Source organism: Salvia miltiorrhiza, chromosome 2 (genome assembly GCF_028751815.1).
Source record: "Salvia miltiorrhiza cultivar Shanhuang (shh) chromosome 2, IMPLAD_Smil_shh, whole genome shotgun sequence".
Lineage (NCBI taxonomy): Eukaryota > Viridiplantae > Streptophyta > Magnoliopsida > Lamiales > Lamiaceae > Salvia > Salvia miltiorrhiza.
In genome coordinates this window covers 9,501,743-9,573,831 of record NC_080388.1, presented here as the reverse complement: position 1 = coordinate 9,573,831, position 72,089 = coordinate 9,501,743, and the positions used below count along the sequence as shown (strand labels likewise).

The 72,089-nt window shown below is 38.4% G+C and overlaps 3 protein-coding genes and 1 long non-coding RNA gene across 11 annotated transcripts; 1 reads left to right on the top strand and 3 right to left on the bottom strand.

Annotated features, from left to right (window-relative positions):
• Positions 1-37,033: 37,033 nt before the first annotated feature.
• LOC131007969 (uncharacterized) lies at positions 37,034-37,510 on the bottom strand. Its single transcript, XM_057934876.1, has one exon. The coding sequence runs from the start codon at positions 37,508-37,510 to the stop codon at positions 37,034-37,036; it is 477 nt and encodes a 158-aa protein (XP_057790859.1).
• Positions 37,511-60,574: 23,064 nt separating this feature from the next.
• On the bottom strand, positions 60,575-61,414 carry LOC131007968 (uncharacterized mitochondrial protein AtMg00310-like). Its single transcript, XM_057934875.1, has one exon. The coding sequence runs from the start codon at positions 61,412-61,414 to the stop codon at positions 60,575-60,577; it is 840 nt and encodes a 279-aa protein (XP_057790858.1).
• Positions 61,415-63,201: 1,787 nt separating this feature from the next.
• On the top strand, positions 63,202-69,174 carry LOC131012943 (homeobox-leucine zipper protein MERISTEM L1-like). 8 transcript variants are annotated; one of them, XM_057940923.1, is made up of 13 exons: positions 63,202-63,551; positions 63,792-63,998; positions 64,499-64,754; positions 64,891-65,008; positions 65,104-65,292; positions 65,928-66,365; positions 66,459-66,560; positions 66,655-66,855; positions 66,944-67,118; positions 67,299-67,570; positions 67,676-67,771; positions 67,847-68,218; positions 68,727-69,174. In XM_057940923.1, exons 3-12 carry the CDS (start codon positions 64,534-64,536, stop codon positions 68,201-68,203), a joined length of 2,169 nt encoding a protein of 722 aa, XP_057796906.1. In that variant the 5' UTR covers positions 63,202-63,551; positions 63,792-63,998; positions 64,499-64,533; the 3' UTR covers positions 68,204-68,218; positions 68,727-69,174. The 8 variants fall into 8 exon arrangements, with proteins under 8 accessions (XP_057796906.1, XP_057796908.1, XP_057796907.1 ...); XM_057940925.1 differs by having other exon boundaries at positions 63,207-63,551; positions 63,792-63,955; XM_057940924.1 differs by having other exon boundaries at positions 63,213-63,551; positions 63,792-64,005.
• LOC131012959 (uncharacterized) lies at positions 65,805-68,955 on the bottom strand. Its single transcript, XR_009097544.1, has 5 exons — positions 68,816-68,955; positions 67,649-68,195; positions 67,287-67,543; positions 66,882-67,072; positions 65,805-66,781 (listed from the first exon to the last, which is right to left on the bottom strand). It is a non-coding gene; the product is annotated as an uncharacterized LOC131012959 (long non-coding RNA).
• Positions 69,175-72,089: the final 2,915 nt, after the last annotated feature.

Genomic DNA, 72,089 nt, shown 5'->3' with positions numbered 1-72,089 from the left:
CAGTTTTTGCATACTTACTTGTGTTCTTACTTTTGATAAACTGAATACTGAATAACTGCAAAGAGAAACCTAAGACTAACAACGTGCTCAACCGAGGCTATTACGAAACAAAGTTATTTCCGCTGCGTATGATATCAGTCTGACTGATCTATCCTCTGATAGTCAGGAAGATTTATATCATCTCTGTTTTAGCAAACTCGACTAAAGCCCTTACGTGCATCAGTAAGTTCCAGTAACTTAACTGATAACTCCTTACTGAAGAGTTTTCAGTATCAGTCGCCAACCCTGTTGGTCAAAACTCATTTCAGTTAACAGGTGTCATAGTTTGCGTGTAAAGTTTCGTTTCGATCTCTATCTTGAGATCTCTCTGTTTTTAGAGGAAAGAAAAATAGCCCATAGGTGTATTCCCCCCTCCCCCCATACACTTATTCGAGACCCTTCGGACCTAACAATAAGAAAGGAAAAAAGGTGTTTGTGTAAAATGTGGGATAAGAAAGCAAATATTTAAAGGCATAAATTTTTGTTATCCCTCTATTTAGAGGGATAAAAATCAAACACATGGATAAAAAGCAAATATTAAGTCATGTCAAAATTTGTAAAAGAATGTTATTTTACCATTTTAGCGGTGAATGCATTAATTTTTATTTAGTATTTCTTATTTGAACATATCCTAAAGGAAAGCGTTCCAATGAGATCCCCTATATATATATAGGGTTGCATTCTACGACAGCCACTCCCCTAGATAGAGAATAAAGACCAAATCAAGGCCATTCATTGAATCTCAATCAACGATCCAGATTGCATTCGGATTTAATTTTTCATGTAATTAAAAATAGGTGATTAGCATTTATTTAACAAATCCCGAAAATACCTTTCTTCCCATTCTGGGACCTGATCTATTTCGACGAACATATCGATGAACATTAGTATGTTTATTTGTTTTTATACGAACATATCGACAAACATTAATATGTTCATTTGTTTTTATACGGAAATATTGACGAACATATCGACAAAAATTAGTATGTTCATTTGTTTTTATACGAACATATCGACGAACATTAGTATGTTCATTTTTTTATACGAACATATCGACGAATATTAGTATGTTCATTTACTCTGTGAATGCGTTATTCGCGTAACAAACGGATATTCCATAAATAAAAGATTTTATTAAATATATTTAGTGCAATAATTACATACCTACCTTTATTAAATAAAATAACCAAAAATTAATAATCTTAATCAGTTGAATGATCACCATTAGATTAAGCAAAATCGACGCACAAGATTTGGTCTTTATTCTTTATCTAAGGGAGTAGTCTCCATTGAACTCTCCCCTATATATATATATATATATATATATATATATATTATTTATGCGTACTTTATATGTATGTGATACAATAAATTGTAGTGTTGGGTGTGTTTGCTGTTTATCCCTCTAAATAGAGGGATAATATAATGAGGTAAAGATTTATCATTTAAAGTGGGGACAACATTTTTTATATTTTGTTTGGTTTGAATGATAATATATTTATCTACTCCTTATAAAGTAGTATAAAATTATACCACTTTTTCTTAGGCATAAAATTATCCATTTCCTAATGGATAAGGAACTGCCCGAAAAATTATACAACTTGTCCGAATTTTTTCATACATCAAAGCAAACGAGGTATAAGGTGGTAAATGTAGCTTATCCGTTACTTATACCTCAAAGCAAGCACACCCATAGATGAGGTATAAATTTATGAGAAAAAGCAAACACACCCATAGATGAGGTATAAATTTATGAGAAAAATTTTGAAGTAGCCAAAATGAGGCATAAAACACAATTTATGGCCACACATTGAAAAAACACAATTTTGGCCATTTTTATTGATTTGGACGATTTTTACCCTTAATGAGGCGGACCGGGTAGGATCAGGCATGCGGGTCGCGTGCCGGGTCGGGTTAGGCACTTATGGCACTATTAGTGCCATAAGTGCCAAGATTTTATTTTGGTTTTATTTATGGCACTAATAGTGCCAAAAGTGCCAACGGAAATCCAAAATAAAACCAAGTAAAATAGTCATTTTGGCACTTATGCCACTAATAGTGCCATAAGTGCCAACGGAAATTCAAAATAAAACTAAGTAAAATGGTCATTTGGGCACTTATGGCACTATTAGTGCCATACGTGCAGCAGAAATACAGAAATAACAACATCATTTAAACCCTAAATGGAACATCTAAACCCCAAATAGATAATCTAAACCCTAAATAGAATATCTAAACCCTAGGGAGAAGTGTGCACTTATAGTACCATAAGTGCCATACGTGCAACACAAATATAGATCAGATCAGATATGTCGATGGCTGAAATCGATGGAGGCGGAGATCAGATCTGCCGATGGAGGAGGCGGCGCAACGATCAGATCAGATCCACCGCCGCCGCCTCATCAGATCAGATCCGCCACCGCCGCCGCCTCATCCTCCGCCACCTGACCAGTCCCTCCTCCACGCCGCCGATTTCAGAGGATCGGATCTCCTCCACCGCCGCCGCCTCATCCTCTACTCCGACAAATTCTGCCCAAGCCGCGAGAGCTCCGACAAATTCTCCAAGCTCGGCGCCGCTGCCGCGCAGCCGCTGGAGAGAGAGAGAGAGAGGGAGATGAGAAAGAGAGAGGAGAGAGAGAAAGGTAGAATAGTCATAACATACAAAAAATGACCAAAATTTATGTTTTTTCAAATGGTAGACAAAATTGGATGTTGTATGTTGAATAGGGCCATTCGGCCCTATTGTTTCTAAATTTATCACTTAAAGTTGGAACCACATTTTTTATATTAATTTTATTTGGTTTGAAGGACAATATATTTATCCACTCCTTATAAAGTGGTATAAATTATATCATTCTTTCTTAGTTATAAAATTATCCATTTTCCAAGGGATAAGGAGCTGCCCGAAAAATTATACAATCTGTTCAGATTTTTCATACATCAAAATAAATGAGATATAAAGTGGTAAATATAGTGTGAATATATGAATCTAGCCTATTTCATATTGTAAACTTAAAATTTAGCCTATAGGATTAAAATTTAAAATTTTAGCCAGTTTTTGCGTGAAATGTCTGAAATGCCCTTGTATAAATAGTGAATTCTGCCATTTGCCATGTTGCAGCGTGAATTCTTCTTCTCTCCTTCAATCCTCTCTCTCTCTCTCTCTCCCTTCGGCTCCCCCTCTCCCTCTCGCTACCCGTCCGCCGCCCGTCCGCAGCGCCACGCGGCCACTCAATCTCCGGCAGCACCGCACAGCCACCACCACCGCGACGCACAGCACCTCTTTCTTATCTCCTCCGGCGACCACAACTCCTGCTACAGCCGCCGCTCTCAACAACTCCCCCTCTCTGCTCGAGCTCCGGCGCTTGAGCCCTAGCTCCCCCAGATCCAGTGGCTCTCACCCCTACCCTCTCTGCTACACGGCGCTCTCTGACATTCTCACCGAGGACGGCGTCGCCGATGGCGCTCAGTCGCCTTTTCCTGAATCCTATTTCGACAGCGCGAGCCCTAGCCCCAATTTCGGAGTAGTGATTGAAGAATTTTCCAGCGTCTGAGGAGGATTGAAGAATTTCGATCTAATGTGATCAAAGCTGTAGTGATTTTGTCGAGATTGAAGAATTTCGATCTATTTTTCCTTCACAATTTATGTCGAGAGTTTTGTTTTAGCTTTGATGAATGAGAAATAGATGTGAGGGATAGGCTGAGGAATGAGGTGTTGGTGCCGCTGTGGATCGGAGGGCGCTTCAGCCGCCGGAGGTGTATCTTGAGGGAGTAGTGAATTTTTAAGATACCAACTTTGAAATTATTGCCCAGCAATATTCGTTTGTTTTGGTTGTTGGCAAAATTTAGGAGTTCATGATTTTGATTGTATTGTAATGATAATTAATTAATATATTTAACTGATATTTTGAGAGTGTATAGATCGATTGAAAGATAAAGAGATTTTGGACAATTGATTAAAGTTCTTGAATTCACAACTAGATCTATGAATTCACAACTTAAATGTTCTTGAATTCACAACCAGCTTGATGAATTCACAACTTAATATTCTTGAATTCACAACGAAAATAAATTCACAACTAAAATAAATTCTAGTTTTAATTGTGAATTCAAACTTTAAAAACCTCAAATTCACAACTACTTGAATTCACAACCAAAATAAATTCTAGTTGTGAATTAAATTCAGGTTGTGAATACGACTGATTGTGAATTCACAACCAACATAAATCTGGTTGTGAATTAAATTTTGGTTGTGAATTCGTTTGGTTGTGAATTCACAACCAAAAAATTGTGGTTGCGAATTAAATTTTGGTTGTGAATTCGACTGGTTGTGAATTAAATTTTGGCTGTGAATTCGACTAGTTGTGAATTCACAAACAAAAAATTCTGGTTGTGAATTCGACTGATTGTGAATTCTCAATTCACAACCAGTGTGAATTCACAACCAAAAAATTTTGGTTGTGAATTCACACTGGTTGTGAATTGCGGGATTTTTTAAAGGGGTGATGTAAAGTGGCCATTTTTTTAATTTTTAATGTGGAAGGGTATTTTGGTAACAGTGGCCATTTTTTTATGTTTTTATTTTAGTGGACAATTTTTAATTTTACAATATGAAAGTGGCTATTTTCAAAATCCACTCGTAAATATATATAGCTTATCCCTTTCTTATACCTCAAAGCAAACACAAGTATATATTCTTATCAATTATTATTGTACATGTAATATCATTACTTACTTTTAAGCATACTTTTAGTAATACGTATTAACATATATAATGTACGAGGTAGACGATAGTTCTTCTGCATGGCACAAATATATATTAATTAATCCTGACAACAGTATATATATATAAAATTAGTTACCATCGGAGCTGAGAAATTTAGTTCACATTTATATTCTTGCATGTTTTCCGGAATCAAAATAATAAAACCCTTTTCTCTATCATTCTGGAAATTACAGTATTTTGATCATTCAATGATATTAAATTAGAGGCTCATTAAAATTCTGAAATTCATATTGAAGACCACCTGCCACCATCAAACCTAACACTGTCAAGTTTTATAAATTCTTCGCCTCGAGCAACCATCGCTATATATACATCGTGAAACTTAAATCAGATGAGAATCTTTTATAAATTAAACATCTCATCAGAAGAAATTAAAATCAAAATAAATGTGAGACTGAACAAGTAATCTTTTCAAGATACACCCTTCGTCCCACGAATCTTGACATGTTTGATTTTGGCACGGGAATTAAGAAGTTATAAATTAGTGTTTTAAGTGTGTAGGTAATAAAGTATAAAAGTGATAAAGTAGGAGATAGAAGGTAATAAAAATGATAAAGTGGGATAGAGAAGGTAATAATTATTACTTTATTTGGAAAGAGTAAAATTTTGAAGTAGTCAAAATGAAGCATAAAACACAATTTATGGCCACTCATTGAAAAAACATAAAATTTGGCAATTTTTATTGTTTCGGACGTTTTTACCCTTAATGAGGCGGACCGGGTAGGATCAGGCACGCGGGTCGCGTGCCGGGTCGGGTTAGGCACTTATGGCACTATTAGTGCCATAAGTGTCAAGAATTTACTTGATTTTATTTTGGATTTTCGTTGGCACTTTTGGCACTAATAGTGCCAAAAGTAGTGCCTAAAGTAGACCTAGCGGAGATAGGTGGATCATAGAGAGCTATTCTTAGGAGCTATTAGGAGTTAGTAGATTTTCTTGAGACCTAACGGAGATAGAGAATTTACTAATCTACGATCGTTGCTACTCTAGCGAGAGTGATTGATTAATTAAGTGATCTCTCATCATAACTGGATTAAACTGGTACATATGATTAATAGATTAATTGTGTAGATTTAGTTAATGAATTTACTACCCTAGGATCAGTTGTTTTTAATATTTGATTCTTCTACGTGCTTTGATTTATTGTTATTTGTGCTTTTGTTTAAGTAAATCAATCTCTACTTTCCTTTGCCTGTCTACTGTTAAAGTTTGTTTAGGAGATAGCTAGAGTTATTTCGGTTTTCAGTCGCTGTGGATACAATACTCGATTACTTGTTGCTTGCTACAATTACCTGTGTTAGTTGCAGTCATTTTTGTTGCTAAAAAATTAGTGATCAACTTTTTGACGCCGTTGCCGGGGATTGATTAGAAGTTTCTTTAATATCTCCGATAGGACTTAGTAGTACTTCAGGCTTTTTTTTTTACTTTTTTTTCTAATTCTCATTTTTTTTTCAGGCACTGCATACGATGGCTACTGATGAACAAATTCGTGCTCTACAGGAGCAGCTGCAACAGCTGTTGGACGCTCAAGCTGCTAAAGAAGCTCAGAATCAGCCTCCGATTGCAGAGATGTTCGTTCCTCAGTATATTTACCAGCAACCTCCACGAGTCAATGTCAATAATTTTGAGCTGAAGACTGGTTTAATTACAATGGTCCAACAGAATCAGTATGGAGGGCACGTTATAGAGGACCCTAATGCGCACCTAGCGCATTTTCTGGAGCTATGCAGCACGGTAAAGATAAATGATGTTCCCGATGATATTATCCGTCTTCTTCTTTTCCCTTTCTCGCTACGGGATAAGGCAAAGTCGTGGTATCATACACTGCAGCTGGGAGAGAATACCATGTGGGAGGATTTGGCTCATGTATTCCTACGCAAGTTTCATCCGCCTGGCCTTACGTTGAAATTGAAGATGGACATCGTGCAGTTTCAATAGTTTGAAGGAGAAAAGCTAGCGGAAACTTAGGAGCGGTATCAGGAAAAGCTCAGAAAGTGTCCAAGCCATGGGTTCGATGAAGGCACACTCGTGATAATGTTCTACAATGCCTGCGGGGAGCGTACACGGATGCATATGGATACAGCTGCAGGTGGCTCTCTACTCCAGAAAAGCAGTTCTGAAGCATGAAGCATTATTGATAGTATGGCTTCTACGAGCTACCAATGGCCATTCGAGAGAATACAATTGAAAAAAGTTGCAGCTGCTTTCAGTTCTGATCCTATGGCAGCTATGGCTACACAACAGGCAGCGATGGCTACACAGCAGGCAGCGATTGCTACGCAGCTGGCAGAGCTGACTACTAAAATTAGTGAGTTGAATGTTAGACGTCCTGAGCAAGCTGTGAAAGACCCGTCAGGCAGGGAAGACATTAATTTTATTAATGGCAGTAACTATGGGAATTTCCAGCGAGAACAACCAGGAATGTATAGCAGAGGTCAGCAATATCAGCCGGGTCAGCAGCAGTTCCATCTAGGAGGACGCCCGCATCCGAATCTATCTTATGGCAACCCAAACAATGCTTTGCAGCCTCCACCTGGGTTTTCTGTGTCTAGTGGAGGAGTTATCAATGAGCCGAAGAAGGGATCGCTTGAGGATATGATGCAGCAGGTTTTGACAGAGGTGTCTAGCATGAAGACAACTGTTAATACAAGGATGACCAATTTGGAGTCTCAAGTGGGTCATATTGGAAATAATTTTTCAGCACTCTCCAAGCAAGTGCAGATGTTGGAGACTCAAGTTGGTCAGATGGCCAACCAAGCAGCTGCGCAGAACAAGCCAGGCCAATTTCCTAGCAACACTTAGTTCAATCCGAAGAGCCAACATCAATAGCCTCAGCAAAATCAACAATGTCATTCCATCCGGGTGGTTGATAATTCAGTTGAGGATGAAGGTATTTCTGTTTCTCCCTCTCTTCCATTCCCGAGGCCAAGATTAGATGAGCAAAGCTCCAAATTTTTGGAGACATTTAAGAAGTTGGCAGTGAATATTCCTTCCGTGGAGATCTTGAGAAACAAGCCAAATGAGGTGCAAATTGTGAAGGCTGTGATGGAAAAAAAGAGTGCATTAAATGAATTTGAGGAGGTGCTCGCAGTGAAGGAGTATCAATTGCCTCCAAAGAGAGAAGATCCGGGCAGCTTCAATATTCCTATGAAGATTGGAAAGTCATTGTTTGAGAAAGTGATGTGTGACACCGGAGCAAGCATAAATGTCATGCCTCTCAAAGTTTATAGGAAGTTGCAGCTGGGGGATTTGAAGCCAACCCACAAGAAAATTCAGCTTATTGATAAGTCTTGCTCTAAACCTCTAGGAATTGCGGAAGATGTGCTTGTGAAGGTGAGTGATTTTTTCTTCCCAGTCGACTTTGTAGTGTTGGATATTCCGGAGAATCCAAACATGCCTTTGCTGTTAGGGAGACCTTTCCTTGCCACATGTGGAGCAAAGCTAGATATGCAAAGGGGGACAATGACATTGGGAGCCTATGGCGAAATTGTGATTTTCAAGAAACCTCCACCAAAGGAAGTTCCCCAGAATGAAGTGATTAATTTGGCTGACAGTTTTCTAGCAAATTCGGAAGATGAAGAGGTTGAGAAGAATGAGCTGCCCAAGTATGAAGCCAAGAAAAAAACTCCAAAGCCAAAAGAAGTTCTGAATTTTGAGATGTGTTTATTTTTGGAGCATGATGGGGGGTCATTGAAAACCCATACCCCCAAGAAGAAGAAAGTGAAATTCCGAATTTTTCGGAACAAGAATGAGAAGGGGGCAATGCTTGTGGAGGATGTCCGGGCCAAGAGAAGTGTTTTTGTGGAGAGGACACCCAAGAGTAGAAAAGGTTTCCAATGGTTAGAGTGCTGTTTCCGACCTCCATGAGCCATGAGGTATCGTCGAGCTCTAGACGTTAAATTAAGCACTTGTTGGGAGGTAACCCAACTGTTTTTCTTTGTTTTGTTTCTCTTTCTTTTAGTTTCGTTTTGTTTCTTTTTGTTCCTTTGTTTTGTTTTAGGGTTTTAGTGCAGTGTTGAACTTGGAAGATGCGGGAACTCGCGCTTTGTTCATACCACCACCATGGAGCATGTGTTTATGTGAGTAGTGACACATGTATCATCATCCCTCCAAACTTATTTTCGAACTTATGTTCTGTAATAAGTTTGGGGGAGGGGGTGAGAGTAGATATGTGTATCACTTTTATCTTTTTGTTAGCTTTATTGTTTTATCCTGCTTGGTTGGTGGTGTGTGTTTGTTTGTTTTTGAGATGTTTATTGCTCCATTAGATTTCTGGTAAGATGCCAATGATGGTTTCTGTGAAAAAAAAAATTTGGAGTTTGATTTTCTTTGATGATTTGAGCATAATTGAAACTAATTTGCATAATTCTAGAGTGATTTTGACCTTAACTTTTAGACGTTGAATAAACCTGTGAGATTTTGAGCTATAACTGTTTATCATACACAGTTTATTCTTTGTTGTAGTTTTGTCATGCATGTGGTGATCTTCTAGAACTTGCCATGGTTTCTGTGTCGAGGTTGCTGTTGTGCCCAGGATTAGGAGATGATTTTAGGCCATCTTTTGTTAGCCACATTTATTATCCCAAACACTGTCCTTAACAAAAAATTATCCTTTGTTATCCACTTTGAGCCTATTTAGCTTTTATTCTTTAGCTGAATGATAGGGGGTGATGTAGTATATGGGGATCTCTGTGTGGTGAATATTCATAGTGGGTTGTGAAAAAGAAGGAATGATATTGTATTACTATTTACTCTTATAAGCTCTAGAAAAGTTGTGAGAAGAAAAGAAAAAAAAAGGTTGTGAAAAAAAAGAAAAAAGAAAAAAAAAAAGAGAAAAAGAAAAGAAAAGTGTGAAGTCGAGTGTATATTGAGAAATTTGTTAGAAAATCGACTTTGTTTGTTGGAAATAAATTGAGAGCATAAAAGAGTGTTTAGTTCTGTTTTATGATGATTAAATCCCTTGGTTGGAGTTGATTATGGTGACATAGTTGGTGGAAGATGGAATTTATTCCATACTTGCTTTGTGAAGTTATAAGGTTGGTGTTCTTAATTTATTTGAGTCACTTAGCCTATATTTCCCTACCTTAACCAATGTCCCTATATTATAACCAAAAACAAAGACCTTTCTGATCTTAGTCCTGGCACACTTTTAGCGATGGAGATTGTAGACGATTGGCAAGCCTATGATAAGTGATCTATATTGTATTGAATTCGATGAGAGCATACACGTCCTATATATTCCATCAAATTGAGAGTTGAGTGATACACATACCTTGTGAGATTCAATTGTTTGGAATGTCAAGGTTGATTTTGCTATAGGTTGTGTTTATTGGTGAATTTTGTGCTTAATTATTGAAGATTTGAGAATTCTATTACCCTTTATTTTTCGGAGGCATTGATGAGCTAGATTTCTTACCCATTCGTGTTATTGATTGTGTTCTTCTCATTATTCGAGGACGAACAATGGCTTAAGTTTGGGGGAGTTGATAACACTCATGTTTCCATAGTTTTTATTGTTCATATGATGTTAATTTTATAGGAAATTGAGTGTTTGATAGTTGTTTTGTGCTTAATTTGTTTTATCTTGTGAAATACGATTCTTACTCGAACTTTGAAGGAAATTTCAGGTTTATTGAGTTCGAATTTGGAAACCTATGCTCAGATAGAAGTTGTAGATCGTCTCGATAGGAGTTCGTGAGCATAAACGGATTGCAAATCCGAGTTCGGACAAGAAAGTTATGACCAAAACAAAAATATCGCGCGCAGCAGTCAGAACTCGGCGGTCAAACACCGTTGACCACCGCCCGAAGAAGGATTTCCGGCGAGCGCCGCCTAGGTCGCCGAGCCTTCTGGAACATTGGAAGAGACGAGGCGATCGCCGCGTGATGAAGATTTTTTGTGCGTGAGCCAATGACCGCCGGATGGGTCGCCGGGCAGGTCACCAGCTACCCGAATTTTTTAGTTTTGCGCGTTTTTGGAGTTCTTCTGGGTTTCAAACACTGTATTTTACCCTGACACTATAAATAGGTCTTCTTTTGACCTATTTAGGGTTCCTAACTTTTATTTTTCAATTTCATAGCTCTAGAATTTATTGCTTTCCAGTTTTCAAGGCTTGGATCAAGATTGAAGATTCAAGCTGCTACAATCGTTCTTATTCAGTTTTTATATAATCCAGTTCTTCCAATTGTGTTCTTTTTAATTATGTTTATGCTTTCTTTTATTATGTCTGACTAGTTTCGTTTAGCTGATTCTAGGGTTGTAAATAGTTGATTGAATTTATGTGATTTATTTGTTAATACATTTGTGTCTTCCAGTTTATGATTCATAATTCTTGGTGTTTAATTTCTTGTGAATTATCTGATCAATAATTTGCATGTGTAGCTATTCGGTTTGAGACCTAACGTAGATAACTGCTTAGCGGATTCAGGAATGTATGATATGATTTTAACCTTGAGACCTAGCGGAGATAGGTGGATCATAGAGAGCTATTCTTAGGAGCTATTGGGAGTTAGTAGATTTTCTTGAGACCTAACGGAGATAGAGAATTTACTAATCTACGATCGTTGCTACTCTAGCGAGAGTGATTGATTAATTAAGTGATCTCTCATCATAACTGGATTAAACTGGTACATAGGATTAATAGATTAATTGCGTAGATTTAGTTAATGAATTTATTACCCTAGGATCAGTTGTTTTTAATATTTGATTCTTCTACGTGCTTTGATTTATTGTTATTTGTGCTTTAGTTTAAGTAAATCAATCTCTACTTTCATTTGCCTGTCTACTGTTAAAGTTTGTTTAGGAGATAGCTAGAGTTATTTCGGTTTTCAGTCCCTGTGGATACGATACTCGATTACTTGTTGCTTGCTACAATTACCTGTGTTAGTTGCAGTCATTTTTGTTGCTAAAAAATTAGTGATCACTATGCAAATAAATTCAAAATACATTATAATAACCAAATTCAAATACTTATGGTGTATAAACTAGATTGATAATAATAATAATAATAATAATAATAATAATAATAATAATAATAATAATAATAATAATAATAATAATAATAATAATAATAATAATAGTAATAATAATAATAATAAATTAATCAATAAATGTTTTTTCGACATAAAAATAAGAACGGAAACGAGACCGGTCCGTAATTAACTGAAGGGTTGTATACTGAAAGCAAGACTTTATGCTTGTATACATTGATTCCTTAGTTCACTGTGATTCTTCTATCTGAAATATTTTTATTGCATAATCCTATTATAGTCCAATTTATCTCATACTATAGATTATATGGTGTGTTGTAGATCACAGAAGATCATATAATTGGAAAAGGTTGAGATATAAATTGAGTTCACAATCGAGGCAACTATGGACGAGTTGCTTGTTTAGATTGTAGCATAAATGGATAAATAGTTTGTCTTGACTATTTATTTATGCTAGTACCTTCGTGTATTGAACAGGATCACAGTGAGATGAATTCTTATATTCTGACTAATTAAGAATCAAGATCTCGGTGACTTAAATAGTCTTAACCTTAGTTGGATTAATCGGTGTGAATAATAGATTGACTATTGCTTTGATTTATCATGGGTGAGAGTTCTATTGAAGCTCAATATACTCGATACTTTGGGTGATAGCAATTATTATTCGACATGCGATTATATTGCAATAAGGAACCGTGTCCTGCTAATAACAGGATGATAATATCCTCTCGAGGAACTTAATAAGTTTATCGTATTAAACCCTGCAGGTGGAATTAGTTCCGATACGATAATAAGTTTAAGTGGTAGCACTCGAGATGTCGTTTATAATTAAACGACTAATTAATTAATTAATTGATCGTCAGAGGAATTAATTAATTAATGGTTATTGGATATCTTAAACACGGGGATTAATTAAGTCTAATACTAGCCCCGACTCACCTAAAGAATAAAGAGGTAATTCAGTATTAATTTTCTAGTGGAATAAATTAATACTTGTGTCTCGATTTTATTCTGGGCTGAATAGGAAAATCGAGCACTGGGAGGCCAAACTTTATTCAAGCTAGTAGATCCCCGCTTGGCCCAATAAAGGCTTAACTCCATATGGGGCGTCCGTCCATCTATTTCTCACTTAAGCCTTTGGGCTTTGTTTTAGTTTAATTAGATGATGGGCTTATTATTTAGGGTTTTAATACCCAGTATAAATAATAGGTACAACCCTAATTCTAATTTACTTGTGACATTACGTGAGGTAAAATAGAGAGAAATCTGTGAGAACACAGAAAGTGAGGCGGCGCGTTTCCATAGGAAAAAGGAGAGGACTTGAAGATCGTTGCCACCCAACGTCAAGTCTTGCCGTGGGAACAAGTTGGAAGATCAACACTGGAGTCGATCATTGCCGGATTTGCAAGTAAGATTCCATCCTCTTGCTTTAGGCACATGGTTTTTGTATGTATTCGTTTGATATCCGAAATGGGTCACGGGCACGTGAATCATATATCAAAATATGGTTCCTTCATTAACAACATCTCTTGGATATCATCTCGACATATTCTAAGGTTATGAATATATGATATTATATATTGAAATAGACTTTAAATGAATTAATAGGTATTAGATATATCAATAATACGAGTGTTCTGTACTAGTGACCACTCGAAAGAAACTTTAAGGTTAAGCGTGCTTAACTTAGAGCACAACTAAGATGGGTGAACGACTGAGAAGTTCGTCTAACGTATGCAATACTGTATAAGTACGGAATTACTTGTGGGGTATAAATAAATAAAATAAATAAAATAAATAAATTAAAAATAAATACTGGCGGCCCCTGCTGCCGGTAATACTCCGACCCATCCGGCGATCGGCGCCACCGCTGTCCAGTCAACATTATCGGCGGCGGTAGCGCCGCCGCTAATCACCGACGGCCGTCACCGCCGGTAAAGTCCGGCGAAGCTCCGCCAATCAATGGCGACATTCAACGGCGGCGGCGCCATCGTTATTTACCAACAGTGGTCATTTGTCGTCGGTAAACGAATCACAACCGAGAAAATTACCGGCGGCAACCCGCAGCCGGTAATTATTTTTCCGGCGGCCGCCTAACGATTACCGACGGCAAATGCCACCGGTAATCGCACATTTTTTTTGTAGTGATCTCATTATTTATAGCCTGTAGCTTTTGGACACGAAGATTAAGGAGAATAAAATTAGAGAAAATGAGTGTATGTCTCACATGTTTAGTAATGTGTTTAAATTTTTTTATTATTATTACTATTTTGCCCAAACAAAGTGCTTTTTTTAGCCAAAAATGAAACTAACATTAATCAAGAAGAAATGTTTGCACCAGAGGGCAGTACATAATGAGAAGACAAGCAAAACGAAGAACTAAGAGCAAAAGCAGCTAAATTGTTGGCCATGGAGTTCCCTTCTCGAGGCGTCCAACTGAAGGCAAAGCGTTGAAACATCCCTTTCATATCTTGAATCTCTTTCAAGGTATCAACCAGGTAGGACAGATCACTATCATTTCGAGCAATCATCTAGTAAAGTTGTTGGCAATCAGTTTCAGCTATCACCTCTCTCACACCCTTTTCCCAGCACAATTTGAGACCTTCCAGCAAAGAGATCGCTTCCCCTCCACTACTGTATAGGCTCCTTTCATGAAACCAAACCCACATCCCAAGAGAGAGCCATCACCTATCTTTAGCACAGCTCCAGATACCTATTCCCTTCTTCATGGCAGCGTCCGAAGCAACCTTGCAAACCTCTTCCCCATCTCATTCCAAAGTAGAAGCAGGAAGACGAGTAGCAGACGAACAGATTGATTTTATCCATTGTGCTCGAGCCGCAATTCCCAGGCAATCCACATGTGACAACTCTTTACTCTGGAAGACAAGTAAGTTCCGCGCATACCAAATTGTCCAAGCAAGAGTAGCAAAATGGGCATGAACTTCTCGTCGAGGACAAGCTCTAATCATGTCGAACCAGTCAACGATAGAGACCTCCTCCCACTGCTCTATCGGTTGTATTCGGATGGGAGAGACAACCCAAATAACACCAGCCCATCCACAATCCCTAAGAGCATGCTCTATTGTTTCCTCACAATTTCCACATCTCTTACACATCCCATCTACGTCAACAGCACGACCTCGAAATGCCTTTGATGTGGGAAGACAATTAGATAAGCATTTCCACATAAACATTTTCACTTTAGGGATGACCTCAAGATTCCAAACCCACTTCCAAAGCTCACCCAAATGACGTGAAGGAGAAGCTTCATCGCGGAGTTTAAGTTCAATAGCCAAATTGTAACCAGACTTCACAGAATGCATATTAAATTTTCCCTTTGGCCAAAATGGCTTCTCACATTCATTTGGTCGGATACGAATTTTTGCTTGCAGCTTCTATCCATCACCGGGCTGTAGAATATTGTTAAAGTTTCTCGCTATCCCAGACACTACCATCTGTATCCATCAGCTCTTTAGCACATAAATGTGCATGCCTAGCCTCAACCCTCGCATTCAAATACTGACCTTTACCATTGCGCAGCCACAAGGTCAATCTCAATTCTAACTCAAGCTCCGTCCCCGATCCTCCAAGCAATTCCTTTGTGAGCATTACTAGCGATGACTAGATCATTTCTCGGAAAGTATTTCGCCTTTAGAGAGCATGCCAACAAAGAGCTATCATTTAGAATTCATCTCCACGCTTGTTTAGCGAGCATCGCTTGATTAAACAAGGAGATATCACGAAACCCAAACCACCATCTCCTTTACTCGTACACAACTTCTTCCAACTCCTCCAATGTATGTGGTGAATTAAGAACCAACACCTAAACTGTAAGATGTAAAGTGTGGACTATACCTAGTAGGGATGATCGGAACGAATGCAGTAAAGCGATCGGAAACTTTGCACGAAAGAGAAAATAACTGTTGTATTCGAAAATATGAGATAGCGTGCCGGTAATACACGAGCTGGGGTCTATTTATAGATTACAATTGAGGGTAAAAAGGTAAAATCATTATCCATGCATGCTCCTTGCGTGGTCGGAGGGTAGAACAGTAACTTTGCCTTTACGCGGGAGATCTTCCCGCGCCTTCTAGCATTTCTCTGGCGGAGGTGGTTCCTCTGGTGATGATGACTTCTCTGGCGCAGGTGGCTCCTCTAGCGAAGGTGACTTCTCTGGCGAAGGTGACTTCTCTGGCGAGGATGACTCCTCTGGCGAAGGTGGCTCCTCTGGCGAGGGTGACTTCTCTGACGAATACGATTCCTCTGGCAAGAGCCATTCCTCTGGTGGATGAGTTGTCTCTGATGTATGAAATCCCTCTGGTAAGAATGATTCTTCTGACCAGTATGATTCCTCTGATGAAGATGATCCCTCTGATTTGTATCCTTTCTCTACTCTGCACATATCACTCCTCATCAGTATGCACCTTTCATCAGTTTTTTGCGCCCAAAAGAATCTGGCAGCCACACTGTTTAATTGTTGACAAATTTATTCAGGGAGGGCAAAACAGCTCATGATATAGGTCGGAATTGATTGTAGAACCGATTGAATAAGCACCATTTTGCCCACTCCCGATAGAAATCTTCTTTTCCAATCCTTGGGCTTCTTCCGTGTCCTGTCGATCAACATTTGAAAGATCTCACTCTTAGATCTTCCGATAGTACTTCGAACTAAAATTCAAATCAAATGATGGAAATTAAAACTGAAACTCAAACCAAAAGATTGAACTTAATTAAACTGCGATTTTATATTTAAAATAAAAGAAAAAGCCTAAAAAACCCTTGAAAGCACAAGAAAAGCAGACTAAGGGCCGAGCCTTATTAAAACCATTTTACGGAAAACCTAAAGGGAAAAACCGTAAAAAGGAAAAAGAGTGGAAGAGAAAGTTTCCGGAACTCCAGCCTAACCATCGTCCCCAAACAATCCCGGCTTTAACCCCACGAGAACCAAAACCCAAACAGCTCGGAAGGCAAAAAGGCCGGTGAGACGCCGTCGCCAATGCCAATCTCAAACGAGCCCAAACCAAAATAAGAGAAGGTACACGGCCGGTTATACGCCGTCGTCGTAGGCACCCCCACAACCTACAACCCAACCAAACCCCATGAAGAAAGCCGAAAGGGTAGCTACCTGGCCGGTTATACGCCGTCGCTGTGAGCACCCCACTGCCGCGAACCCAAGCCAAAAGAAGTCGGCTCCACCCAACTAAACTCCACGGAGGATTAATAAACCAGAGGCAAAAAGTTATGGCCGGTGAGAAGCCGTCGCCAGAAACTAACCATCCTCAACCGCACAAACCGAAGAGACGTTAACCAAAAGACTGAACTTATAAAAATATGATTTTATATTTTTGACTTGGGCGCCATTGTGTATATAACCTGCCATTCACAACCAAATTGGACTTCATAATTTATTGCCAAACACCAAATTTCATTTAAATTTATGAAAAATTCAAATTTCTCACAAATTGTACGGGAACATCCACCTATAAATACTAATTTAAATCAGTTTCATTCACAACAAAAACCATCTAATTCACAAAAATCAAACAACACGGTTACAAAATAAGAAGAGGATATATTTCTTCTTTTGAAAGAGCATCCATATATCATCAATTCCTTCTTGAAGACAACAAGGAGGGAAACCAGCTAGGGGCAAAATCCAACAAGTCATCACAAAATGGTCCAATTGAAGGAGAACCATCAGTCGGATATGGGCTTTAGCAAGAAAGTAACAACAAAATGGTGAGATAATTTGTTCAAAAAGTCATAAAATCTTAATGCCAAGAAGAAGAAAGAGTCTAGATTGATTTAGAGTTAATTCTTAGATTGAATTTATCTAAAAGATCAACCATAAGACGACTTGCATGTGGAATTAAATCCAGCAATAAAAGCTCGCTTAAAAAAAGTGCAATATAACCTGATCTTACAGCTCCTAATAAGTTGCTAAGGTTAAGATTTTCATTAGAAGCCTTAGAATATGATAGGATTCTAAGGACATTGAGATTTTAAAAAAGCATGCAAAACAATGTCCACATATAAGAGAAATGGTTATACATCACAAGAAGTTCATAGACTTTTACTTAGCTCCTAGAGAGACAAAGCCTCACATGACATGTAAAATCATAAAGTTCATCACCAAACTGATGTTTATCTATGCAGTGTGTAGGCTAATCTTTGGCCCTGATGGAGGCTGACTGTTTGATGGGAATATAGGCATATTTCCATTCACATAAATGGTGTCAGCTCAAAGATCAAGCAAAAACACGGAGGCATGGACAGTGGAGCAAAAACCAATTCAAAGCATCACTAAACAAGCTATCAACCACCTAATAAACAAGGTATGGATAAAGGATGAAATATGTATCCAATGTAAGAGTAGAATGCTTGGAGTTCAATTGATCTCTTTTTTATTATTATTATTATTATTATTATTATTATTATTATTATTATTATTATTATTATTATTATTATTATTATTATTATTATTATTATTAGCCGAAAAATACACGAACTATCACGGAATTTGCAAATTGCACATGACCTTCAAAATTAGCCTCAGAATACATCACCTTTTAATTTTGTTGCAAATTGCACACGCGTTGACCATCACCTTGATCGGTGTTGACGTGGCACCGAAATTTTCAGACGTGGACTCACCGGAATTCAAAACGACGTCGTTTTGAGTGAGTATAAATAAATAAATAAAAAAAAACAAAAAAACAAAAAAAAGGAAAACGTCGTTTCTGCTCTCTCTCTCTCTCTCTCTGCAGATGGCGGCACAACGGTGCCGCCCCGTTCTTCATTCACCGGCGTTGATGCCGAGCACCACCGCCACCTTTTCCAGACGCACCACCGCACAACATCAGCGTCGCCCTCTCCACCCCCCTCCCCCCAAAAAAACCTAATTATTTGGAAATCTGCAAATTTGGAATTCGATTTTGAAATTGGATCTGCAAATCTGAAAATCGATCTTGAAATCGATTTTGAAGATGTCGTTGGGTGGTGGAAATCGATTTTGAACTCGATTTTGAAGCTGGCATTGGGTGGTGGAAATCATTTTTGAAGCTGGTTGAACTCGATTTTGAAGCTGGTGGAAATCTGGAAATTGATTTTGAACTCGATTTTGAAGTTGGTTTGGTTGGTGGAGGCGGCGCGAACTGGGTGGTGAGGACGGCGTCGAAGTCTCCTATGCCGCTTACCTGCTGCTTCACCCCCGCAGCCCCCGCCGCCGCTGCCGCCGTCTCCGCCTCCGCCGGGTGGTCCTACTAGAATCGACGGTTGAACGGTGCTGCTCCCATCGCGGTTGATGTCGGAGAGGCATTCCTCGCCGGAGAAGCAGGGAGCAGCTCCAGATCTGGAAGGATGGAGGTGGAAAGGGGGAGGCAGCGGTTGAACGGCGCTGCTCCCGTCACGATTGATGTCGAAGAGGCGTTCCTCGCCGGAGAAGCAGGAGACGGCTCCAGATCTGGAAGGGTGGAGGTGGCGGTTGAGTGGAGGAGGGAGGCGGCAGTGAGGATTTTTTTTTTTTAATTCTTCAAAATATCAAAACGACGTCGTTTTGCCCACGTGGCTTGCCAGCGTGTAAAAAAAGCCACGAGTAATGCCATGTAATGTTAAATATTGTCCACGTCATCGCCGGTCAAACTTAAGTGCTGCCGGAACTTTCACCGTGTGCAATTTACGACTAAATTAAAAGGTGGTGTATTCTGGGGCTATTTTTGAAGCTCATGTGCAATATGCAAATTTCGTAAAAGTTCGTGTATTTTTTGGCTATTAACCCTTATTATTATTATTATTATTATTATTATTATTATTATTATTATTATTATTATTATTATTATTATTATTACTATTATTATTATTATTATTATTATTATTATTATTATTATTATTATTATTATTATTATTATTATTATTATTATTATTATTATTTGTTGGGAACTTTATTGAAATATCATAATCCTTGTTTTGATGATACCAAAATCCATAGGACCTTATTGTAATAGACTAGAACATTTTGAACTCAAGTGTTAGAGTTTGTTTCTAGTTTAGTTAGCAGTTCTGAAGACTGAAGACTGAAGGACGAAGGATTGAAGACTGAAGACTGAAGATACCAACTGAAGTATCAGTTGAAGAATCAGTTCGGAACTGATTACTTAATGGGTGCCACGTGGATTCAGCGGACTGATACTAAAGTCAAGTATCAGTTAAACATTCTTCCTCGGACTGAACCTCCAACGTTCAAAGGAAGCGATGTACTCAAAAAGTATAGCCGCATTAAATGCAGAGATATCAGGATCATCCCTCTCTGCAGAGGTCATTCCTATTTGGTGGCTACTTTATCAGAGACATCACATCTCCTACTCTTCAACATAGCCGTTCTCACCAAATAAGGAACCTCGAAGATTGAAGCCTCAGCCCAAATTCGAAAAGCTCTCCAACAGAAGAAATCTTGAAGACGTTCTCCACCAACGGATCTATTCAAGACCTCTCCTATAAATAGCGCTCGAGGATCACTTCAATCTTCACCTATTCAACAACATAAGCTGAAACTCTGTCAAAATAGTTTCTCAGCCAAAAGCTTAACCTCCCCAAAGCTTGAATCGAAGAAGAGAATTCCAAAGCCAAAAATCAGTCAGTGCTGATTACACACATTCTCTTAGACCTTAGGCAAACCTCTGTTCACCCAGAAACCTAGGTCAAACTAGCTCCAAAGAACTTGTTCTTTGTAGTTTAGTTGGCAGGATTTCAAACCTCCCTTCGAGATAGAATCGAGTGTTTGAGTGAAAAGGAGTTCAGGAAGGTACTCTGACTCCGTGAGATCCTAGTGCAAGGTCCTGCTAGGAGTGAGAAATCCAACGCGAGTGAAGTGTTGGTACTGAAGAGTAGAATCTTCAGTGGTACGGTTGTGTGCACCTGGCAAGCACACGGTTCGGTTTGCGGTGCACCAGTTAAGCACTTGCGGAGTGGATTGTTGGTCTGATCAACCGACCGTGGATGTAGGAAGTGTTTTCCGAACCACGTAAAAGTATCTGTGTTATTTACAGCTTTCAGTTTTACATTCTTACTTGTGTTCTTACTTTTGATAAACTGAATTCTGATTAACTGCAGAGAGAAACCTAAGACTAACAACGTGCTCAACCGAGGGTATTACGAAACAAAGTTATTTCCGCTGCGTATGTTATCAGTCTGACTGATCTATCCTCTGATAGTCAGGAAGACTTGTAACATCTCTGTCTTAGCAAACTCGACTGAAGCCTTCACGTGCATCAGTTAAGTTCCAGTGACTTTAGTGATAACTCTTACTGAAGAGTATTTCAGTATCAGTCGTTAACCCTGTTTAGTCAAAATTCCTTTCTGTTAACAGGTTTCTTGTTTGCTTGTAAAGTTTCGTTTTGATCTCTATCTTGAGATCCCTCTATTTTAGAGGAGAAAAATAGCCCATAGGTGTATTCCCCCCCCTTACACCTATTCGAGACCCTCCGGACCTAACAATTGGTATCAGAGTAGGTTGTTCGCAAGAACATTTTGTTTCTGATTAGGTTCTAATTGAACTAGTTCATTTTTCTCAAAGGTCTCGAAAAACTTTTCTCTTTCTAAAAGTGCTTGCTATTTGCTCTATCTGTTGTTACATGTTCTCTCTTTTTTGATGGAGACTAACCACAACAGATTATCATCTCTACCTATGTTTAGTATTGAAAAATACGACATATGGAAGTTTCGGCTTGAAAGCTTCCTCACCGCCCAACATTGCCGAATTTGGGAAGTCATCACCAACGGACCAATCATCATCACCGAAATCGTCAAAAGAGTTCATGTTGATCCAGAGCGGGATCCATACGATGAGGTCCAGATCAAGCAAAAGGCATACTTCACCACAGAAGAAAGGAAACAAGATGAGCTAGACAACCTCGCCAAAAGCATCATCTCCGGCACAGTTCCAGACAAGCATGTGCATAGGATCCGAGGAAATCAAGGAGAACAAGTTGTCCATAGCTTGCCAGAAGTTTGACTCCTTCCTCATGCTCAAGAATAAATCTATCGACGAGATGGAACTCAGATTCAATCAGATCCTGAATGAAGCTCAATCTATCTCGAAGGACAAGTACACTCAACGAGAAATCAACTTGAAGATTCTTCGAGCACTGCCGCGAGGAGATTGGCAGATCTATTCAGTCGCTCATCAGAACAAGCCTGGATTCAGTCAGCTCCCGGCAAACAAGCTCTTCTCTGACCTCTTGGCAAATGAGTTCGACATCCATAGAAATCTTGGAATCAAGAAGGCTGGAGGATCAGACGAAGATGGTCCTTCAACCTCAAGAGGAGCAGCACTGAAAGCTTCAGCAAGAGAAAGCAAGAAGCAAACGAAGGAACCAGCGAAACTCAAGCCCGAGGACTTCTTCAGTCAATATGCTTTGTTGACTGAAAGATTCAATAAGATGGAGTCTAAATTCCGCAAGTACAGAAGGTTCCACAAGCAGCACTACAAAGGAAAAGAAAGAGAAAGCAACTCCAGACATTCCACTAATCGAAGCGGAGCAAGAAAGTCAGCCGCCTATGACATCAAAGATATGGAATGCTTTGGATGCAAAAAGAAATGGCACTTTCGAAATGAATGCCCTGAACTGACGCAGTCTGAGCGCAGAGAGCTGAAAGCCAAGAAAGATCGCAAGTATGCGAAGAAGAAAGCGATGGTTGCTGACAATGCTGAATCTTCCGAAGATACATCAGAATCATCCGACTTGAACTCTACCAGCTCAGATGATGAGAGTCAAGCCCTGATGGCCAATGAAACTGAAAGCGTGGCCGACAATAGGTACGACAATGGAATGAATGGCTCAGAGGTAATCTCTCATTCAAAGACTCCTTATACTGATAACTTCCTGATGTTTTTAGGAGATCACTCAGAATCTGGAGAAGGCTCAGCCAATGAAACTGACGAGTTCGATCAGCTCATGACTGATCACTATTAGTTAAGGAAAATGTTCGAAGATCTCCTCAAGCAGAATCAGAAAATGGAAAAGGAGGTCAATGATGAACGAGCCAAGAATCAGACAATCATCTACTTTCCGGATGAAACTTGTCTCAATCAACTAATCATGGAGAATAGTCGACTGGAAGAAAAACTCAGAATCTCCAATTCAGAATGTGACATAACATCTCATGAAATCAAGAGGCTCAATCACAAACTAGAAGAAACAGTCAAGGACTGCATGATGAAATCTCCCATGATGAGCAACTTTACATCAAAAGGTCTCGTTGAGAGCATTGGAGGAAAGGTTGCAGCAGTTGATAAAGGAAAGAATATCATGATCAACGCAGTGGACGATACTTCTGAAAATAACACATCAGAAGAATCAAGAGATCATGATATGGATGAAGTTCGGAAACGTAAACTGATGGCAAGGACAAATGTTCCTCCTCCACAAAGGTACAGACGAGCAAAGGAGGCCCCCAACCAGATCATTCTATTGAGAAGACTGGAAAGCAGATTTCAGTCAAAGATCAGGCAAGGAACATCAGGAATCAAGAAGAATCTTCCTCACCAGTCCAGGGGGAAGAACAACAACATCAATCAGAAACTGAAATCAGTTCAGTTTCAAAAGAAACAACATCCATGGAGACAAAGCAATGATAGGTCCAGACGAGCCAAACGCCATTCACAACGACAAGCGACTGAACATCATGTGACTCATGTTCCACAACATCAGTCAAGTCACCATCAGTCTAGAATGACTCGAGTATCTCAAGGAAGATACTTCGTAGAGCAAAGAAGACCTCAACAACTCATCAGACAAAGCTCCTACAAGAGTGAGGCCTTCAAAAGGAAAGCTCAATAGAAGATTGCTCATGTGCCAACTGAAGCGCCAACTACTTCAGTCAGACGACCAGCAAAGCGCAAGAAATCAGCAAGACCAGTTCTGAAGCTGATATGGGTTCCAAAGGGAACTCGAGCTAACATTGAAGGAACCAAATCTTGATTGGGTACCTAAATTAACTCTTCCTTGCAGGTCAAAAATAGGAAAAATAAAAAGAATGAAGAAGTTAAAGCTTCAATCAGAACATAGTATCTGGATAGCGGCTGTTTGAAGCACATGACGGGCTACAAAGAATATCTATCTCAATATGTTGAGAAAGCTGGATCCAAAGTTGCATTCGGAGACAACTCAACCGGAGAAACAAAAGGCTATGGTGTGCTTGACATGGGTAACGCCAGTATCAGTAATGTTAGCTTTGTTTGTGGTCTTAAACATAACCTGTTGTCTGTGAGTCAATTTTATGACAGCGGTTTCGCAGTGAAGATCAAAAATGATGAATTCACTGTTAGAAACAGCCAAAGAAAGGTGGTGTTGAGAGGAATCAGACAAGGAAGTCTCTACGTCGTCTTATGGGAAGACAGCCCTCCAGAAACGTGTCTCATCAGCAAAACCAGCTCGGAGCTCAACTGGCTATGGCACAGGAGACTCAACCACCTCAACTTCAAAACGGTCAACAAGCTTGCTAAACATCAACTGGTAGAAGGTTTGCCTTCTATTGTGTTCCAGAAGAAGCAAGAATGTGAAGCATGTCAAGAAGGAAAGCAGACAATGACGTCATTCAAGTCAAAGTCAGGACACTCATCTGAAAGAATTCTTCAACTACTTCACATGGATCTGTTTGGCCCTATCTCTCCAAGAAGCTACAACGGTAGGAAGTATACCTTAGTTGTTGAGGATGATTATTCACGATATACTTGGGTTATCTTTCTCTACACCAAGAGAGAGACTCTGCTGGAATTGCCAAAGCTGTTGAGAAGACTAAGCGTTGAAAAGGAAGTCAACATCATCAGCATCAGATCAGATCGTGGGACTGAATTCCTCAATACTGTCATTCGTGAGTATTGTGAGGAACAAGGAATCAGTCATTAAACTTCTGCAGCAAGGACTCCTCAACAAAACGGAGTTGCAGAAAGAAGAAACAGGTCTTTGAAGGAAGCAGCAAAGACGATGCTAGTCGAATCAAAACTCCCCTTGAAGTTTTAGGCCGAAGCAGTCAACAACGCATGCTACACGCAAAATCGCTCCTTCCTCACTCAAAGACATGGGAAAACTCCATACGAGCTATGGAAGAACAGGAAGGCTTCATTCTCATATTTTCATGCTTTCGGTTCTAGGTGTTTCATCCACAACAATGATAAGAAGAGGTTAAACACATTTGATAGTAAGGCTAATCCAGGAATCTTTCTTGGATACTCTGGAACAGAACGATCCAGCAAAGCCTATCGAGTGTTTAATTCTCAAACTCTTTGTATTGAAGAAACACCACATGTTGTTTTTGATGAGTCTATTGATGATCTAAAAAAATAGGAAACTGAAAGAAGTGTTGTGAACACTGGAGTTTTCGGGTCAGAAATCAATAACACCGAGCCTTCAACTGTCTTGGTGTGGGGACCAGGAAAAGATGAAGATACTTAAAATCTTCAGTATCAGAAGATCAGCCAAAGGTCTGAAGCTCAGACTAGAGCCACAGCAGATGGCGTCTGTCAAGGGGGAACTCAAGTTGCCAAAGAACGAGTTGAACATGTCGAAGCAGCTCCAGCTCAACTCTCCCCTGCTCCAGAAGATGCTCAACACTTTAGAACCATTCTGACTGAAGAACCTCCACCGTCCCCAGAAGAGATCAAGAAGTATCGAAGATGGTTTGAACTCCATTCAAAGGAGAACATCATTGGAGAACCATCAGACGGTGTCAAGACTCGAAGATCAATGTGCAACCTCGTCTTTGATATCAACCAAAACTGCATCAACGAAGATAAGAATTTCAGCTGTTTCTTATCATCTACAGAGCCCAAGGATATTGAAGAAGCTCTGAAGTCCACTCAATGGGTCATCGCAATGCAAGAAGAACTCAATGAAATCAATAAGAATTTAGTTTGGGAACTTGTGGATCGACCAGACAATGCAAAGGTGATTGGTTTGAAATGGATTTTCAAAAATAAGAAAGACGAAGAAGGAAATGTTGTGAGAAACAAAGCAAATGGATGTGAAGTGTGCATTTCTCAATGGAGTGCTCGCCGATGAAGTCTACGTGGAATAACCTCCAGGTTTTGAGGTTGCAGGACCAGAAAAGGTGTACAAGCTGAAGAAAGCGCTCTATGGCTTGAAGCAAGCTCCAAGAGCATGGTATGATACTCTTTCTGAGTATCTTATTGAACAAGGTTTCAAGAAAGGATCCGTGGACAGAACATTGTTCACTCTCAAAGAAGGATAAGATCTTCTACTTGTTCAGATTTATGTCGATGACATAATTTTCGGATCCAAATCCGAACGCATGTGCAAGAAGTTCGTTGATATCATGATCAACAAGTTTTAGATGTCCATGATGGGAGAAATGAATTTCTTTCTTGGATTACAAGTCAAGCAGACCAGTGAAGGAATACTGATCAATCAGTCCAAGTACGACAAAGAACTGATCGCCAAGTTCGGTATTCAGTACATGAAATCAGTCAAGATCCTAATGAATACAAACTGAAAAGTTGATCTAGGATCAGAAGGGAAATTTGTATCTTCAACCAAGTACAGAGAAATCATTGGATCATTGCTGTATTTGACTCCGAGCAGACCAGATACCGCATATGCAGTCGGGGTTTGTGCGAGATATCAATCAGATCCAAAGGAAGCTCATTTGGATGCAACAAAGCGTATTTTGCGATATCTTAAAGGCATACCCAACTTAGGATTGTGGTACCCAGCTGACGATGACTTCAAGCTCACCGGATATTCAGACTCAGATTTTGCAGGATGCAAAATTGATCGTAAATCGACTTCGGGAACTTGTCAATTCCTAGGCAACAAGTTCATCTCATGGTTTTCAAAGAAGCAGACTTCAGTCGCCACCTCCACAACTGAAGCTGAATATGTTGCCGCAGGAAGCTGCTGTTCACAACTCCTATGGTTAGTCCATCAATTGAAGGACTATGGGATCAACGAAAAGGAAATCCTAATCTATTGCGACAGCTCCAGTGCTATTGCAATCTCCCAGAATCCAGTTCATCACACTAGAGTCAAGTATATTGCCATTCAACATCACTTTATTCGTGATCACGTCGAAAAGAAGGACATCTCTGTGGAATGGATTCCAACTGCTGTTCAGAGAGCGGACTTGCTGACCAAGGCTCTTCCAGAAGAAATGTTCAATAATCTATGTGGAAGGATCAGCCTCATCAACCCAGAAGAGTGATGCTGTGTTTGAAGATTTTCTCAAATAGTCATGCTTACTGGTGGTCAACCAACTGCTGTTCTACGACCGCTAACGTGGAAAGCAATGAAGACAAGCCCTCACTCGAAGGAAACTCATCCTGATAAGTCAACCAGGATCAAGTGGTATCGACTGACTACAATGATCAGTCGATCAGTAAGTATTTTTGAGCTTACTATTTAAAATCAGTTACTTTAGTTAAGAGCTTTGTGTTTAAATTCAAAATCTTTCTCTGACTGATCAGTTTCTTTCAAAAACCTTTAACTGATTGTTGGAAAATGAAATATCCGAGAAGGACAAGTACTTTTTAAAAGGGAAAATTCGTATCTGATTTAACTTGTCCTGATCTTTTCTAAAAATCTTTCCAACCTTTTGCCTCTGTGATCAAATTTCTTGAGAATCTCATTGACATGATATAATGCAATGATATTTCTCATCTTTTGAAGCTTCTGTCCCCTACAGTGACGGCAGACGTGAATTTTTACTTCAAAAACATTTTAGGCACAGTTTTTGAAAACCTTTTTCATCTTCTTACTTGGTAAAATTTGTGTATTTATACCTTGATGTCTTCACTTATTTTCTGCATCAACTAACAACTCTCCACAGCCTTCACTGTGAGAAAAATTTCCAATCTTTCCAAAGTTGCAGAAAATTTTGTTCCGACAAAAGGAGAATTCAATGACTACAAAGTCATGGAGTGGAAGAATGACGCTCACATACTTGGTCTTCACGGGACCCATCCACTGGATCTCAACGTCTCTCCGACGTCAAAGCTTGCCCTGTTCTCACTTGTATCCAGCGACGCGAGCGTCTTCCATTCTCATGCCCGGCCCATATGGTTTGAAGTTCCTGTCTCAAGAAGACGGACTTCACCTGGTTCTCAGGAAAGCTCCTCACCTTTTTGTGAAGCTTCCATATGGTGCAACAACAATGAGCAGGAGCTCGTTGTCAGCCGGCGCAACCTACTGCACAAGGTCTTCTCCTCATGGGCCTGGTGCTGGGTCATCGACAGTGGTTGTCCTCACGACTATCACTAATTCGATTTTCCTTTCCCACACACTTCTCTCTACTCCCCTCTCTCTTCTCCAAAAACCTCTCCTCAGCTCTCTTCGGTTTGCATGATAGTCGCTCTCTTCTCTTTCCATTCTGGAGAGCCATGCAAATCCACCCCTGCCCCTTTTTCCGTCTCCTCCATTCCCTTACCTTCTTCTCCATGTTTCACTTTCCTTTTCTAAACCTCCGCGTTCTCCACCTCCATCTTACCCTAGGCATCTTTCTCTGGACCATCCTGCGATTATGTTTCCTCGCACGGTCTTAGCTTCATCCTTCAGTCAATTCTACCTTTTTGATGTTGCCAAAAAGGGGGAAAAGTCAAAAGACTGAAGCCGATTAAGCAAAATGATCATCATGAGGAAGATTAGCCAGGGAGACCTCAAGTCAACGGAAAACAAGTGTGAATGGAACAAGCTTAGGAACATGAAGACTGAAGATGAAGATCAAGAAGTTCAATGCATAGCCATGCAGACTGCTGGAGTCCATGGGTTTCCCATGTGTTTTTGTTGTTTTCTTTTTAGTCCAATGTAAGTCTTGCTCTGTACCTGGACTGATGTCTCATCAGTCTTATTTTTAATGAAAAGAAACTTCTTTTGATCTCAACCTGAAGACAATGACTCTTTGTCCAGGCTCTGATTAATGTTCTTATGTTTTCTCTTCGTTCTATGTTAGAACTGTTGTGTTCTTTCTCTTAGTACAAGTTTTTAGGTTCTATTGTTAAGGGGGAATAGTATTCACCCTGTTTTAGGACTTGTGCTCTGAGTTTAGTCTGTTTCTTGTCTAAAACTGTTGTGTGGTTTTGGCATCATCAAAAAAGGGGAAATTGTTGGGAACTTTTCTGAAATATCCGAATCCTTGTTTTGATGATACCAAAATCCATAGGACCTTATTGTAATAGACTAGAACCTTTTGAACTCAAGTGTTAGAGTTTGTTTCTAGTTTAGTTAGCAGTTCTGAAGACTAAAGACTGAAGGACGAAGGATTGAACACTGCAGACTGAAGATACCAACTGAAGTATCAGTTGAAGAATCAGTTCGGAACTGATTACTTAATGTGTGCCACGTAGATTCAGCGAACTGATACTAAAGTCAAGTATCAGTTAAACATTCTTCCTCGGACTGAACCTCCAACGTTCAAAGGAAGCCACGTACTCAAAAAGTACAGCCGCATTAAATGCAGAGATCTCAAGATCATCCCTCTCTGCAGAGGTCATTCCTATTTGGTGGCTACTTTATCAGAGACGTCACATCTCCTGCTCTTCAACATAGCCGTTCTCACCAAACAAGGAACCTCGAAGATTGAAGCCTCAGCCCAAATTCAAAAAGCTCTCCAATAGAAGAAATCTTGAAGACGTTCTCCACCAACGGATCTATTCAAGACCTCTCTTATAAATAGCGCTCGAGGATCACTTCAATCTTCACCTATTCAACAACATAAGCTGAAACTCTGCCAAAATAATTTCTCAGCCAAAAGCTTAACCTCCCCAAAGCTTCAATCGAAGAAGAGAATTCCAAAGCCAAAAATCAGTCACTGCTGATTACACACATTCTCTTAGACCTTAGGCAAACCTCTGTTCACCCAGAAGCCTAGGTCAAACTAGCTCCAAAGAACTTGTTCTTTGAAGTTTAGCTGGCAGGATTTCAAACCTCCCTTCGAGATAGAATCGAGTGTTTGAGTGAAAAGGAGTTCAGGAAGGTATTCTGACTCCGTGAGATCCTAGTGCAAGGTCGTGCTAGGAGTGAGAAATCCAACGCGAGTGAAGTGTTGGTACTGAAGAGTGGAATCTTCAGTGGTACGGTTGTGTGCACCCGGCAAGCACACGGTTCGGTTTGCAGTGCACCAGTTAAGCACTTGAGGAGTGGATTGTTGGTCTGATCAACCGACCGTGGATGTAGGAAGTGTTTTCCGAACCACGTAAAAGTATCTGTGTTATTTACAGCTTTCAGTTTTACATTCTTACTTGTGTTCTTACTTTTGATAAACTGAATTCTGATTAACTGCAGAGAGAAACCTAAGACTAACAACGTGCTCAACCGAGGGTATTACGAAACAAAGTTATTTCCGCTGCGTATGTTATCAGTCTGACTGATCTATCCTCTGATAGTCAGGAAGACTTGTAACATCTCTGTCTTAGCAAACTCGACTGAAGCCTTAACGTGCATCAGTTAAGTTCCAGTGACTTTAGTGATAACTCTTACTGAAGAGTATTTCAGTATCAGTCGTCAACCCTGTTTAGTCAAAATTCCTTTCTGTTAACAGGTTTCTTGTTTGCTTGTAAAGTTTCGTTTTGATCTCTATCTTGAGATCCCTCTGTTTTACAGGAGAAACATAGCCCATAGGTGTATTCCCCCCCCCCCCCTTACACCTATTCGAGACCCTCCGGACCTAACAATTGGTATCAGAGTAGGTTGTTCGTAAGAACATTTTGTTTCTGATTAGGTTCTAATTGAACTAGTTCATTTTTCTCAAAGGTCTCGAAAAATAGCCCATAGGTGTTCCCCCCCCCATACACCTATTCGAGACCCTCCGGACCTAACATTATTATTATTATTATTGTTATTATTATTATTATTATTATTATTATTATTATTATTATTGTTATTATTATTATTATTATTATTATTATTATTATTATTATTATTATTATTATTATTATTATTATTATTATTATTATTATTATTAGCAACTATTTCCATAATTTGGGTTTGAACCAAAGCTGGTTGTTTTAAAGGGGTAATTGTCTGTAAATCCATAATGTTTTTCCGAAATTGGTTTTTGAACCAATTTTAAAAATCGACTTATAAATCCATAACTTTTTATTTTTGTCTCAAATTTATGAGGTGATCGGTCAAATTTGTCTGGTGATCGGTCAATTGCCTATGTGAACGTCGGAAATAACATAGTGGCGCCGGAAATGACACTTGATTCTTTTTTCTTTTTTTTTGACAAACGGTTGTCTATGGGCTGAGTTTAAATGTACCATTTTTATGGACTATAGGGGAGGGGTAGTATTTGGGTCAAGGTCGAGAGGGGGGGGGCAAATGCTCTAGGGGCCTCTACTTCAGAGGTGGGTCCGCACCTTAACCCTAAAAAAAAACCCCACCCTTAAATCGTTGTTCGCTATTTATTTTTCACTACATCGCAAGTATACGAGTAGTTGTAATAAGTAGAAGTAAAGTCATATCCCACGAGGATTAGTGGCTAATTCTAGTGATTATCCTAATACATTGTGCTATGACTATTTAGACTGAGTGGTGAAGTGAGTGGTGTGATTATCTAATGTTAGGTCTCGGAAGGTCTAGAATAGGTGTATGGGGGAGGAATACACTTATAAGCTATTTTTTAAACACACAGAACAACCTTTTGAAGTTAACTGATACTGACAGTTAATGAAAACTCAGTTAAACAAAGGTTGAAGACTGATACTGAAATTACTTCAATAAAGATATCAGTTAGGCTCAAGGCTTTAACTGATATTCGCGTAGAGCTTCAGTCTTGATTTTAAAACAGAGAAGTGTTATGAATCTTACTGATTATTCGAAGATTTATCAGTTAGACTAATAACACTGGCAACGGAAAACTTATCTTTTGAAATAGCCTTTGATTATCACGTTGTGAGATTATAGTTTCACTTGCAGTTAATCAGTTTTAGTTAAAGAGACGTTTGTGAACAGATAACAAAGTAAAACTGAAAGCGATAAATGACAAAGGATTTGTACGTGGTTCGGAACAAGTTCCTACATCCACGGTCAGTTGATCACACTGACAAACACTCTGGGCTAGTGCTTACGGGTGCACATCAAACCTTACAACTGAAAATTAAATTTTCAGTACCAACACACTGGGTTGGATTTCTCGCTCACTCTTAGCACGCTAAGACACACCAATGCCTTTTCAGCGGATGGCTTAGATCTCTTGGAGTCAGAACACTGGTCTGAACTCCGCTCTACTCAAACACTCTTTTCGCTCAGTTGAAAGAAGGTTCGAAGTACCAATTAGATCACAGAGAACAGGTTCTCTGTAATCAGAACTTAGGCTTTGGATATACAATGTATTTGCCTAAGGATCTAAGAGAATGTATGAAATCAGTAGTCTGATTTTGGGCTTTGGGTATTATCTTCTTCGATTCAAATCTTTGAAGACTTTGAATGGCTAAGTTGCACTTTTGGCAGCGTTTCAGCTTATGCTTTTGAATCGGTGAAGGTTGAAGTGATCCTCGAGCTCTATTTATAGGAGAGGTCTTGAATAGATCCGTTGGCGGAGATAGTCTTCAAGAATTTATCCGTTGTGAGAGAAATTCGAATTTGGCTGAGGCTTCAATCTTCGAGGTTCCTTGTTTGGTGAGAAACGGCGTCTTAGGTACGGGAGGTAAGGCGCCTCTGAAAAGTAATCACCAAAAAGGAATGCTCGGCAGAGAAAGGACGATCCTCAATATCTCTGCATTTAATGCGGCTGTACGTGAAAGTGTGTGGCTTCCTTTTAACTCTGGAGATGCAATCCGAGGAAGAATATCAACTGATACTTGACCTTAGTATAAGTCCGCTAAGTCCACGTAGCCAGCATTGATGAATCAGTCATAACTGATTTTCAGTTAGAAACTCATTCAGTCAAAACATCAGTATTTGACTTGGCCTTTTATTGCAATTCCAGTTGAGTTCTTCAGTCTTCAGTCCTCCGGTCTTCAATCTTCAGTCTTCAGAACACTAGGCAAACTAGAAAGTGAACTCCAACAGTTGAGTTCAGAAAGTTCTAGTCTATTACAAAGAAAACCTAAGGATTTTGGTATTATCAAAACTAGGGCTAGGATATTTCATTAAGTTCCCAACATCTAATTAATTACCTAATGAATTAAAAGATAATTAAAACAAACAAGTAACTGGATTACTTAAGTGTTAAAAGTGATTTAGGGAGTAGGCATCAATGGGTTCGCAATGGACTTCAACTTAAGCTCAATATATATATAGGATTGGGTTGCCATAGTACTGTGTCCTTAGGTAGTATGTAGTACTCAATCTTGACCACATATTTCGTACATGGGGCGCACCGAGATTGTGACACGTGGCAAGGAGCTTTCAAGGCATTCCAAGGCAAACATCTGCATAGGGATAAAATCGGATATTAAAAAAAAAATTAAATTATCTCAAAACAGACATGTTTTACATGCATATAATTTCACAGAAAAATGCATAAATTTTCACACAAAAATGCATTAAATTGTACAAAAAAATGCATTTCAATTTTTACAAATCTGGTATTTTCGCCACCCCACCCCCACCCCTACCCCCAAAAACGGACATGTTTTACATGTATATGATTTCACACAAAAATGCATAAAGTTTCACATAAAAATACATTAAATTGTACAAAAAATGTATATCATTTTTCACAAATATGGTATTATCGCCACCTCTTCCCCTTCCCCCACCCCCAATACAAAAGAAAATTAATTTTTTAGAAACTTTTTATTTTTTATTTAAAAACATGCATAACATTGAACAGAAAATGCATTAAATTGTACAAAAAAATGCATTTCACTTTTACAAATCTGGTACTTTCGCCACCCCACTCAACACCACCCCCACCCCAAGACAAACTTTTTTTAAAAAAAAAATCTTCAATTTTATTTTAACCTTTTTTATTTTAATTTCTTTTTACAAAAATGCACATGTATAAAAACAAAAAAAATGCATAACATTGCACACAAAAAATTCGACCAAGGTGAGGTGGGGGGAGGGAGGGAGGGAGGGGCTGGAGGTGGATCAGCGGCAAAAAAATCGAATCGGTCGAAAAATGCAAGGCATTTTTTGTACAATTTAATGCATTTTTGTATGCAAAGTTATGCATTTTTGTACCAAAAAAAATTAATTTTTTTTTACCTCGGGGCTGGGGATGGGGATGAGGGTGGGGTGAGTCAGCGGTGAAAAATCAGATTTGTGGAAAAGTGCAATGCATTTTTGTACATTTTAATGTATTTTTGTGTGAAACTTTATGCATTTTTGCAAAAAAAAAAAAATGAAAAAAAAATTGTCTTAAGGGGGTGAAGGGTGGGGTAGGGAGGTGGGGGTGGTGTGGAGTGGGGTGGCAAAAATATCAGATTTGTAAAAATTGAAAAGCATTTTTTGCACTATTTAATGCAATTTTGTGTGAAACTTTATGCATGTAAAACATGTCTGTTTTGAGAAAATCTAATTTTTCTTTTTATATATATCCGATTTTTGTTTTTTTGATTTTACTATTGTGCAGATTTTGCCTTGAAATGCCTTAAAAGCTCATTGTCATGTGTCACAATCTTAATGCACTATATGTATAAAATGTGTGGTTAAAATTGGTTACTACATAAGAACATGGTACTACGAAAATCCAATTCTATATATATAAATCACGCAAACTAATTTAAAGTTTATTTTATTCCTCCAAGCTGCAACAATTATTAAAAACAAAAAAACATGTATTCCAATAATCACATTTAAATATTATTATTAAACTGTGATTTTATATAAAAGAAAAAAAGACGAAACCTAAAAAAAACCCCTGAAAGCACAATAAAAGCAGACTAAGGGCCGAGCCTCATTAAAACCTTCTTACGGAAAACCCAAAGGGAAAAACCATATAAAGGAAAAAGAGTACTCGTCTACAAGACGAAAAAGAAAGAAGGAAAGAGCGGAAGAGAAAGTTTCCGGAACTCCGGCCTAACCATCGTCCCCAAATAATCCCAGCTCTAAGCCAATGAAAACCAAAACAAAGACCAAAATATCTCAGAAGGCAAAAAGGCCGGTGTGACGTCGTCGCCAAAAGCTTGCCTACCTCAAAGGAGCCCAAACCAAACAAGAACCAAAAAACAAGCAAGCAGAAAAGGGAAGCATACGGCCGGTTAAATGCCGTTGCTGTAAGCACCCCCACTACCCAAAAAACCAAGCCAAAGGAAGTCAGCTCAACCCAACCAAACTCCACGAAGAGCCAACAAACCGGAAGCAAAATGTCAAACGCACAAACCACAGAGATGTAAACCACAAGTAAGCAGAAAGGGTAGCTACACGGCCGGTTATACACCGTCGCCGTAAGCACCCCCCCGCCCAAAAACCAAGTCAAAGGAAATCGGCTTAACCCAACCAAACTCCACGAAGAATCAATAAACCAGAGGTAAAAGTTTCGTCTGGTGAGATGTCGTCGCCAAAAACTCACCATCCTCAACGCACAAATCGAAGTGACGTAAACTGCAAGTAAGCAGAAAGGGTAGCTACACGGCCAGTTATATGCCGTCGCCGCAAACACCCCCACTTCCTACCAAAAGACCGCGCAACGCCAAACTCAGCTTTGGACCTTTGAGCTGCTCTGCTCTGGTTTCTGCTCAGGCCTTGGAACTGCTCTGCTCTGGTCTCTGCTCTGGCCTCTGAGCTGCTCTGCTCTGGTCTCCGCTCTGACCTCTGAGTTGTTCTGCTCTGGTCTCTACTCTGACCTTTGAGCTGCTCTGCTCTGGTCCCTCTGAGCTGCTTTGCTCTGTTCTATGCCCTGACCTATGAATTGTTCTGCTCTGGTCTCTGCTCTGACCTCTGAGTTGTTCTGCTCTGGTCTCTGCTTGTGGCCGGAAAGTCGCCATCGCCACCTCCGAGAGCTACTCTGGTCTGGTCTCTACTTTGACCTCAGAGTTGTTTTGCTCTGGTATCTGCTCTGACCTCTGAGTTGTGCTGCTCTAGTCTCTACTCTGACCTTTGAGCTGCTCTGCTCTGGTCCCTCTGAGCTGCTCTGCTTTGGTCTCTGCTCTGACCTCTGAATTGTTCTGCTCTGGTCTCTGCTCTGACCTCTGAGTTGCCCAAACAAACCAGCAGCGGAGTCCGAAGCTAGTGCCGCCGAACCGAACCCACGCACAGAACCAAGAGACGACCCTCATAACTTAACACAAATGGTGCTATGCGTTGACATATCAAGAGACATCGCTTGTTTAATCTCATCCAAAGAGTAAGGCCACCAACCTTCATTTCGATCCAAGTTAGCCATCAAATCAGCCAGCTTGTTGCCTTCCCGATAAATATGCGAGACTTGAAATTGAAAGTCCTCAAGAAGCCTTAAAGAATTCTTCCAAGCCGCCAGAAAGCGCCAAGACACTTCTACCGACTGAGTCCAAAGAAGGCGAACAATATAAGTCGAATCAGCTTCGAGCCAAAGTTGCCGCCAACCACGATGGTGAGCTATGTTAATAGTGTGAATAACAGCGAGAAGTTCGGCCTCAAAAGCAAAGCCATGGCCACCTTTATAGTGGAAATAAGCTCGAGTAGCTACCCCAATTATCTCTAAACACCCCGCCCACAGCGATAATGCCCGGGGCTCCCATCGCCGAGCCATCTGTGTTAACTTTAATCCAGCTACCCACCGGTGGGCACCAATGAACTTCAATCATCATCGGGGGAGGCCTAGCCCGAGTCGCTACCCCAATGCGACGAAGAATAAGGTAGTCATTCCAGGAGTTATTAGAATAGCCAAGTCTAGAGAACTGAGAATCCATCTCTTTGAAGGTGACTTTAAGGAAGCTCAAAAGCATCCTCGGATGAAACTCCTTCTCATTGAAGGTGGCTTGATTGCGGCAGTCCCAAATTTTCCAAACCATATTAATAACCACCGCTTTCCAGAAAGCCGACATCAAGGGACTAAACTCCACATTCCACGAGGAAACTAAGAAGTTGTGAATATCTGAACTCCTTTCTAGATCTTGTTTACCAAACCAAGTCAGAAGTTCCATCCAAGACGAGCGCACACCAGAGCAGTCCCAAAATAGGTGCGTCAGGTTCTCCTCAGCCTTACCGCATAAAATACAACGATTAGGGCCCTGAATCCCCCTTCTGCCAAGGCTATCCAACGTTGGCATTTTGGAGTGGATTATTCTCTAACAGATCATAGATCTGCGATCCGGAATGAATTGCTCCCAGAGCCACGACCCCTAACGAACTTTGGGAAAGGACTGACTGATCTCAGCATAGGCTAAAGCCGAGGTGACCTTGCCAGTAGCAGAAAGCTTCCAATAGTGTGCGTCTTCCTCCTCACCAATCGGGAGGAGAAGCATATCCACGACCACATCCGAGAATCGAACAACAAAGTCTTTAGTGAAATGCCATATTCTATCGAAGTAATAATCATCAATAGCCTGGTTTAAGAACATATGCATGAAATCAGGAATTCCAAGTTTATCCACCAGCTTATATCCTAGCCAATCGTCATGCCAGAACAAAGTACTAGCACCAGTACTAATGAAAGAAAAAGAATTCTCCACCATATTGTCAACCAAATCACGAATGCTCATCCAAAAAGGAGAAGACGCCAAGGCCCATTTAGCATGACTGAAATTATCCAAATACCTAGTACGAAGAACATCAAAAGAAAACTCTTTTCCATCAATAAGGCGCCAAGCAGTTTCCATCATAAAACTCCGATTCATGCTGGAAAACGATCTAACTCCCAAGCCTCCTTCCACCCGTGGGGCCCAAACCCTTGACCATTTAATCGAATAGAACGGTTTTTGATCTACGTTACCCGTCCAAATGAAGTTACGACAATGACGATCCAAAGCATAGATCAACGACTTCGGCCATTTATACACCATCATAGAATGAGTGACAGAGCTCTGTATGACAGAACGCACCAAACAAATTCTTCCCGCCATAGACAACTGCAACCCTTTCCATCTAGAGAATTTTTGAATAATTTTATCATAGATAGCGCACAAATAAGAAGCCTTCATACGACCAGAAAAAAGTGGGACGCCCAAATAGTTGACAGGAAGGCTACCAACTCCAAAATCAAGCTCACGAACAATACCCCGCTGCATAGCCTGAGACACTCCTTTCAAAAAAAACACATTTGATTTTTGAGAGCTACAAATTTGGCCAGACAGACCGCTATAGAAATCCAGAATCTCTTTAATCCTGCGTGCGTTCCTGAGAGAAGCCTTGCAAAAGATAAGAATATCATCAGCATAAAATAGATGGGTTGGAAAGTGAGAACCCCGGCTGAAGTCCATGGGGACCAAGTGGAGAGAACGAACACAATTAAGCAGGATGTGACTTAACACGTCCTCCGCAAATGCCAAACAGAATAGGCGAGAGCAGGTCACCCTGTCGAACACCTCGCGAGCAAGGGAAATAACCACTGAGCTGTCCATTGTACAAAATGGAGATACGAGAAGAGCAAAAGATGATGGAAATCCAGCGCACTAACTTCTCGTGAAACCCATTGACACCGAGGACTTTCAGAATGAAATCCCAACTCATAGTGTCAAAAGCCTTGCGAATGTCGATCTTGCAAGCCATGTTCGATTTGCGACCAGTACGATTCATGCAACTGAAGCCTTCCGAACCCAAAATAATGCAGTCATGAATAGATCTACTCCCAATGAAACCAAATTGATTTGGAGACACATTATCCGCCGCCACTTTGTTGAGTCGCGTGGCCAAGATCTTTGAAATAATTTTGAAAAAGAAGTTAGACAAAATAATTGGACGAAGGTCCGCCACAGTGTCCACAGTCTCCTTCTTTGGAATGAGGATCAAAGTATTAGCATTACATCCAGCAGGTAAGTAAGAATTGATGAAAAACCCCTTCACAACCGTGATCACATCCCTCTTAATCGTGCCCCAACAATTCTGAAAGAAAGCTCCTGAAAACCCATCCGGGCCAGGGGAGCTGTTCGCGTCCATACCAAACACATCAGCATGAATCTCCTCGTCATCCGGAGTTCTAATAAGCACAGCATTATGATCATCCGTGACATAACTATCAATATTAGCCTCAAGCAAGGTCCCGTCCACCTGATTTTGATTGTCATCCTTGAAAAGATTGGAGAAGAAATCCACAATATGTTGTTGGATAACATTCTGATGCTCTAGACGAAACAGTGTCACCGATTCTCAAATGCTCCAGACGGAGATTGTTCTTACAAAATCTAAGGAGGCGATGAAAGAACTCAGTATTCTGGTCACCATCAGTCAACCAAGGTGCCCTACTTTTTTGTTGAAGCAGGCTGTGTTTCCTAGCCAAAACCGTATTCAGCGCAGCCTGTGCTCCCACCTCTTCATCAAATAACTCGTTCGAGTAACCCATGACCGAGATACTGTTCTGAACCATCGAAAGTTGCCGCTGATGATCCGAAATTTGAATATCCACATGACCGAAGACATCTTTATTCCACATTCTTAACTCCCCACACAGCCTCCGAAGTTTGGACATGACACGATAAATCGGGCATCGCATTTCCATATCAATACTCCATGAATTAGAAACCATCTCCTGGAACTCAGGATGCAACAGCCACATCTTTAGAAATTTAAAAGAACGTCTTCCCGGAGGGATGTTAGAGCGGCATTGAAAAATCAGCGGGGAGTGATCCGAAGTCACCCGAGGAAGCGCATGCGTGTTAATGTTCGTCCAGCTTGTAGCAAAATCAATTGAAAAAAAAGCTCTGTCCAATCGCGACTCAATATACCTCGGAAGAAATCTACGCCCGGACCAAGTCACACAAACTCCCGTGGAAGGGGACTCAACAAACTTCATCTCATCAATAAAGTTACAGAATTCTTGGCAAGAACTCCGATCCGGCGCAGCTGTACTAACCCTCTCATGCGCGCCCCCGACATCATTGAAGTCCCCAATGAAGACCGTTTTCCCAGCAGCAAAACCATAAGATCCTGCCAAAGTTGACGACGCAGCACCTTGTCATTGGCGCCATGATCGATCGCAATCCTAAAATCATGAGAGCCCCAAGTACAACTAGCGACCACCACATGATACGAAGAAAAAATGATATTCATGACCACCGAAGGCTGAGCTAAGAGCCAGATGTTCGAACATTCGGGAAGTCTGCTATTGTGATGATGAGGCATCATGTTAATAGAACGCCATAAACTCTGACGAACTTTTCGCATTTAAATATTATTAAATCACGCCATCGAAAAATGCACTTTTGCTCGTGAACTAAACAAAATAATTAAATAAAATGTTGAAACATTGCACAGTTGCTCTTATACATTGTGACTATGAATTAAGAATGTACCATATTTAATGATATTGTTAGGTCCGGAGGGTCTCGAATAGGTGTATGGGGGGAATACACCTATAGGCTATTTTTCGATCTTAACATAGAGATCAAAACGAAACTTTAAACGCAAACTCAGATACCTGTTTACTGAAAAGAGGTTTGACCAAAACAGGGTTGACGACTAATACTGAAAGCTCTTCAGTAAGGAGTTATCAGTTAAGTCAAAAGAACTTAACTGATGCACGTAAGGCTTCAATCGAGTTTGATAAACAGAGATGTTATTAATCTTACTGACTATCAGAAGATAGATCAGTTAGACTGATAACACACGCAGCGGAAAACTTTTGTTTCGAAATAGCCTTTGAGTTGAGCACGTTGTTAGTCTTAAGTTTCTCTTTGCAATTAATCAGTTTTCAGTTTATGAAAGGAAGAGCACAAGTAAGAAAGTAAATACTGAAAGCTGTAAATAACACAGAGATTTTTACGTGGTTCGGAAAATACTTCCTACATCCACGATCGGTTGATCAGACCAACAACTTCACTCTGCAAGTGCTTACGGGTGCACTGCAAACCGATGCTCGTGCTTACGGGTGCACAGCAAACCAGAACGTGTGCTTGCGGGTACACACAACCGAAACAACTGAAGATCCAATCTTTAGTACCAACACACCTTATTGGATTTCTCACTCCTAGCACACACTGGGCACTAGGATCTCACGGAGACAGAGTACATTCATAAACTCCTTTACAACTCAAACACTCGATTCTGTCGGTCGAAGGGAGGTTTGAAAACTTGCCAACTAAACTCCAAAGAACACGTTCTTTGCAGTTAGTTTGACCTAGGCTTTGGGTCAACAAAGGTTTGCCTAAGGTCTAAGAGAATTTATGTAATCAGCAGTGACTGATTTTTGACTTTGGGATTCTCTTATTCGATTCAATCTTTGGAGAGTTTGGGCTTTAGCTGAGAAACAATTTCGGCAGAGTTTGAGCTTATGTCGTTGAATCGGTGAAGATTGAAGTGATCCACGAGTGCTATTTATAGGAGAAGTCTTGAATAGATCCGTTGGCGGAGAAGGTTTTCAAGATTTCTTCCGTGAGAGAGTAATTTGAACTTGGGCTGAGGCTTTAATCTTCGAGGTTCCTTGTTTGGTGAGAACGGCTATGTTGAAGAGCAGGAGATGCGACATCTCTGAAAAGTAATCACCAAAGAGGAATGACCTCTGGAGAGAAAGGACGATCCTGAGATCTCTGCATTTAATGCGGCTGTACTTCTGGAGTGCGTAGCTTCCTTTGAACGTTGGAGGTTCAGTCTGAGGAAGAATGTTTAACTGATACTTGACTTTAGTATCAGTCCGCTGATTCCACGTGGCACGCATTAAGTGTTGGATATGTATACTGAAAGCAAAAACGTTTTATGCTTGTATACAATGATTCATGTGTTCACTATTTAATCTCCTATCTGATTGTGTTCATGATTGCATATGTATCTTCTTTATCCCTATATAAGTAGATTATATGGTGTGTTGTAGATCACAGAAGACCATATAATTGGAATAACCTTAAGAGATATAAAAAGATCACAGCCGAAATGACTCTAGGACGAGTCATTGGTTTAGGCTGCAGTATAGATGGAAGGAGTTTGTCTTGACTACTTGTCTATACTGGTACGTCATAACGTATTGATAGGATCACAGTGAGATGTATTCTTCTCTCTGACATAAGGGAAGAATCAAGATCTCGGTGACTTAATAGAATCTTAATACTAATAAGATTTCAAATATATATGTTGATTCGTATATCAGTTTGACTTACTATGGGTGAGAGTTATATAGTAACTTGAGTACTATGTATCTTGGGTGATAGCGGCCAATTAATATATGATATTTGATTATCTGTATTAGTACCCGTATCCGGTATAGGATAATGACATTCCCTTAAGGAGCTCAATAAGTTTTATTGCGTTAAACCCTGCAGGTTGATTAAGTTCAGACGCAATAGTAAAGTTTAAGTGGTACTGCTTAAGGATTACAAAGAGATTAATTAATTTAAGCTGTCAGAGCTCTAATTAGTTAATGGATGTCGGATATTTTAAATACGAGGATTTAATAAGTCTAAATACAAGCCCCGACTCATCACCGGCAATAAAGGGGTAAGTCAGTATTGATTCTCTAGTGGAATGAATTAATACTTATGAATTAATTATGATCTGGGCTGATCATAGAAATTAATTCATTTGAGGCCCATCTTTATTCCTTGTATCTGGTCCCTGGATTGGCCCAAACTCTCCTTTGCCCTAGCTGGAGAATTCGCTTATCACAGTTCTGGCGCCCCAAGGACTGTATTTTATCTTTAAATACAACTGACTGCTCTCAGGAAAATACACACGCTTTTAGGGTTTGAGAGAGCAGCACGTAAGGCGCCAACTTGAGAAGGCCGATTCTCTCTTGGGATCTTTCACAGCTCGTTGTCCATCCAACGGTGAAAGCTGAGCGGGATACAGTTCAGAAGGTCAGAGCTGGAGTCTTTCAACTCAATCATTGACAGCCTCTGCATACAATTCTCAAGTAAGTAATTCTAACTCCTATGTGCAGCACTTAAATTCATAGGAGCATGTTAGGAATTAATCGTTATATGATGAATTAAGATATCCAAGAAACGGTCTCGTTGGGGCTATAATCCTTCATTAAGTAATCAGTTCAAGACTGATTCTTCGACTGATGCTTCAGTCGCCAACTTCAATCTTCAGTCTTCAGTCCTTCGTTCTTCAGTATTCCGTCTTCAGTCCTTCGGAATAGCAAGCTAAACTAGAAAAGAACTCTAACACTTGAGTTCATGCAATTCTAGTCTATTACAAAATAAACTTATTGATTTTGGTATCATCAAAACAAAGATTAGGATATTTCATTAAGTTCCCAACAATTTCTCCCTTTTTGATGATGCCAAAACCACACAACAGTTCTAAGCAAGAAAAAGACTGAACTCACAGCACAAGTTCTAAAACAGGGTGAATACTATTCCCCCTTAACAATAGAACCTAAAACTTGTACTCAGAGAGAAAACCGCAACAGTTCAAACAGAACAAGGACATGACAGAAAAACAATAATCAGAGCCTGGACAAAAAGTCATTGTCTTCAGGTTGAGATCAAAAAGAAGTTCTTTTTCATTAAAGACAAACTGATGAGACATCAGTCGAGGTACAGAGCAAGACATACAAGGGAGCAAAAACAACAAAGAAAACACATGGGAAACCCATGGACTCCAGCAGTCTGCTTGTCTGCGCCTTGAACTTCTTGATCTTCATCTTCAGTCTTCTTGTTCCTAAACTTGTTCCACTCACACTTATTTTTCGTTGACTTGAGGTCTTTACTGAAATGTCATCCTTACAACTTCTGGTGATCCTTTTGCTTTACCATCTTCAGTCTTTCGAGAAGATGCAGGGAACTACCTTCGAGAAGGTTTTTCTCTGACTTCCTACTTTCCCCCTTTTTGGCAACATCAAAAAGAGAGCTGATGATGGAAGCTATGATCAGACGGTACTCAACTCCGATTCACAAGTACTCGTGAGAGGACTTGAGAAGATGATGAGTCCAGAGATGCAGAAGAGGAAGACGCCAGTGGAAGGTGAGATGAGGAGGGATACGGAGAAGTGAAGGAGATGGAGAGGTGGAGAAGAGCAGTGTGAAGGAAAGGAAAGTATGCATAGCATCTTGGAGATATTCAAGAGATGCGGCCATACATACGAACCTTAAAGGAAGAGGGAGAGAGACAAGAGGTAGTGAGGAAGAGGAGTGATAAAAGTGAGAAGGGAAATGAAAGAAATGCATGGCGAGCCTTTGGTGAAAGAACTAGGGCGAAAGAGGCCTCGTCATACAAGCAGGGAACGGATGTGAGGAGGAAAAATCGAATCAGCGATAGTCGTGAGGACTAACACTGTCGATATTGCGCCGGTCGACAACGAGCTCCTGCTTATTGTTGTTGCACCGTATGGAAGCTTCACAAAAAGATGTGAGGCTCGCCTGAAAACCAGGTGAAGTCCGTCTTCTTGAGACAAGTACTTCAAACCGTATGGACCGGGCATGAGGATGGAAGACACTCGCGTCGCTGGATGTAAGTAAGGGTAGAAACAAATTTGACGTCGGAGAGACTTTGAGATCCAGTGGAAGGGTCCGGCGAAGACCAAGTATGTGAGCATCATTCTCCCACTCCATGACTTCGCAGTCATTGATTTCTCCTTTGTCAGAACAAATTTTTTTTTTCTCTGCAACTTTTTTAAAGATTGAATTTTTTTTCTCACAGTAATGGCTGTGGAGAGTTGTTAGTTGATGCAGAAAATATATGAAGACATCAAGGTATAAATAAACCATTTTACCAAGAAAGAATATGAAAAAGTTTTTCGAAAACTGTGCCTAAATTATTTTTGGAGGAAAATTTCATGTCCGCCGTCACTACAGAGGATGCAAGCTTCAAAGGTGAGAAAGATCATTGCATTTTGTCAAATCAATGAGATTTTCAAGAATTTTTATTCCAGAGGCAAAAGGTTAGAAAGACTTTGAGAAAAGATCAGGACGAGTTAAATCAAAATCAAATCTTCTTAAAAGTACTTGTCCTTCACGGATATTTTATTTTCCAACAACCAGTAAAAGATTTTGAAACAAACTGATCAGTTACAAAAAAGTTTTGAAAACAAACAAAAGACACATAACTGAAATAACTGATTTTCAACGTGTAAGTTGAAGATACTTACTGATTGACTGATCATTGTAGTCAGTCGATACCACTGATTCTGGTTGACTTATCAGAATAAGTTCCCTTCAGATGAAGATTTGTCTTCATTGCTTTCCATGTCAGCAGTTGTAGAGCACCAGTTGGTTGACCACCAGTCATCGTGACTGTTGAGGAGATCTTCAAACACAACATCACTCTTCTGGGTTGATGAGGCCGATCCTTCCACACAGATCGTCGAACCTTTCTTCAGAAAGAGCTTTGGTCAGCAAATCTGCTCTCTGAACTGCGGTCGGAATCCATTCAACAGAGATGTTCTTCTTTTCGACGTGATCACGAATGAAGTGATGACGAATTGCAATATGCTTGTGTTGGGAACCCCATGGAATATCAGGTTTTATTTTGATGATACCAAAATCCATAGGTCTTAATTGTAATATACTAGAACAATTTTGAACTCAAGTGTTAGAGTTCGTTTCTAGTTTAGCTTGCGGTTCTGAAGACTGAAGACTGAAGGACGAAGGACTGAAGACTGAAGACTGAAGATACTAACTGAAGTATCAGTTGAAGAATCAGTTTGGAACTGATTGCTTAATGCGTGCTCGGTGGACTCAGCGAACTGATAACTAAAGTCAAGTATCAGTTAAACATTCTTCCTCGGACTGAACTTCCAACGTTCAAAGGAATCCACGTACTCACAAAAGTACAGCCACATTAAATGCAGAGATCTCAGGATCTCCTTATCTCTGCTGAGGTCATTCCTATTTGGTGGCTACTTTATCAGAGACGTCACATCTTCTGTCCTTCAAGAGAGCCGTTCCCACCAAACAAGGAACCTCGAAGATTGAAGCCTCAGCCCAAACTCGAAACGCTCTTCAACGGAAGAAATCTTGAAGACGTTCTCTGCCAATGGATCTATTCAAGACCTCTCCAATAAATAGCACTCGAGGATCAACTTCAATCTTCACCGATTCAACAACATAAGCTGAAGCTCTACCAAAATCGCTACTCAGCCTAAAGCTTAACTTTCCCAAAGCTTGAATCGAAGAATAGAATTCCAAAGCCAAAATCAGTCACTGCTGATTACATACATTCTCTTAGACCTTAGGCAAACCTATGTTTACCCAGAAGCCAAGGTCAAAACTTGCTCCAAAGAACTTGTTCTTTGCAGTATAGTTGGCAACCGTTCAAACCTCCTTTCAGAAAGAAAGAGTAGAGTAGTGTTTGAGTGATTCAGAGTTCAGGAAGGTACTCTGACTCTGAGAAGTCTTAGCGCGAGTTGTGCTAAGCGAGAGAAATCCGACACGAGTGAAGTGTGGGTACTGAAGAAGTGGTTTCTTCAGTGGTACGATTGTGTGCACCCGGCAAGCACACGGTTTGGTTTGCAGTGCACCTGTTAAGCACTTGTGGAGTGGATTGTTGGTCTGATCAACCGACCGTGGATGTAGGAAAGGGTTTTTTCGAACCACGTAAAAGTCTCTGTGTTATTTACAGCATTCAGTTTTACATTCTTACTTGTGTTGATTCAATTGATAAACTGAATACTGAATAACTGCAAAGAGAAACATAAGGCTAACAACGTGCTCAACCGAGGCTATTACGAAACTAAGTTTATTTCCGCTGCGTATGATATCAGTCTGACTGATCTATCTTCTGATAGTCAGGAAGAGTGTTATCATCTCTGTTTTAGCAAACTCGACTGAAGCCCTTACGTGCATCAGTTAAGTTCCAGTAACTTAACTGATAACTCATTACTGAAGAGTTTTCAGTATCAGTCGTCAACCCTGTTTGGTCAAAACTCCTTTCAGTTAACAGGTGTCATAGTTTGCGTGTAAAGTTTCATTTTGATCTCAATCTTGAGATACCTTTGTTTTTAGAGGAGGAAAGAAAAATAGCCCATAGGTGTATTCCGCCCCCCCCCATACACCTATTCGAGACCCTTCGGACCTAACAGCTTGACTCTGGTGTGATGAACTGGATTATCTGAGATTGCAATAGCACTGAAGCTGTCGCAATAGATTGAGACTCCTTTCTCTTCGATCCCATAGTCCTTCAGTTGTTGGACTAACCATAGGAGTTGTGAACAGCAGCTTCCCGCAGCAACATATTCAGCTTCAGTTGTGGAGGTGGCGACTGAAATCTGCTTCTTTGAAAACCATGAGATAAGTTTGTTGCCTAGGAATTGACAAGTTCCCGAAGTTGATTTGCGATCAATTTTGCATACTGCAAAATCTGAGTCTGAATATCTGGTGAGCTTAAAGTCATCGTCAGCTGGGTACCACAATCCTAAGTTGGGCGTGCCTTTGAGATATCAAAAAATTCGTTTTGCAGCATCCATATGAGCTTCCATTGGATCTGACTGATATCTTGCACAAACCCCGACTGCATACGCGATATCTGGTCTGCTAGCAGTCAAATACAGCAATGATCCAATGATTTCTCTGTATTTGGTTGACTATACAGATTTTTCTTCTGATCCTGGATCTACTTTCCAGTTTGTGTTCATTGGAATCTTGACTGATTTCATGTGCTGAATACCGAACTTGGCGATCAGTTCTTTGGCATACTTTGATTGATTGATCAGTATTTCTTCACTGGTCTGCTTGACTTGTAGTCCAAGAAAGAAATTCATTTCTCCCATCATGGACATCTGAAACTTATTAGTCATGATATCAGCAAACTTCTTGCACATGTGTTCGGATTTGGATCCGAAGATTATGTCATCGACATAAATCTGAACAAGTAGGAGATTTTCTCCTTCTTTGAGAGTGAACAAGGTTCTGTTCACTGATCCTTTCTTAAACCCTTGTTCAACAAGATACTCATAAAGAGTATCATACCATGCTCTTGGTGCTTGTTTCAATCCATAGAGCGCCTTCTTCAGCTTGTACACCTTATCTGGTCCTGCAACCTCAAAAGCTGGGAGGTTGTTCCACGTAGAATTCATCGGTGAGCACTCCATTGAGAAATGCGCACTTCACATCCATTTGGTGTACCTTGAATCCTTTGTGAGCTGCAAAGGCTAAGAAGAGCCTGACTGCTTCCAATTTGGCAACTGGGGCAAAAGTCTCATCGTAGTCGATTCCTTCTTCTTGTCTGTGTCCTTTTGCTACTAGCCTTGCTTTATTTCTCACAACATTTCCTTCTTCGTCTTTCTTGTTTTAAAAATCCATTTCAAACCAATCACATTTGCATCGTCTGGTCAATCCACAAGTTCCCAACCTGAATTCTGATTGAATTCATTGAGTTCTTCTTGCATTGCGATGACCCATTGAGTGGACTTCAGAGCTTCTTCAATGTCCTTGGGCTCTGTAGATGATAAGAAACAACTGAAGTTCTTATCTTCGTTGATGCAGTTCTGGTTTATATCAAAGACGAGGTTGCACATTGATCTTCGAGTCTTTACACCGTTCGATGGTTCTCCAATGATGTTCTCCTTTGAATGGAGTTCAAACCATCTTCGATACTTCTTGATCTCTTCTGGCGATGGTGGAGGTTTTTCAGTCAAAATGGTTCTGAATCGTTCAATATTATCTTGAGCAGGGGAGTGTTGAACTGGTGTTGCTTCAGCAGGTTCAACTTGTTATTCGGCTAACGGAGTTCCCCCTTGACTGATGCCATTTGCATTGGCTCCAGTCTGAGCTTCAGACCTTTGACTGATCTTCAGATACTGAAGCTTTTCCGTATCTTCTTCTTTTTTGGGTCCCCGCACCAAAACTGTAGAAGGTTCGGTGTCCTGCTTTTCAGTTCTGGAAACTTCAGTGTTCACAACACTTCTTTCAGTTTCCTGTTTCCTGAAATCATCAGTAGACTCATCAAAAACAACATGTGGTGTTTCTTCAACACAAAGAGTTTGAGAATTAAACACTCGATAGGCTTTGCTGGATCGTTCAGTTCCAGAGTATCCAAGAAAGATTCTTGGATCAGCCTTGCCACCAAATGTGTTTAATCTCCTCTTGTCATTGTTGTGAATGAAACACCGAGAACTGAAAGCATGAAAATATGAGATTGAAGGCTTCCTGTTCTTCCATAGCTCGTATGGAGTTTTCCCATGTCTTTGAGTGAGGAAGGAGCGATTCTGCGTGTAACATGCGTTGTTGACTGCTTCGGCCCAAAACTTCAAAGGGAGTTTTGATTCGGCTAGTATCGTCCTTGCTGCTTCCTTCAAATACATGTTTCTTCTTTCTGCTACTCCATTTTGTTGAGGAGTCCTTGCTGCAGAAGTTTGATGACTGATTCCTTGTTCATCACAGTAGTCACGAATGACGGCATTGAGGAATTTAGTCCCTTGATCTGATCTGATGCTGATGATGTTGACTTCCTTTTCAACGCTTAGTCTTCTCAGCAGCTTTGGCAATTCTAGCAGTGTCTCTCTCTTGTTGTAGAGAAAAATAACCCAAGTATATCGTGAATAATCATCCACGACAACTAAGGTATACTTCTTACCGTTGTAACTTCTGGGAGAGATTAGGCCAAACAGATCCATGTGAAGTAGTTGAAGAATTCTTCCAGAGGAGTGTCCTAACTTTGACTTGAATGACGTCCTTGTCTGCTTTCCTCTTTGACATGCTTCACATTCTTGCTTCTTCTGGAAAACAATAGAAGGTAAACCTTCTACCAGTTCATGTTTAGCAAGCTTGTTGATCGTTTTAAACTTGAGGTGGTTGAGTCTCCTGTGCCACATCCAGTTGAGCTCCGAGCTGCTTTTGCTGATGAGACAGGTTTCTGGAGGGTTATCTTTCCATGAGACGACGTAGAGACTTTCTTGTCTTATCCCTCTCAGAGCCACCTTCTTTTGACTGTTTCTGACAGTGAATTCATCCTTTTTTATCTTCACTGCGAAACCGCTGTCACAAAATTGACTCACGAACAACAAATTATGTTTTAGTCCAGAAACATAGCTAACATTACTGATACTGGCGTTACCCATGTGGAGTACACCATAGCCTTTTGTTTCTCTGATTGAGTTGTCTCCGAATGCAACTTTTGATCCAGCTTTCTCAACATATTAAGTTAGATATTCTTTGTAGCCCGTCATGTGCTTCGAACAGCCGCTGTCCAGGTACCATGTTCTGATTGAGGCTTTAACTTCTTCCTTCTTTTTGTGTTTCCTATTTTTGACCTCTGAGCCGTTCATTCCGTTGTCGTAGCTGTTGTCGGTGACGCTTTCAGTTTCGTTGGCCATCAGGGCTTGGCTCTCATCATCTGAGCTGGTTGAGTTGAAGTCGGATGATTCTGATGCTTCTTCGAAAGATCCTGCATCGTCAGCAACCATCTGTTTCTTCTTCGCATATTTGCGATCTTTCTTGGCTTTCAGCTCCTTGTGCTCAGACTGCGTCAGTTCAGGGCATTCAGTTCGAAAGTGCCCTTTCTTTTTGCATCCAATGCATTCCACATCTTTCAAGTCGAAAGCGGTTGATTTTCTTTCTCCGCTTCTGTCAGTGGAATATCTGGACTTGTTTTCTCTTTCTTTTCCTTTGTAGTGCTGCTTGTGGAACCTCTTGTACTTACGAAATTTAGACTCCATCTTGTTGAATCTTTCAGTCAACAAAGCATATTGACTGAAGAAGTCTTCGGGTTTGAGTTCCGCGGGTTCCTTTGTCTGCTTCTTGCTTTCTTTTGCTGAAGCTTTCAATGCTGCTTCTTTTGAGGTTGATGGACCATCTTCGTCTGATCCTTCAACCCTCTTAGTTCCAAGATTTCTCTGAATGTCGAACTCATTTACCAAGAGATCAGAGAAAAGCTTGTTTGTCGGGAGCTGACTGAATCCTAGCTTGTTCTGATGAACGACTGAGTAGATCTGCCACTCTTCTCGTGGAAGTGCTCGAAGAATCTTCAGGTTGATTTCTCGTTGAGTATACTTGTCCTTCGAGATGGATTGAACTTCGTTCAGGATCTGGTTGAATCTGATTTCCATCTCGTCGACAGATTCATTCTTGAGCATGAGGAAGGAGTCGAATTTTTGACAAGCTATGGACAACTTGTTCTCCTTTATCTCCTCGGATCCAACGCACATTCTTTCAAGAATGTCCCACATCTCCTTTGCAGTTTTGCACTTGATGATCTTGGTGACGTGCTTGTCTGGAACTGTGCCGGAGATGATGCTTTTGGCGAGGTTGTCAAGCTCATCTTGCTTCCTTTCTTCTGTGGTGAAGTCTTTCTTTTGCTTGATCTGGACATCATCGAATGGATCCCGAGCTGGGTTAATAGGAACTCTTTTGACAATCTCGGTGATGATGATTGGTCCATTGGTGATGACTTCCCACATTCGGCAATGCTGGGCGGTGAGGAAGCTTTCAAGCCGAAACTTCTATATGTTGTATTTTTCAATACTAAACATAGGTAGAGAGGATATCCTATTGTGGTTAGTCTCCATATAAAAAGAGAGAATAGGTAACAATAGATAAGTCAAACAGCAATCACTTTTTGAAAGAGAAAATATTTTCGAGACCTTTGAGAAAAAGGATCTAGTTCAATTAGTACCTAATCAAAATAGAATTGTTCTTGCGAACAACCTGCTCGAATAGGTGTATGGGGGGGAATACACCTATAGGCTATTTTTCGATCTTAACTCAGAGATCAAAACGAAACTTTAAACACAAACTCAGACACCTGTTTACTGAAAAGAGGTTTGACCAAAACAGGGTTGACGACTGATACTGAAAGCTCTACAGTAAGGAGTTATCAGTTAAGTCAAAAGAACATAATTGATGCACGTAAGGCTTCAGTCGAGTTTGATAAACAGAGATGTTATTAATCTTACTGACTATCAGAAGATAGATCAGTTAGACTGATAACACACGCAGCGGAAAACTTTTGTTTCGAAATAGCCTTTGAGTTGAGCACGTTGTTAGTCTTAAGTTTCTCTTTGCAATTAATCAGTTTTCAGTTTATGAAAGGAAGAGCACAAGTAAGAAAGTAAATATTGATAGTTGTAAATAACACAGAGATTTTTACGTGGTTCGGAAAATGCTTCCTACATCCACGGTCGGTTGATCAGACCAACAACTTCACTCTGTAAGTGCTTAAGGGTGCACTACAAACCGATGCTCGTGCTTACGGGTGCACAGCAACCCTGAACGCGTGCTTTCGGGTGCACACAACCGAAACAACTGAAGATCCAATCTTCAGTACCAACACACCTTGTTAGATTTCTCACTCCTAGCACGCACTGGGCACTAAAATCTCACGGAGACAGAGTACCTTCCTGAACTCCTTTACAACTCAAACACTCGATTCTGTCGATCGAAGGGAGGTTTGAAAACTTGCCAACTAAACTCCAAAGAACAAGTTCTTTGCAGTTAGTTTGACCTAGGCTTTGGGTAAACAAAGGTTTGCCTAAGGTCTAAGAGAATTTATGTAATCAGCAGTGACTGATTTTTGGCTTTGGGATTTTTTTCTTCGATTCAAACTTTGGAGAGTTTGGGCTTTAGCTGAGAAACAATTTCGGCAGAGTTTCCGCTTATGTCGTTGAATCGGTGAAGATTGAAGTGATCCTCAAGCGCTATTTATAGGAGAAGTCTTGAATAGATCTGTTGGCGGAGAAGGTCTTCAAGATTTCTTCCATTAGAGAGTAATTTGAACTTGGACTAAGGCTTCAATCTTCGAGGTTCCTTGTTTGGTGAGAACAGCTATGTTGAAGAGCAGAGATGCGACATCTCTGAAAAGTAATCACCAAAGAGGAATGACCTCTGCAGAGAAAGGACGATCCTGAGATCTCTGCCTTTAATGCGGCTGTACTTCAGGAGTGCGCGGCTTCCTTTGAACGTTGGAGGTTCAGTCCAAGGAAGAATGTTTAACTGATACTTGACTTTAGTATCAGTCCGTTGATTCCACGTGGCACGCATTAAGTAATCAGTTCAAGACTGATGCTTCAGTCAGCAACTTCAGTCTTCAGTCTTCAGTCCTTCGTTCTTCAGTCTTCAGTCCTTCGGAACAGCAACCTAAACTAGATAAGAACTCTAACACTTGAGTTCATGCAATTCTAGTCTATTCCAAAAGAAATCTATTAATTTTGGTATCATCAAGATAAGGATTAAGATATTTCATTAAGTTCTCAACAGATATATCCCATTGTTCAAAACAAAAATAATATTTCTTCCTCTCACTACATACATTGTGATTATGAATTAGGAGTATACCATAATTTATATATATCCCATTATATTGTGCAAACCAAAAATAATATTGCTTCCTAATACTAAAAGAAAAGTCAACACTAACCAAGTAAAGCATTTTCTGGTATGCAATGAATACATATGGTCACTTGTCATACTTCATTTCATTTACTCCAAGATTCTCATTGGTAATTTCTTGGTGCAAGCTGTCCACATTTGATGAACGATACATGATTCAAAATGACACATTATATGGGTAAATCACATGATACACATTTTTAGAAAAAATAAATATTTGATTAACTATTTTTATAAATAATTTTAATAAAAATACTTAGAAGTACTTTTATTTTTATTATTAAAATTTCATCTTTTAAATGAGATATGAATCAAGAAAAATTAGTTCAGATAATAAAAATTATTAAGACAATAAAATATCTCAAATTTTCAATTCATCTTAATAAATAATAGATTTATCTATCTTATTTTTTAGATTAATCCTAGAAAGTAAACTCTCTCTTAGTATATTGCTGGTAAGATTGAAAAATTATATTAACCTAACAATTTTTCTTGACTTGGGGCCGTGAGAGAGAACAATTAAGTTTGAATTTTATACTTAGATGCTTACAGATTGAAAGTCTACGCCGATGTCCCTTGCTAAAATCGACCAATAAGTTTCAGATGTGTTAAATTTATTAGTACCTGCAGAAACAAACGAGATTTCAAATAATTAATTCAACAATAGATAAAAAGAAGGTGGGTGAATAAGATACATTCAAATAATTAAATCTAGTACCTGCAGAAACGAACGAGATTTCAAATAATTAACTCAACAATAGATGTAAAAAGAAGGTGGGAGAATAAGATATATTCATGTACACTTTTATATCACTCTCTCCTTCGTATTCATTATATACACTCCCTTCGTCCATGAAAAGAGGTCTTAATTTACCATTTTCGTCTGTCCTAAAAAAAAATTCCTCCGTTCCAACGAAAATGCTACATATTCCTTTTTGGGTCGTCCCAACGAAAATGCTACATTTCTAGATATGGAAAAAATAAGGGATTTTAATTGCACAATTACAACTAATTAATCACTCCCTTATACTTTTATCATTTTATTACATTCTCTCTCCTACTTTAACACTTTTATTTTACACACTTAAAACACTAATATACAATTCCTTAAATCTCGTGCCGAAAAGAAATGTATCATCTTGACTGGGACGGAGAGACTATGTCCTAATCCTTTTTTGTCATTAATCATGAATCCACCACTTTAAAATTTTTTAGATCATTTTTCTCACTAACTCTCTAATTTTTTTAAGGGTTATTGGCGCACATATTAATACACCAACTTTGGCTCAATTCTATTTTTTAACATGAACTTTAAAAAGTGTCAAAAAATACATAACTTATTGATTATAATAATTTTAACACAGATATTCTATTTTGGGCCAAATTAAAGCTTACTTGGCATGACGAAATGATGATGTGGACAAATCAAATTGTAGTAATTTTAACACGAATTTTTGAATTTTTGAATCATATTAGATTGTAAGATATTTATTTTGGTTCGTCTCGAATTATATATATGAAAGTAAATAAAATTCATGTTGAAATTATTATAATTAACAAGTTGATGTATTTTTTACACTTTATAAAAATCGTGTTAAAAATTAGAAGTGGTCTGAAGTTGAGCCCAAAGTTTTTTTTAGGCCCGTAACTTTGGATGTTTTGCAAATATATGACAAATTTTATTGGGCTGTAACAATTATAGGACAAATTTTCAAAAATTCGGCATAAATAGGACAAATTGAGCCCGAAAAATCAATTTGTCCTGCAATTGCAAGCCTGGAAAATTTTGTCCTACATTTGCAAAATAACCAAAATTAGGTGCCTAAAAAAACGAGAGAGAATATAGATTTTTTTTAAAATTTTTAATCTTTAAATAAATATAACTTTTACAATTCAAATAAAATATTTACATATGTCAAATTACAGCTTTTATTGTGATCTTTAATTTGATATGCATATTACATATTTTATAATTAGTTGAATTTTACAATTTTAGAAAGAAATAAAATAAAATAATTAAAAGATAAAAAAAATTAAAAAATGCAATTTATAAATAAACCTTGAATTTTATTATAACTTCAAATTTCTCACTCAAATTGAAATCTTGTCTTTTTAAGGGTTATTTTATTTCCTTTTTTCTTCCCCTATATTTTCTTTTCTTGCATGGCAAAAAATTTAATATCTTGTCACTCCAAAATTGTCATTCAAAATATTTAATATGAAAATTAAAGATCACAATAAGAGCTTTAATTTGATATATTTTATGTAAAAATTTGATTTGAAATGTAAAAGTTATATTTATTTAAAGATTAAAATTTTTAAAAAAATTCTTTCTTCTTTCTCTTTTTTTTAGGACCGTAACTTTGGTCATTTTGCAAATGTTGGACAAAAATTTTTGGGCTTGCAATTGCAGGGCAAATTGATTTTTCGGGCTCAATTTATCCTACTTATGCTCAATTTTAGAAAATTTTTCCTACAATTACAAGCCCGAAAAAATTTGTCCTACATTAGTAAAACAGTCAAAATTATGGACCTAAAAAAACTTTGAGCTCTCTGAAGTTGATGTATGTATGCACTAATAACAATTTTTTTAATTTGTGATGTCTTTTCTCCGTTAACTAAATAAATAATTAACTTTTCTTAATATTTGTGTTGCTTTTCCTTAGGGTCTCTTTTCATGACGAAGGGTGGAAGTATACGTATACCACTAAAAAAAATACTCCGTAGCTCTTGGACATCAGATTTCTTTTCAAAAATTGACCGCCTTACTCGTATTAATCTTAATTGGTCAAATTTGATCGTTTAATTTGTTTAATCAATTTGATTTAAATATTTAAAATTTAGTGAGAGTTTAGACGAGGACCTCAAAGATGAAAACTATCAGTGTGGAAGCGGATGATAGAAACTATTCTGTCCCATCAAATAATTTATTTTTATTTTTTATATATATTAAGAAGATATATTTAATGTCTTGAAAAACATAAATTGATATGAAATTATTCTCTTTTATCCTTATATATTTTGCTTCTTATATTATCTTCACAAATAAGATTATTTTAGTAAAAAATATTTTTAAGATAATTTAAATTAAGAAAATGAACTACACTTTCGAGACATCCCGAAAAGAATATACTATAAACTAGTAAGTAACCCGTCGAAATTCGAAGGAGTCTATTAAAATATAAATTTATAAAATTATTAATGTATTTTTTGTTTCATGAATTTTTTTACTAAATTAAAGAATTTAATGAAATTGTTTTAAAGTAAAAAATTATAATATTTATTTGAAATTGACCGACCTAATTTAAATATCTTATGAAATTTATATGTAAGCATAGTTTCGATCCAAAAAATATTAAAAGAGAAATTGAAACAATTATTTGAAACGTAACTATATTATATGTCTGTAGTTGGAACCAGTAATTAAAAGAAATAAGAAAAGAATAAATTAGATAATAACACTAATGACTTAAACTTTAAAAGTTTGAATAAATTATGAAATTTGCAATTACCTCATAATCTATCGAAAATTTCATCATACACCACGTTAGTTGTTACGTCTTGCGTATGACCTCTTTTTTTAGTGACTTTTGAGATTGCCGCGTAGAGTTGCCCATAACTAAAAATAGGTTTCGATAGGTATAATCCTACATTTGAAAGAGATTATCCATGACTTTTATTTATTGTCGACATAGCAAAACAAACACTCATATAGAAAACTTCTTGCGCGCATTTTTTTCCTGAAATGAGTTTGCCTTCACTTACGTGTTCCCCAAGTTAAGTTACTACCAGCTTGGTGCCATTGCAAAGCTCATTAGATTGATCATATTTTTTAGAAACGTGATTATGCATTTCTTTTTCGAGTTAATCTCATGACTCGACAATCCTAAACACTTGATCGTGTCGAGATATTCAACTGAGAATGCCTGTTCATCGAGGTTAATTTGTCCATATTCTTTGCAAATGTTGTCTGAACTTAAGTAAACCCTTTCTTTGGTAGACATTAGAGACATGACACAATCATTTATCGTATCAACCATCTCATTAGGGGCTGATATAGCTCTATTCTTAAACATTTATGTATCAAATGCATTATTAATTACGTTATGGATATAAATAATTTTTTATTTATGAAATATTAATATAATGAATTTTAGATATTTCATAGTTTTTAGATATATACTGATTTTTAGAATTGATTTTACGATGCCACGTAGGATATAATTTATTTTGTTGGAATATTTATATAATGAGTTTTTAGATATTTAATTTTTAAATATATCGTGATTTTTAGATTTTTAATGGATTTTAGATATAGAAATTGATTAAAATTTAGAAAAAAATAAGAATGAATGAGAATTGAGAAAAATTAGAATGGAGTGATTGTACGACACCACGTAGGATAGAATTTGTTGGGAACCCCATGGAATATCATGTTTTGTTTTGATGATACCAAAATCCTTAGGTTCAATTTGTAATAGACTAGAACAGTTTGAACTCAAGTGTTAGAGTTCGTTTCTAGTTTAGTTTGCGGTTCTGAAGACTGAAGACTGAATAACGAAGGACCGAAGGACTGAAGACTGAAGTTACCAACTGAAGTATCAGTTGAAGAATCAGTTCGGAACTGATTACTTAATGCGTGCTCCGTGGACTGATACTAAAGTCAAGTATCAGTTAAACATTCTTCCTCGGACTGAACTTCCAACGTTCAAAGGAAGCCACATGCTAACATAGTACAGCCGCATTAAATGCAGAGATCTCAGGATCATCCCTCTCTGCAGAGGTCATTCCTATTTGGTGGCTACTTTATCAGAGACGTCGCATCTCCTGTCCATCAACATAGCCGTTCTCACCAAACAAGGAACCTCGAAGATTGAAGCCTCAGCCCAAATTCAAAAAGCTCTCCAACGGAAGAAATCTTGAAGACGTTCTCCGCCAACGGATCTATTCAGGATATCTCCTATAAGTAGCGCTCGAGGATCACTTCAATATTCACCGATTCAACGACGTAAGCTGAAGCTCTGCCAAAATTGCTACTCAGCTCAAAGCTTAACCTCCCCAAAGCTTGAATCGAAGAAGAGAATTCCAAAGCCAAAAATCAGTCACTACTGATTACACACATTCTCTTAGACCTTAGGCAAACCTCTGTTTACCTAGAAGCCTAGGTCAAACTTGCTCCAAAGAACTTGTTCTTTGAAGTTTAGTTGGCAAGTTTTTCAAACCTCATTTCGAGAGAAAGAAATCGAGTGTTTAAGTGATAAAGGAGTTTAGGAAGGTACTCTGACTCCGTGAGATCCTAGTGCAAGGTCGTGCTAGGAGTGAGAAATCCGACACGAGTGAAGTGTGAGTACTGAAGAGTGGACTCTTCAGTGAAACGGTTGTGTGCAGCCGGCAAGCACACGGTCCGGTTTGCAGTGCACCAGTTAAGCACTTGTGGAGTTGATTGTTGGTCTGATCAACCGACCGTGGATGTAGGAAAGTGTTTTCCGAACCACGTAAAAGTCTTTGTGTTATTTACAGCTTTCAGTCTTTACATACTTACTTGTGTTCTGATGTTTGATAATCTGAATACTGAATAACTGCAAAGAGAAGCCTAAGACTACCAACGTGCTCAACCGAGGCTATTACGAAACAAAGTTATTATTTCCGCTGCATATGATATCAGTCTGACTGATCTATCCTCTGATAGTCAGGAAGATTTATATCATCTCTGTTTTAGCAAACTTGACAGAAGCCCTTACGTGCATCAGTTAAGTTCCAGCAACTTAACAGATAACTCCTTACTGAAGAGTTTTCAGTAACAGTCGTCAACCCTGTTTGGTCAAAACTCTTTTCAGTCAACAGGTGTCACAGTTTGCGTGTAAAATTTCGTATTGATCTCTATCTTGAGATCCCTCTGTTTTTAGAGGAAAGAAAAATAGTCCCTATGTGTATTCTCCCCCCCCCCCCCCATACACCTATTCGAGACCCTTCGGACCAACAGAATTTATTTTGTTGGAATATTTATATAATGAGTTTTTAGATATTTAATTTTTAAATATATCATGATTTTTAAATTTTTAATAGTTTTTAGATAGAAATTGATTAAAATTTAGAAAAAAATAAAAATGAATGAGAATTGAGAAAAATTAGAATGAAGTGATTATAAGATGCCACGTCGGATATGATTTATTTTGCTTTAATATATAGATGGCCAATTTTGTGGAACGGATGAATCTTAGACTTGTAGGATTATGTGTTTCGCGATTCCTTTTTACTTTTAATTGTTTATAATAAATAATTTATTAACTTCACAATATAATTAATGAAGGAACTTTTGTTGAAAACTACTTTACAAAATAAAAAACCTCGAATTACGTACATGATATTTTTAGTCATATATGTAATATTGTGTGTCAACTACCAACTCCCAAATTGACCTTTAATTTCAATTGCATTTTACTTTTAATATTTCTAGTTGGATATTTGGTGCAATAAATGATCTACTCACCTATACATGAAAACCTTTTTTTTTCAAGTATATATCTAATACTGTTCTACTGTGCAATTTGTAGACGCCATCATTCACACGTAAATGTGAATTTCTAAAACAAAATTAGTGATGTCCCCAAAGGGACACCAAATGGTGCGACCTCCTGTTTTTGAACAGTGAGGTCTCGAGTTCAAATCCCACTGTTCGCCCTTCCTAACTCCCCCAAGTAAAAAAAAAAACAAAAAAAACAAAATTAGTGATATACAGTACATGTTTACTTTTCAAATGAAATCCTCTATTTCAAAATTGAAATTGTGTTTCATTGTATTGCAAATACTAAACTGATATACACTACAAAAAAATGAAATCCTCTATTTTTATTTTTATTTTTGATAAGGGAAAAAACTTTATTAAAAAAAAAGGTACAAGAGGTACCGAAACAAACCAAACAACATGAAACAAAAAGAGAAGGAGAAAAAACAGGGAAAGCCAAGACACCACAAGAACAAGCCTTAACCATGCAGACTAACAGCTGCGTTCCATCTGCTAAAAACTGAGGTGGGCAGTTTCAGATTGAAAGCCAAGCTCCAACCCCAAATCCTTGTCTTGATTTCAGAAACCATTCTCTCCTTAATCCAAGAGCCTTGATTGAATATGCACTCGTTTCTCTTCTTCCAGATACACCAAACAACACAGGTCCAAACAACAGTTAAGAACATGACATCTTCTTTGTTCCCAAGGTTAACAAAAGCATTAAAGTGATATTTCGCCTTATGATGAAAAGCGGCTTGCTTACCCATCCAATGGATCATCTCCTTCCAAACTTCTTCAGTTTTCGAACAAGAGAAAAAAAGATGGTCGATGGACTCTTCTTTCTCCTTATAGAGCACACAAATATTCGGAAGCTGGATTGTCACCTGCCGGCGGATGAGGTTGTCGATGGTTGGTAATCTTCCTTTGAGCACTTTCCATGCCGTAAGAATGACTTTTGCAGGGGCTTTGGTTTTCCAAATTTGCGACAATTCACCTTCTTTTCTTTGCTCGTTCAGCTGTCGTCGCTCCTAGCTAATTGCTTCATAAGCCGACTTGATGGAGAAGACTCCATTTGAAGATGCTTTCCAACTCCAGCCATCACGCTTATCCACCCTCAACACACAGCAATTAATGATAGAGATAAGAGACTGGATTTGGTCATGTTCTCGACCCCTCGGCTCTCGGCTCCACTCGAGGTTCCACCTCCATGTTCCTTCAACCCAAATCCCCATGCTCTTGACTGTACCGTGTTTGTTGTTGGATATCCGAAAAAGCCTAGGAAATTTCTCGGAGAGTTTGCCCTCCCCAATCCACCAATCATGCCAAAAGCTCAAGGAATCTCCCTCTCCCAACACCACCTCAACATTATCACGCAACCACTTGCCATCATCCCCCCTACTAATTCCCAAAACAATCTTCCACCATCCTATTTGTGTAATTTTGCCATTAGTGTCGTCCAGCCCACCATTCTCCCACACAAACTCCCCATGGCAGGCTCTCACCGCCTTGGCCCAAAGAAGATGTTTATCCACCAAGAATCTCCAAATCCACTTGGCCATGAGGGTCGTATTAAACCAGTTAAGATTTTTAAAATTTAAGCCCCCAAGGCCATAACCAACACACAAATCATCCCACTTCACCCAATGGATTTTCCTATCCTCCAAGCCCCCACCCCAGAGGAACTTACTAAAATAAGACTGAATTTCATCGACGACACACTTAGGAAATTTGGAAAAAGAGAGATGATAGATCGGGATAGAAAGCAAAACAGACCGGATAAGAGTGGCTCTTCCAGTGAAGGAGATTTTCCGCTTCTTCCACCCATTAATCTTGCTTTTAATCTTGTCGTTCAAAAAGGCCCACTCCATCGATCTTGAGAGGCAACCCCCAATTTTAACCCCAGATATTTGGTAGGGAGATCCCCGGTCTTGCACTTCAACATATCTGCCATCTCTTCACATGTACTCCCGGGGAGGCCAATCCCGATGAGGCAGCTTCCAGTCCTGCCAGAAGTTCGAAGAGCTTGAGGATATACTTGAAAGCTTGCACATTCTCAATCTTTCCTGCTGACATGAACATGGTGTCGTCTGCGTATTGAAGATGGGAGATTGTGAGATGCTTTCAAAATTGAAATTGTGTTTCATTGTATTACAAATACTAAACTTATATACACTACAAAAAAAAAATTATTAATGACATAGACTTGGTAGTTAATATTTGTGTCATAAAAATTAGTGGCGTTTGAAAGTGTAATTATAAGTGATAGCTACATCATCAAATGTCACTAATTTTTATAACACACATAATAGCTACCAAACCTCATGTCATTAGTGGAATTTTTTTTTTAGTATATATATTAACATGCAAATTCAATATAAGAATTTCAAACTCACATTTTCTCGTGAACCTCTCAATTAATAAACTGACATTATCGATATCTCAAGAAAAATACACAAATTAATAAACTGACATGTATTTATGTACACAGATGAGAAGTACACCAGTATTATCATTGCATATATGGAATCATTTAAATGGTTCGTTTATCAACTATAGTGAATGAGACCTTATTGTCTCAAACCAAAAGCAATCGATAATGGGGCCATACAAATTAATGACACTATTCATTAGGGTTTTCTCCTATCTTGTCACACTCTTGCATAAACCTTAACATATGTATATACTACATAACCTTAACACACATATATCACTGATGCTATTATATAAATGTAAATGTATACATGTACGGATATTAATTTCCTGTGAAATCAGTATATTTGAAATCCATAAACTCATACTTTTAAATTTTTTTAATTAATAGCGAAAACGTGACCAGACCGAAAATTATATTCTATTATCTCGTGTGGTTGTGAGTTACAATTTAATTTGCATTTCTGCATTCTCATGTGATAGTATATGATTTTTCACGGCTATAATAGCCCATAAGGAATTTTAATTTCCCCATGTTAGGAATATTCTATTACCATAATGTGATTTCTGATCATTAATACAAACAGATATGTAACATTTAAAGAAAATTTCAGCAAAATAATGAAAATTCTGGAGATGTTCTGTAAATTAATGCAGACGTAATCTGTGAATGAGAAATAGAAAAAAAAATAAAAATAAGAATTAAGCTGGATATATATCATTTATCAAAACATATACTATATATATGCATATAAATTCACAATTTTTTTTTTTTTTTGAGAGGCACAAAAAAGTTTTTTAATGTTTACATTAATTGCCTACAACAAACATACTATATACATTATTGCAAGAAACCCTAGTGGCAAATATTGAAGACAAAAACTGTCAAATTAGCATGAATTAATTTGTTGTCTCAGGAGATATATATATATAATTCAGCAATGTGCGCTAATTAACAATTTGATGATGAGTAATATTATCAACATACAATAATGATCATGTGCGTAAATGGCTCACTTAATAAAATGCTCTTCTTCATTTGAAAATTCAAACAGATATGATTAAATTGTCATCTCGTGTAAGAAAAATACATAAATCTTATCCAGTGGGAAGTAAGTGTAATAATTAAGTCGTTTCACTCGAAATGACCCCTTATTATACCAACCCAAAGACTTTCTCTCTCCTCAGCAATAAAACCCTCTCTCCCTCTCTCTCTACCCGCCATTAATGCCATCGCACCCTCTCTATACGCTCTGCAATAACTCCTCGGCTGCCATATCTTCTCCACCTGTTCCCTTTTCCCTTCTTCACCTTCCCATCACCCTCTCCAAACCTCTCTCTCTCTCTTGATTCTCATCGTCCGATCCTTTCTCTCTCATCCTCTCATATCCCAACCATTCTTCTTAAATTCTATTCACAAGAAAGGCACACCGTCAATAAAAACCTTAAAACCAACTCCTTTCAACACCAAGAATCGCTTTTTCCTCTTCTATTTTTTCACCTTCTTTTCCACCGCTTAATTAACCCTAGTTCTTGGGAAGGGTTTTCTATCAAAATCAACCCTTCTAGAAGAGAGTAAGTAAGTCTACTTAATTTTTCCCATTTTCTGAATTTCTGTTGCTTCTCTTTTTTCCTTCTTTCAATTCTATCAAAAAAATAAAAAACTTTTTAATTTCCATTTAGTGTTTTGGCAGTTCATGAAGAGAAGTTAAGGAGTCTTGTTTAGAAACCCCAAAAACGTGTAAAAACGAAAGTCAATGTTTACTTAGTTGTCACATGTAATTTAACCAACCATCACTTTGTTTTTTTACCTAGGAACTGACACACAAATCCTACTAATTCAACGCACTACCTTGCCAAAACCCATATATTTGACATTCTCTCACCATCTAGAGAGAGAGAGAGAGGAATAAAGGTTTTAGGGTTTCTTGCTAAGAAGATGCGCAGCTTCCAAGACGAGGGCTGATGAGGGCAAGAAGGTTAAAGATCCACACTTGAAACAAACACACCTTTTTTTTTAAGGTTTTTGGTAACTTTCTCTTCGACTTCTTACGTTGATAAAAAGTTCTCAACTTCAATTTCCGCAGTAATGGAGTATTTATTTGTGCAATACATTTAATTTTCCTGTCAAATCATTACCTCAACTGATCATTTACTCCCATAATCTCTCAAGAGGTCAACCATTTATTTTCCTTGTAAACAAACCTATGATTATTTATCACCGTCTGCAGATTTCACCTCTGTAAAAAAGCTTTCCTTCTCAGTAAAAAGCGCACACACGCAGAGTAAATAACCGAGATCTGCCATTATTAACCGCTAGCTCATTTCTTGAACCTTTTTGCAGCACGCGGTTTTCTCCATCAAAGCTTTTAATGAACTTTCCAACTAATGCCAATTCCATTTTTTTAATTTTTTGTTAATCCAGCTTGTGCGTTCAGGGATGTTAGGTTACTTTTTTCTTTTAATAAAATTTTCAATCCGAAGTTATTCCATTTTATTTGATGTTCAATTATTCTCCTCAGGTTGCAAGAAATCTAGGCGTTTGACATAATTAAAGATGTTTCAACCAAATATGTTTGAGAGCCACCACCATTTACTGGAAATGGGGAATAAAACCCCAGAAAATGATATGGACCTTATCCGCGACGACGACTACGAGAGCAAGTCCGGCACCGACAACATGGAGGCGGCCTCCGGCGACGATCAGGACCCCAACGACCGCCCCAAGAAGAAGCGCTACCACCGCCACACCCAACATCAGATTCAAGAAATGGAATCGTATGTATATCTTATCACCAACTTAATTAGGTTAAACCCCCCCCCCCCCAAAAAAAAAAAAAAAAAAAAAAAAAAACAAATCACCAATTTTATGTCTCTGATTTGTGATGATTATATTGTATATGTATGTTACTAGGTTTTTCAAGGAGTGCCCTCACCCCGACGACAAGCAGAGGAAGGAGCTCGGCCGTCGATTAGGGTTAGAGCCACTGCAGGTTAAGTTCTGGTTTCAAAATAAGCGCACCCAGATGAAGGTGAGGACTTCTATTTCTCTCTCTCTCTCTCTATATATATGTATATATATATAGTAATGGCTGTGAGGCTGAATTAGTTAATGGTGTAAACGCAGTCGCAACATGAGCGACACGAGAACACACAGCTGAGAAACGAGAACGAGAAGCTGCGGGCGGAGAATATTCGGTACAAGGAGGCTCTCGGCAACGCCACGTGTCCCAACTGCGGCGGCCCCGCCGCCATCGGAGAGATGTCGTTTGACGAGCAGCATCTCAGGATTGAGAATGCACGCTTGAGAGAAGAGGTGAGTTTTTTTATTTATTTTTTTCAAGAGTTGGGAATCGGGGATGAAATTAGAATTTTATGTGTTTATGAAGATTATATTTTTATAAATAAAAAAATCAAGGAAAATACAAGATACTAGCTAAATATAATAATTAAGAAAAATTTGCCTGGGCGATTGTTGAGGCTCATAAAGGGGAGGGATGCTATTGAGCTACAATGCTTTGAATTGTCCCTTTTTAAAGTGTTTGCTCAAGGAATTAATGTTGAATAAAAGCTTGTGTTGGAGAGTGAGGGACAAGTCATTAATGTAGAGCCTGTATTGTGTAAATGGAGTTTGCTTGATTCCTTTATATGTACTTAAAAGTAAATGAAATTTAAAGTGCTCATATTAAATAGCAATCATCAAGGGTATTCAGATGGTGGGTTCGAATATACTTATGAGCCATTTTCCACTGTTTATTAGCATTCATTGGGAAAAGATAATTAAGAAGATTTTGAACATTATAATTTAGCAATGCATTTGTTGGAGCATTTGTTTGGAAAGTTAGAAATGAAACTATAATATTGTGGAAATGATCAAATTTCGAACATGAGAGTGAATTCTTTTTTTCTTCTTCTTCATTTGTATAGTTAATGTATGAATTCTCTTCTCAGATTGATAGGATATCTGGGATTGCTGCTAAGTATGTGGGAAAGCCAATGCTATCATACCCTCAGCTTTCATCTGGAGCATCGCGTTCGCTTGATCTCGGCGTGGGCAGTTTTGGTGCAAACACCGGCTTGTCCGGTGAGATCTTCGGAGCTTCGGATCTTCTCAGGTCGGTATCTGGGCCGTCCGATGCTGACAAGCCGATAATCATCGAGCTAGCCGTTGCAGCCATGGAGGAGCTCATCAGAATGGCTCAAACCGGGGAGCCTCTGTGGGTTCAAAACACCGATGGTTTGGGCGAAGTGTTGAGTGAAGACGAGTACGTGAGGACGTTCCCACGAGGGATCGGGCCGAAGCCGTTGGGGTTGAAATCCGAAGCTTCGAGAGAGTCGGCTGTGGTGATCATGAACCACATCAACCTGGTCGAGATCCTCATGGATACAGTAGGATTATTTTCTTCTTGCACCTGCAGATAATTTGCTTCATGTTTTTCGAAATCATGAATGATATCATGAATCTTGATATGATATTTGCAGAATCAATGGTCGAGTGTGTTTTCGAGTATTGTTTCAAGAGCAATGACTTTGGAAGTGCTGTCCACCGGCGTCGCGGGAAACTACAATGGAGCTCTGCAAGTGGTAAGATAATATGAGATCTGAGCCAAAATATGTGTCTAAACAAAAATAATATAACAAACGATTGAAGAGATCTTATCTCATTTTATGATTTCAGATGACTGCCGAGTTCCAAGTCCCTTCTCCGTTGGTCCCAACTCGAGAGATTTACTTCGTGAGATACTGCAAGCAACATGGCGATGGAACTTGGGCAGTGGTTGATGTCTCTCTGGACAACCTGAGACCTGCCACCATATCAAAATGCAGGCGAAGGCCGTCGGGTTGTTTGATCCAAGAACTGCCCAATGGCTACTCAAAGGTACGAGGAAACTCATTCCCATTTACCTGATTTCATGAGGCTCGAGCTTTAGCCTAACAAGCTTGCTTTTTTCCCTACTCGTTTCAAGGTAACATGGGTTGAACATGTAGAGGTTGATGATAGAGCTGTCCATAATATCTACAAACCGTTGGTGAATTCCGGCCTTGCCTTTGGAGCCCGGCGATGGGTGGCAATACTAGACCGCCAATGTGAGCGACTAGCGAGTTTAATGGCAAGTAACATTTCAGCAGGAGACGTAGGAGGTATAATATATAGGGATCGGTTCAAATAAAAACTCTGCATTGAACTCTACACTCAGCAAATATTGCGAATTATTTATGAATTCAGTGCAGTTACTTTATAGGTTGAGCGCAGAGTTCTTACAATAAGGGTAAATAATTCCTTTTAACACTTAGAGCAAACTGTATTACCAATTTGTGCAGTCATATCTTCTCCAAAAGGTAGAAAGAGCATGCTGAAGCTTGCTGAGAGAATGGTGATGAGCTTCTGCACAGGCGTGGGCGCCTCAACTGCGCACACGTGGACAACGCTGTCGGGAAGTGGAGCCGATGATGTTCGGGTGATGACTAGGAAGAGCATGGATGACCCCGGGAGACCTCCCGGGATCGTGCTCAGTGCTGCCACCTCGTTCTGGCTCCCAGTCCCACCAAAGCGAGTCTTCGACTTCCTGCGCAACGAGAATTCAAGAAATGAGGTATCACATCATAACACAAATCAAATCAATTTTTTCTTCAACTATTGAAAATCTCAATGCATTTCTTCAACAAGTTACCTAATATCTCTTGTCCTTGATCACAAGTGGGACATTCTTTCGAATGGTGGGCTTGTTCAAGAAATGGCTCACATTGCCAATGGCCGTGATCCGGGAAACTCCGTCTCTCTTCTTCGTGTTAATGTAAGTTATGATCAACCTTGCTTGTCGTTGCATCGTGATGTTATCCTCTCTCACTGTCCAAAATCGGAAATGCAGAGTGCCAACTCGAGCCAGAGCAATATGCTGATATTGCAGGAGAGCTGCAGCGATGCCACCGGTTCCTACGTTATCTATGCTCCCGTAGACATCATAGCCATGAACGTGGTCTTGAGTGGTGGAGATCCCGACTACGTGGCCCTCTTGCCATCGGGTTTTGCCATACTACCCGATGGAGCCAACGACCAAACGGGTGGAATCAGTGAGGTCGGATCCCTGCTGACCGTCGCCTTTCAGATATTGGTCGATTCCGTTCCCACTGCGAAGCTCTCCTTGGGTTCCGTTGCAACGGTGAACAGCCTCATCAAATGCACGGTTGAAAGGATCAAAGGCGCAGTCCTAAATGATGCTGCTTGACCAAAAACGTTGCTGGTAAATTCTCCATAACTATATTTACACGTATATTGCACATTCCAATGCATGATTTGATATTGATGACGCTGAATATTGGTCTAATTTTGTTTAACAACACTAAACTTTCTGTCAAGCATTTCATCGAACATTTAGTCTGCATACCCAATATTCTTCATAGTTTCTCACTGTAAACACAAATTTTTGAATATTTAATTCATGAATTTACACGTGGCATGATTTAATTCGACGACAAATTTAATTGCCTACACTCACATACTGCATCACCAAAAACATTGCTGGTATTTAATTCTCCATTATGTATATATACACACATATTTATTGCACAATCCAATGCATGATTTGATAATGATAACACTGAATGTTAATTCGAGGACCCTTTAAACCGAGTGATATGAATATGGTCTAATTTTGTTTAACCAAAATTAAACCTTCTGTTAAGCGTTTCATCGAACAGTTAATCTACATACCAATATTCTTGATGGTTTGTCTTATAATGCTATTTTAGGTTGATGGCGATGAAGTAATTTTGTGGAACAAGGGATTTTTGTTTACAAAATGATGAAGCGGAAAGAAGGGAAGAAGTCAAGAACGCACCTCAAATTTATCCTTGCCGATTAATGAAGACGGCAAAAGGATTTTTCATTAATCTGCAAGGGTGATTGGTTCGGGTATTGACTCCACCCATCAACCAGAAATCGAGTAAACGAAGACTCCTTTTCACATTGTATTTGTACCTAACTCTTTAATCCTTCTTTTTTTTTTTTTTTTTTTCTGTCGGAGTTTAGCCTTTATTGATTTTTTCCTTTGTGAGAGCCGAAAAAGAAAACTCCTTAATTTAGCAAATGAAGATGTGTTTAGCACTCAACTCTTTTGGCTATTTCTCACAACATTTTGGTTAATCTTTATTTACCTTTGGTAATCTCGACCTACAATACTAATCTTTATATTTATTACTAGTATGACCATTCGTGCGATGCATGACAAACATCGAAATCAACCACATGTTTTAAATAAAAATACATAAATATTAGATAAATTATAATTAAATACAAAATATATTTTAAAAATAAATTAAAGATAAACCTCATCAATTACAAATTTTAACTTTGTATAATGTGTAATGATAATCATAGTTATTAAATAATTTTAAAATTTTTTATAATAAAAATTAACATTACACATTATTATTATAGAGTATCACACGACATATAAAATGAATAAATATTCTCATGGCCTAACATCAATAAAAACAAATTATAAAATTTTAGCGAAGAGAGAGAAAATAAAATATCTTAAAATTTTCATAACTTATTCGTTTTAAATTCATTTTTGATGATTTTTTTTACCATATTAAAAAACTTGTCATAAAATTAAACTTAAGATACATATTAAATATTTTTTTTCATAAATAAAATTTTGTGATGTTTAGAAAATAATTAAAATTATAAAAAAAAGAGAAAATATTGAAAAATTTGGTGGAAGAAGAGAGAGAAAAAATAGAAAGGAAAAATAGAGGACAAAACTCCTATTTTATATATTATATAGATTTCCTTCGACTTTTTTTTCTTCGAGTGTTCTCGTGGAGTTCAATTTGTGCACAATATCTTTTTTTTTTTTTAACTTTATTATTTGTATAATGTTCTTGGGGGAGGGGTAATAAACACATTATTAGAGAAAGGTATATATATATAAGTTATTATTAGGGCATTACCCTAGAAAGACGATATTTGTTGTCAAGGCGTAAATTGTAACAAATTAATGTGTTGTGATAGATGCAAGAAAGGCTAATTAAACCGACAAAGAAGAACACAAAAAATAATTATATGATTTACTAACAATATGTAGCTTACGTTCGCATGAAGAAAAGTTGATATACTTCCTATGTCCTATAAAAAATGTCCCAATTATTATATTGAGACATTCTATACCCTCCGTCTCATTAGGTTTGTCCCATTTTTTTTGGGCACGATTATTAAGGAGAGTTAAATTAGTGTAGTAAAAGTGTGTAAAGGTGTGAGGTCCATATTGTTTGTAGTGTAAAATTATTACTAAAAATAAAAACATGACAAGATCAATGAGACAACCCTAAAAAAATAGGACAAGATCAATGGGATGGAGGGAGTAGTAATTTTTCGTATCATTTTTTAAAAAAATTAATTATTTAAAACATTATTAATATTGGCCAGCCATAAGCCCTAAGTCAGGGAAAGGGAAACGACTAACAAAAATAGGGCGGAGGATATTACTTGCCTTAGCCGAACGAAGCTGAGCTAAAGACATCATCTTCTTTTCTAGTGGTTGTAGCTCTTGTTTATTCCAGCTCACTTTACATATCAACTTATTTAAAATAATTTTAACTATCTTCCATCAACTCATTTTATACAATAATTACATTATTTTTAATCTATGTGTCCAAATGTATAGTAGAAACATTAGTAATGTGATGAACTTATCAAAATAAGAAATAAATATAAAATGACCTAAAAATATATTTTGCCTATTGTCACTCATTGTCGTTACTAAAAGCAATTTTCTAGTAGCGAACATGTGTTGCTTGAGTAGCCAATTTCAAAGAACGTGGGTGGATGGTGGTTGATTCTTCAAACAATTGTATCAATTCATTATGTGTGAGAGTACATTGATATATATATATATATATATATATATATATATATATATATATATATATATATAGGGAAGGGATCAAAAAAGAAGGCTAAATGTAGAGAGAATGAAGAATGAATCCTAGCCCTTAGATTAATACAATCTAACCGTCCATATTAATCCTAATAGATATGTTCGAATTTTAGTTTAAGGTTATTAAAGTAATTTTCTTTTTTTAATGTAACCGTCTTTGGTTTACTTAAGGTTGACCGAATCTTTTTATTTTTGGCTAGAGTTTTGAAGATATTCATGATTCATTTGTAATTGTTTATTTATTAAATTAATTTTACTACTTTATGTTTGAGTTTCGTTTTATTCAACCATGAAACTGAATTTAATAAAGTTTATAATTCCTACATTGTTGTTATCGCAGAAGATGGATGAAATTAGTTTTATTCATTTTTTTTATATACTTGTTTTTAGATTAGTATTGTCTTTCTTTAATTATTATTTTTTTAGATCTTATCTCAAAAATGAGTATTGTCTTTCTTTAATTATTCTTTTTTACAATCAAATTTGCCAAAATCTAAGAACACTATATAAAAGACTCACGTCTTTAATAATATATGAAAATTGGATTTGTAGTGTAAAAATAAATAAATTAATTTACTATTTTAAATCCATCAACTGTATAATTAAATATTGGGACTATAAATTAAACGGTAACAATAACAGAGATATCATAAAATTCCTTCACATTAATTGAGTTGTTCATTATATTATGTTCGTCACCATATTATGGCCGAGCCTCTTACTCATCAAAAATTAATATATCTGAATAGATAATAAAATCTTCACCTAATTGATATTTTTATTAATCCATTAATTAATTACGCATGCAGAATTTAAGTCTTAAATAAAATTAGTAATTCATATTGCATTTTTGCGAATAATTATATTGTATTTAAATATTGTTCAAATAGTACCTAAATAAGAATTATATGTTTGCGAATAAAGATATTATTTTGTTGAATAACTTTCTTTGTGCGATAAACAATAATTATATTGTATTTGAATATTTTTCTAAATGTACCTAAATACGAATTATCTTTTTGCGAATAAGGATAGTAATTTGCTGAATAACTTTCGTAATACTATAAACAATAATTATATTCCATGGATGACATTTCATTAATTTTATTTATTTTTTAGATTAAATAATGGGCAATTGCGACATTATTTCATATTTTGTAACATATTCAGT

Bases quoted from the DNA above. Each gene is read 5' to 3' on its own strand.
- LOC131012943 (XM_057940923.1), top strand. From the start codon at position 64,534: ATGTTTCAACCAAATATGTTTGAGAGCCACCACCATTTACTGGAAATG. The intron at 65,009-65,103 runs GTGAGGACTTCT...GTGTAAACGCAG, and splicing joins ATAAGCGCACCCAGATGAAG to TCGCAACATGAGCGACACGA. The intron at 67,571-67,675 runs GTATCACATCAT...CTTGATCACAAG, and splicing joins ACGAGAATTCAAGAAATGAG to TGGGACATTCTTTCGAATGG.
- LOC131007968 (XM_057934875.1), bottom strand. From the start codon at position 61,414: ATGGAGTGGGCCTTTTTGAACGACAAGATTAAAAGCAAGATTAATGGG.
- LOC131007969 (XM_057934876.1), bottom strand. From the start codon at position 37,510: ATGGAAACTGCTTGGCGCCTTATTGATGGAAAAGAGTTTTCTTTTGAT.